The sequence below is a fragment of the Entelurus aequoreus genome, linkage group LG10 (assembly GCF_033978785.1).
Source record: "Entelurus aequoreus isolate RoL-2023_Sb linkage group LG10, RoL_Eaeq_v1.1, whole genome shotgun sequence".
In the NCBI taxonomy this organism is placed as follows: Eukaryota; Metazoa; Chordata; class Actinopteri; order Syngnathiformes; family Syngnathidae; genus Entelurus; species Entelurus aequoreus.
Genome location: NC_084740.1, coordinates 61,511,506 through 61,583,594, shown reverse-complemented (window position 1 = coordinate 61,583,594; position 72,089 = coordinate 61,511,506). Strand labels below are relative to the sequence as shown.

The 72,089-nt window shown below is 34.5% G+C and overlaps 2 protein-coding genes across 2 annotated transcripts; both read left to right on the top strand.

The window, feature by feature from the left end:
* The first annotated feature begins 19,295 nt into the window (after positions 1-19,295).
* Positions 19,296-37,463, top strand: LOC133658043 (shaker-related potassium channel tsha2-like). The gene is made up of 2 exons (XM_062059653.1): positions 19,296-20,738; positions 37,338-37,463. The coding sequence occupies exon 1, from the start codon at positions 19,296-19,298 to the stop codon at positions 20,721-20,723; it is 1,428 nt and encodes a 475-aa protein (XP_061915637.1). The 3' UTR covers positions 20,724-20,738; positions 37,338-37,463.
* A 4,884-nt stretch (positions 37,464-42,347) lies between these two features.
* Positions 42,348-47,062, top strand: LOC133658872 (potassium voltage-gated channel subfamily A member 1-like). The gene is given in 3 exon segments (XM_062061355.1): positions 42,348-42,677; positions 42,948-43,334; positions 43,337-47,062. Coding segments are annotated over 2 exon segments (1,476 nt in total). The 5' UTR covers positions 42,348-42,677; positions 42,948-43,144; the 3' UTR covers positions 44,623-47,062.
* Positions 47,063-72,089: the final 25,027 nt, after the last annotated feature.

Sequence of the window (72,089 nt, the reverse complement as noted above, 5' to 3'; positions counted from 1 at the left end):
CGTTCCACAGACTGGGAGCGGCGGAGCAGAAAGCCCGGTCTCCCATTGTTCGCAGCTTTGTCCTCTGAGGTTAGCCTGTCCGGAGCGGAGGTGTGGTGTGGAGGATTTGGGGGTGAGTAGTTCTTTGAGGTAGAGGGGGGCATTTCCATGGAGGCACTGGTGGGTTAGTAGGGAGACTTTGTATTCAATCCTGAGTGGAACAGGAAGCCAGTGAAGGGATTTGAGAGTTGGTGTGATATGGTCATATTTCCACACTCTGATCAGGATCCTAGCAGCACTATTCTGGATGTATTGCAGCTTCTGGATGTTCTCCCCAGTAGTCTAGATATGGCTATCAAGTACAAAACTACTTTATTCTGAAAGGTACATATTGGTAGTTGAACCCTATATAAATGAAATAATAAAGGTTTAGGTCTGGGTACTGTTGCGCACGACCTGTCTTCCTCACAGGGAATACAACACTTGGGTCAATCCAAAGTTCTTTTGGATGACAAATGTTGAGTAAAAAGGTTCCCGAGACAGAATGCTGCAATACCAAGTTTTACTAAAGCTTTAGGAGACCAGCCCTTACAGCAAGAAGAGGTCTCAATCCAAACAAAAAGAGTCAGCTTTTATAGAGCGAAAACAGCCCCTCTCGCCCAGAAAGGAGCACAGCTGCTTCTCCAAAACAGATAAGGAACTGGCCAAAACAGCTCTGTGAGCCCACAAACAGGAGCCCTTTAGACAAAACACAGAGTTCATTAGCGGACAGGGGTGTCACTAGCTTTTAAGGACAGGGGGGGGGGGGGGGGGGCTTAGCCCCCAGGAGATGCACAGGATGCGAGCGAACGTAGCGCACAAGCACAAAACTTCACAAACGGCTAACAGAGACTTAGAAATTAATCATTGTTATTATTATTATTTCAGTGGGTTTATTTTCAATGTGTGTTGAGTACAACAACAAACATAGGTTAGCACAGTGACATTTTGTTTACACATCAACAAGAAACAATGACTTGCATGATCCTTCACGATACACTGAAACACAATGAAAGTCATGGCATTAGCCTCTATGTTATTACTTCACAACATAGAGGCTAATGCCACCACTTTAGCTCACAATACAATCATTGTTTGTTCACAAATATTTTGAAGTTGCACAGATTACATTTTGGGCACATATTTGACTAAAATGGTTGTAAATTCAAGCCCTGGAAATATTACTTAATTACTTGAATTAAAGTAATATCTGGATCGGGATAATTTGGCTTGTATATAATATATTTAAATAAATATATTATGGCAAGCCGTTAAGGAAATTAAATATATTTGGAAGTCTGAATAGAAATGAGAAACTTTTATATATACTGTAAATACGAAAGACTTAGAGTCCGTCTGCTGATCTGAAAAAGAGCCAAAGAGCTGAGGGACCGTCTTCAAAGTGCAATGCTGAAACAAATAATGCAAACAATAAAATGTAACTTCCAGAGCTTGAGATTAACGTAGTCCCGTCGTCCCGGGGACGGTAAAAAAAATGCACGGGACGAAATTAAATGCTCCCCGGGATGATGGTTTTTAACCATTTTTTTTCTTTTTCTTTATTTATTCATTTTACATTTTGTATTAAATGTCTTGGTTTTTCCTCCCTCTGAAAATCCTATGAAATGTTTAACAAGCCATCCTATAATAATACAACAGCTATTAATGTAACAATACAATAAAACAAATATATTTAATGATGTTGTTTTCATTATTTTAACAATTGAATAATGTATATTACTTTATATAGATTCTACAAGAAACACAAAACTTAAAAACTAAATTATTTACAATTGCAGACACAAGGTTCTTGTTGTGCAGTGCTGTGTGCTAATGTACTTCGTACACCTGCAGGACCGCAAGCAAGGTCGCAGAGAAAATGCAGACTGGATTTTGAGCGATGTGGGCATTTTCTATATGAACAAGTGGAATGGATTAGATAGCGACGCACTAAAGGGGCTCTCTACCTTACACTATGAAGTGAGGGGAAACTGAGTGAATAATGACAGGTTATATGATTATTTATTTAAACTCATATTCGGGCCACTTTATAATGAATATGTCGGCATGTATTTGTAAAAAAATAAATAAATAAATAAATAAAGTTTTTTTTTAACACCAAATTTTTTAGGGGGGCTTAAGAACATTTTAGGGGGGCTTGAGCCCCCCTAAAATAGGCCTAACAACGCCAATGCTAGCGGACATAAGATAAAAGCAAGGAGGTCACGAGACGACACACTACATGGGAAATACTAGCTGCTTTGAACATGACGACGGTGTGTATGGATTAAAAGAGAACACTTCAAACTCTGTCATTCTCACAGCACTCTCAGCAGTTACAGAGGAGGTTTTCCTTGAAACAAAACACCTTACCTTCTGAAACTATCAGAAGTCAATTCTATTTAGCTTTGCTATGACACAATCAAATCAAATAACGGTTCTGCCCCATTTCATACAACAACATGTCACTGGTACCTTTATATGAATATCAATGTACATTTCATACAAGAACATGTCATTGGTGGCTTTATATGAATATCAATGTACACTGAACTGTGCATGCTTGAAGACATTCTGACATTATTTGTCCAAAATCTCCTGAATGAGTGGCAACAAAAGTGGTAGCCATTTACAGATGTAATGTCATGTAAATAAAATGATGTATTATTGTTATAATTACACTAAATGTGTAAGTTACATGAAAATACCTGAAGGTTGTTTGATGTTTTGTCAATATGTGGAACCATTGTCTGCTTGTGTTCCTCCTACTGCAATAATTGTTGTGACACCTTCCTCTTTATATGTGTTGGACACGCCTTTCTACTTCCCTTTATATGTGTTGGACACGCCTTTCTACTTCCTCTTTATATGTGTTGGACACGCCTTTCTACTTCCTCTTTATATGTGTTGGACACGCCTTTCTACTTCCCTTTATATGTGTTGGACACGCCTTTCTACTTCCTCTTTATATGTGTTGGACACGCCTTCCTACTTCCTCTTTATATGTGTTGGACACGCCTTTCTACTTCCCTTTATATGTGTTGGACACGCCTTTCTACTTCCTCTTTATATGTGTTGGACACGCCTTTCTACTTCCCTTTATATGTGTTGGACACACCTTTCTACATCCCTTTATATGTGTTGGACACGCCTTTCTACTTCCTCTTTATATGTGTTGGACACGCCTTTCTACTTCCCTTTATATGTGTTGGACACGCCTTTCTACTTCCCTTTATATGTGTTGGACACGCCTTTCTACTTCCCTTTATATGTGTTGGACACGCCTTTCTACTTCCTCTTTATATGTGTTGGACACGCCTTTCTACTTCCCTTTATATGTGTTGGACATGCCTTTCTACTTCCCTTTATATGTGTTGGACATGCCTTTCTACTTCCCTTTATATGTGTTGGACACGCCTTTCTACTTCCCTTTGTATGTGTTGGACACGCCTTTCTACTTCCCTTTATATGTGTTGGACACGCCTTTCTACTTCCCTTTATATGTGTTGGACATGCCTTTCTACTTCCCTTTATATGTGTTGGACACGCCTTTCTACTTCCCTTTATATGTGTTGGACACGCCTTTCTACTTCCCTTTATATGTGTTGGACGCGCCTTTCTAATTCCTCTTTATATGTGTTGGACACGCCTTTCTACTTCCCTTTTGTCCACACTCTCAACGTGAGAGGAAGGACAGAAAAGTGTATTTATTGTCTCATTAGGAACTTAAGTTGACTATTTCTTGCTCTGTATTATTATTATATTTGTGTAGGGGTTCTGTATTATTATATTTGTGTAGGGGTTCTGTATTATTATATTTGTGTAGCGGTTCTGTATTCTTATATTTGTGTAGAGGTTCTGTATTATTATATTTGTGTAGGGGTTCTGTATTACTATATTTGTGTAGAGGTTCTGTACTATTATATTTGTGTAAGGGTTCTGCATTATTATATTTGTGTAGGGTTCTGCATTATTATATTTGTGTAGGGGTTCTGTATTATATTTGTGTAGGGGTTCTGTATTATTATATTTGTGTAGAGGTTCTGTATTATTATATTTGTGTAGGGGCTCTGTATTATTATATTTGTGTAGTGGTTCTGTATTATTATATTTGTGTAGGGGCTCTGTATTATTATATTTGTGTAGGGGTTCTGTATTATTATATTTGTGTAGCGGTTCTGTATTATTATATTTGTGTAGCGGTTCTGTATTATTATATTTGTGTAGAGGTTCTGTATTATTATATTTGTGTAGGGGTTCTGTATTACTATATTTGTGTAGGGGTTCTATATTACTATATTTGTGTAAGGGTTCTGTATTATTATATTTGTGTAGAGGTTCTGTATTATTATATTTGTGTAGGGGTTCTGCATTATTATATTTGTGTAGGGGTTCTGTATTCATATATTTGTGTAGGGGTTCTGTATTATTATATTTGTGTAGAGGTTCTGTATTATTATATTTGTGTAGGGGTTCTATATTATTATATTTGTGTAGGGGTTCTGTATTATTATATTTGTGTATTATTATATTTGTGTAGGGGTTCTGTATTATTATATTTGTGTAGGGGTTCTGTATTATTATATTTGTGTATTATTATATTTGTGTAGGGGTTCTGTATTATTATATTTGTGTAGGGGCTCTGTATTATTATATTTGTGTAGCGGTTCTGTATTATTATATTTGTGTAGGGCCTCTGTATTATTATATTTGTGTAGGGGTTCCGTATTATTATATTTGTGTAGGGGTTCTGTATTCTTATATTTGTGTAGGGGTTCTGTATTCTTATATTTGTGTAGAGGTTCTGTATTATTATATTTAAGTAGAGGTTCTGTATTATTATATTTGTGTAGGGGTTCTGTATTATTATATTTGTGTAAGGGTTCTGTATTATTATATTTGTGTAGAGGTTCTGTATTATTATATTTGTGTAGGGGTTCTGTATTATTATATTTGTGTAGAGGTTCTGTATTATTATATTTGTGTAGGGGTTCTGTATTATTATATTTGTGTATTATTATATTTGTGTAGGGGTTCTGTATTATTATATTTGTGTAGAGGTTCTGTATTATTATATTTGTGTAGGGGTTCTGTATTATATTTGTGTAGGGGTTCTGTATTATTATATTTGTGTATTATTATATTTGTGTAGGGGTTCTGTATTATTATATTTGTGTAGGGGTTCTGTATTATTATATTTGTGTATTATTATATTTGTGTAGGGGTTCTGTATTATTATATTTGTGTAGGGGTTCTGTATTATTATATTTGTGTATTATTATATTTGTGTAGAGGTTCTGTATTATTATATTTGTGTAGGGGTTCTGTATTATTATATTTGTGTATTATTATATTTGTGTAGGGGTTCTGTATTATTATATTTGTGTATTATTATATTTGTGTAGGAGCTCTGTATTATTATATTTGTGTATTATTATATTTGTGTAAGGTTCGACAGTTTGCAGAAAAAGCTTGAGTACATTTGTATTTCCTGTATGATCAGATGCATTAACACGAGTCAAGTGCAGCCGAGCAGCGCCCCCTGGTGTCGGGCGTGTTTATTACATCCTACACACCACGCAGATAAAGATGATGTTCATGTACAACACGGTGAATATTTATCCTTTGTAGCTAACAAAAATCCAACCTATGTCACTAAATATTACAATAACTGCAAGATTGTTGAATGGATCACCAATATTTGTTGTTTCCTAAAAGTAACCAAATGATTCCTAAAATATGAAACTATTAGCACCACAGAATATTTGCTATAAGACTCATTTATTATGAATATTTACTATAAGACTCATTTATTAGGAATATTTACTATAAGACTCATTTATTAGGAATATTTACTATAAGACTCATTTATTAGGAATATTTGCTATAAGACTCATTTATTATGAATATTTACTATAAGACTCATTTATTAGGAATATTTGCTATAAGACTCATTTATTAGGAATATTTGCTATGAGACTTATTTATTAGGAATATCTGCTATAAGACTCATTTATTAGGAATATTTACTATAAGACTCATTTATTAGGAATATTTGCTATAAGACTCATTTATTAGGAATATTTGCTATAAGACTCATATATTAGGAATATTTACTATAAGAATCATTTATTAGGAATATCTGCTATAAGACTCATTTATTGGGAATATTTACTATAAGACTCATACATTAGGAATATTTACTATAAGACTCATTTATTAGGAATATTTACTATAAGACTCATAAATTAGGAATATTTACTATAAGACTAATTTATTAGGAATGTTTACTATAAGACTAATTTATTAGGAATATCTGCTATAAGACTCATTTATTAGGAATATTTGCTATAAGACTCATTTATTAGGAATATTTACTATAAGACTCATTTATTAGGAATATTTGCTATAAGACTCATTTATTAGGAATATTTACTATAAGACTCATTTATTAGGAATATTTGCTATAAGACTCATATATTAGGAATATTTGCTATAAGACTCATTTATTAGGAATATTTACTATAAGACTCATTTATTAGGAATATTTGCTATAAGACTCATTTATTATGAATATTTACTATAAAACTCATTTATTAGGAATATTTGCTATAAGACTCATTTATTAGGAATATTTGCTATAAGACTTATTTATTAGGAATATCTGCTATAAGACTCATTTATTAGGAATATTTACTATAAGACTCATTTATTAGGAATATTTGCTATAAGACTCATTTATTAGGAATATTTGCTATAAGACTCATATATTAGGAATATTTACTATAAGAATCATTTATTAGGAATATCTGCTATAAGACTCATTTATTAGAAATATCTGCTATAAGACTCATTTATTGGGAATATTTACTATAAGACTCATATATTAGGAATATTTACTATAAGACTCATTTATTAGGAATATTTACTATAAGACTCATAAATTAGGAATATTTACTATAAGACTAATTTATTAGGAATGTTTACTATAAGACTAATTTATTAGGAATATCTGCTATAAGACTCATTTATTAGGAATATTTGCTATAAGACTCATTTATTAGGAATATTTACTATAAGACTCATTTATTAGGAATATTTGCTATAAGACTCATTTATTAGGAATATTTACTATAAGACTCATTTATTAGGAATATTTGCTATAAGACTCATATATTAGGAATATTTGCTATAAGACTCATTTATTAGGAATATCTGCTATAAGACTCATTTATTAGGAATATCTGCTATAAGACTCATTTATTAGGAATATTTACTATAAGACTCATATATTAGGAATATTTACTATAAGACTCATTTATTAGGAATATTTACTATAAGACTCATAAATTAGGAATATTTACTATAAGACTAATTTATTAGGAATGTTTACTATAAGACTAATTTATTAGGAATATCTGCTATAAGACTCATTTATTAGGAATATTTACTATAAGACTCATACATTAGGAATATTTACTATAAGACTCATTTATTAGGAATATTTACTATAAGACTCATTTATTAGGACTATTTACCAAAAGACTCATTTATTATGAATATTTGTTAAAGACTCATTTATTAGGAATATTTACTATAAGACTCATTTATTAGGAATATTTGCTATAAGACTCATTTATTAGGAATATCTGCTATAAGACTCATTTATTAGGAATATTTGCTATAAGACTCATTTATCAGGAATATTTACTATAAGACTCATATATTAGGAATATTTACTATAAGACTCATATATTAGGAATATTTACTATAAGACTCATTTATTAGGAATATTTACTATAAGACTCATAAATTAGGAATATTTACTATAAGACTAATTTATTAGGAATGTTTACTATAAGACTAATTTATTAGGAATATCTGCTATAAGACTCATTTATTAGGAATATTTACTATAAGACTCTTACATTAGGAATATTTACTATAAGACTCATTTATTAGGAATATTTGTTAAAGACTCATTTATTAGGAATATTTACTATAAGACTCATTTATTAGGACTATTTACTATAAGACTCATTTATTAGGAATATTTGTTAAAGACTCATTTATCAGGAATATTTACTATAAGACTCATTTATTAGGAATATTTGCTATAAGACTCATTTATTAGGAATATCTGCTATAAGACTCATTTATTAGGAATATTTGCTATAAGACTCATTTATTAGGAATATTTACTATAAGACTCATATATTAGGAATATTTACTATAAGACTCATTTATTATGAATATTTGTTAAAGACTCATTTATTAGGAATATTTACTATAAGACTAATTTATTAGGAATATTTGCTATAAGACTCATTTATTAGGAATATTTACTATAAGACTCATAAATTAGGAATATTTACGATAAGACTAATTTATTAGGAATGTTTACTATAAGACTAATTTATTAGGAATAACTGCTATAAGACTCATTTATTAGGAATATTTACTATAAGACTCATTCATTATGAATATTTGTTAAAGACTCATTTATTAGGAATATTTACTATAAGACTCATTTATTAGGAATATTTACTATAAGACTCATTTATTAGGACTATTTACTATGAGACTCATTTATTATGAATATTTGTTAAAGACTCATTTATTAGGAATATTTACTATAAGACTCATTTATTAGGAATATTTGCTATAAGACTCATTTATTAGGAATATTTACTATAAGACTTATTTATTAGGAATATTTGCTATAAGACTCATTTATTAGGAATATTTACTATGACTCATATATTAGGAATATTTACTATAAGACTAATTTATTAGGAATGTTTACTATAAGACTCATTTTTTAGGAATATTTACTATAAGACTCATGTATTAGGAATATTTACTATAAGACTCATTTATTATGAATATTTGTTAAAGACTAATTTATTAAGAATATATACTATAAGACTCATTTATTAGGAATATTTACTATAAGACTTATATATTGGGAATATTTACTATTAGACTAATTTATTAGGAATGTTTACTATAAGACTCATTTATTAGGAATATTTACTATAAGACTTATATATTGGGATTATTTACTATAAAACTCATTTATTAGGAATATTTACTATAAGACTTATATATTAGGAATGTTTACTATAAGACTCATTTATTAGGAATATCTGCTATAAGACTCATTTATTAGGAATATTTACTGTAATACTCATTTATTAGGAATATTTACTATAAGACTCATTTATTAGGAATATTTGCCATAAGACTAATTTATTAGGAATATTTGCTATAAGACTCATTTATTAGGAATATTTGTTATAAGACTTATTTATTAGGAATATTTACTATAAGACTCATTTATTAGGAATATTTACTATAAGACTCATTTATTAGGAATATTTACTATAAGACTCATAAATTAGGAATATTTACTATAAGACTAATTTATTAGGAATGTTTACTATAAGACTAATTTATTAGGAATATCTGCTATAAGACTCATTTATTAGGAATATTTACTATAAGACTCATACATTAGGAATATTTACTATAAGACTCATTTATTATGAATATTTGTTAAAGACTCATTTATTAGGAATATTTACTATAAGACTCATTTATTAGGACTATTTGCTATAAGACTAATTTATCATGAATATTTGTTAAAGACTCATTTATTAGGAATATTTACTATAAGACTCATTTATTAGGAATATTTGCTATAAGACTCATTTATTAGGAATATCTGCTATAAGACTCATTTATTAGGAATATTTGCTATAAGACTCATTTATTAGGAATATTTACTATAAGACTCATATATTAGGAATATTTACTATAAGACTCATTTATTATGAATATTTGTTAAAGACTCAATTAGGACTATTTACTATAAGACTCATTTATTAGGAATATTTGCTATAAGACTCATTTATTAGGAATATTTGCTATAAGACTCATTTATTACGAATATTTGCCATAAGACTCATTTATTAGGAATATTTACTATAAGACTCATTTATTAGGAATATTTGCCATAAGACTCATTTATTAGGAATATTTGCTATAAGACTCATTTATTAGGAATATTTACTATAAGACTCATTTATAGGAATATTTGCTATAAGACTCATTTATTAGGAATATTTGCTATAAGACTCATTTATTAGGAATATTAACTACAAGACTCATTTATTAGGAATATTTACTATAAGACTCATTTATTAGGAATATTTGCTATAAGACTCATTTATTAGGAATATTTGCTATAAGACTTATTTATTAGGAATATGTATATTTAAAAATGGAACTTAGATATTGGGTTTCACTATGTAAAGCTCTTTAAGTCACGAGAGAAAAGATCTATATAAGTTTAATTCACTTCACTTCACAATTTTACAAGAAAAGCTCAACATTTTGGCAATTTGATGAAAAGAGTCGTAATTTTACTCGACAAAAGTCACAATTTTATAAGAAAACTTTTAACATTCGGGCAAAATTATAACAATAATCGGAATTTTGGCAAAATTATGACAAAAGTCACAATTTTACTCAAGAAATGTCATCATTGTCACCACAAAAATATTGGCAATATTGTGATAAAAGTCAGAATTTTATATGACAAATGTCACCATTTTGCATTAAAAAGTAATAGTTTTACATAAAAAAATAATTTTACGAGAAAATATTGCAATATTGCAGAAGCAGAAAGAATATGAGAAATTGTTCCCAGTTTTATAAGGAAAAAGTTGACACTTTGTGAGAAAAATACTTTTAGTTCATTTTTTTTTTTTAATTTGGTGATTGGTTTTTAATCTTCATTATTTACGTCAAGTTATTACAGTATGTCTCTATATACATATTTATTTTATTTTTTTTAATTAATTTTGGCCAAAGGGGGCGCATTTCAATTTCTTACACACACTTTGTTATTTCATATGTTGACCAGCGGGGGAGCACTTTTAAAAGCGACACACAGTCAATGTGAAAAATCCCTCCTTTTTGGGACCACCCTCATTTTGATAGATGTCAACTGGAAGGGTGCAAAAGAGACATTGTCTATTAGATGCAATGTTATTGATTTATGTCATCACTTGACATAAATCACTTGATCACTAAATGTAAGTTACATGAAAATACCTGAAGGTTGTTTGATGTTTTGTCAATATGTGGAACCATTGTCTGCTTGTGTTCCTCCTACTGCAATAATTGTTGTGACACCTTCCTCTTTATATGTGTTGGACACGCCTTTCTACTTCCCTTTATATGTGTTGGACACGCCTTTCTACTTCCTCTTTATATGTGTTGGACACGCCTTTCTACTTCCTCTTTATATGTGTTGGACACGCCTTTCTACTTCCCTTTATATGTGTTGGACACGCCTTTCTACTTCCTCTTTATATGTGTTGGACACGCCTTTCTACTTCCTCTTTATATGTGTTGGACACGCCTTTCTACTTCCTCTTTATATGTGTTGGACACGCCTTTCTACTTCCCTTTATATGTGTTGGACACACCTTTCTACATCCCTTTATATGTGTTGGACACGCCTTTCTACTTCCTCTTTATATGTGTTGGACACGCCTTTCTACTTCCCTTTATATGTGTTGGACACGCCTTTCTACTTCCTCTTTATATGTGTTGGACACACCTTTCTACTTCCCTTTATATGTGTTGGACACACCTTTCTACTTCCCTTTATATGAAGTCAGCACACGCCCCAAGAAGTCAGCACACGCCACATGAAGTCAGCACACGCCACATGTGCGCCTCCACATTTCCAAACCTATGGAAGTTTCCGGAATGTGCACAAAGTAAAGCACACATTGATGTATATTATTTTTAACACCATGGCAGTTTTAAAGTTAAACATTGACTTGAATGATATACTGTGTAGTATACACACATTATACACAAATATAAGACAGTATATTTAACATTGACTTGAATGATATACTGTGTAGTATACACACATTATACACAAATATAAGACAGTATATTTAACATTGACTTGAATGATATACTGTGTAGTATACACACATTATACACAAATATAAGACAGTATATTTAACATTGACTTGAATGATATACTGTGTAGTATACACACATTATACACAAATATAAGACAGTATATTTAACATTGACTTGAATGATATACTGTGTAGTATACACACATTATACACAAATATAAGACAGTATATTTAACATTGACTTGAATGATATACTGTGTAGTATACACACATTATACACAAATATAAGACAGTATATTTAACATTGACTTGAATGATATACTGTGTAGTATACACACATTATACACAAATATAAGACAGTATATTTAACATTGACTTGAATGATATACTGTGTAGTATACACACATTATACACAAATATAAGACAGTATATTTAACATTGACTTGAATGATATACTGTGTAGTATACACACATTATACACAAATATAAGACAGTATATTTAACATTGACTTGAATGATATACTGTGTAGTATACACACATTATACACAAATATAAGACAGTATATTTAACATTGACTTGAATGATATACTGTGTAGTATACACACATTATACACAAATATAAGACAGTATATTTAACATTGACTTGAATGATATACTGTGTAGTATACACACATTATACACAAATATAAGACAGTATATTTAACATTGACTTGAATGATATACTGTGTAGTATACACACATTATACACAAATATAAGACAGTATATTTAACATTGACTTGAATGATATACTGTGTAGTATACACACATTATACACAAATATAAGACAGTATATTTAACATTGACTTGAATGATATACTGTGTAGTATACACACATTATACACAAATATAAGACAGTATATTTAACATTGACTTGAATGATATACTGTGTAGTATACACACATTATACACAAATATAAGACAGTATATTTAACATTGACTTGAATGATATACTGTGTAGTAGACACACATTATACACAAATATAAGACAGTATATTTAACATTGACTTGAATGATATACTGTGTAGTATACACACATTATACACAAATATAAGACAGTATATTTAACATTGACTTGAATGATATACTGTGTAGTATACACACATTATACACAAATATAAGACAGTATATTTAACATTGACTTGAATGATATACTGTGTAGTATACACACATTATACACAAATATAAGACAGTATATTTAACATGGACTTGAATGATATACTGTGTAGTATACACACATTATACACAAATATAAGACAGTATATTTAACATGGACTTGAATGATATACTGTGTAGTATACACACATTATACACAAATATAAGACAGTATATTTAACATGGACTTGAATGATATACTGTGTAGTATACACACATTATACACTAATATAAGACAGTATATTTAACATTGACTTGAATGATATACTGTGTAGTACACACACATTATACACAAATATAAGACAGTATATTTAACATTGACTTGAATGATATACTGTGTAGTACACACACATTATACAAAAATATAAGACAGTATATTTAACATTGACTTGAATGATATACTGTGTAGTACACACACATTATACACAAATATAAGACAGTATATTTAACATTGACTTGAATGATATACTGTGTAGTATACACACATTATACACTAATATAAGACAGTACATTTAACATTGACTTGAATGATATACTGTGTAGTACACACACATTATACACTAATATAAGACAGTACATTTAACATTGACTTGAATGATATACTGTGTAGTACACACACATTATACACAAATATAAGACAGTATATTTAACATTGACTTGAATGATATACTGTGTAGTACACACACATTATACACAAATATAAGACAGTATATTTAACATTGACTTGAATGATATACTGTGTAGTATACACACATTATACACAAATATAAGACAGTATATTTAACATTGACTTGAATGATATACTGTGTAGTATACACACATTATACACTAATATAAGACAGTATATTTAACATTGACTTGAATGATATACTGTGTAGTACACACACATTATACACAAATATAAGACAGTATATTTAACATTGACTTGAATGATATACTGTGTAGTACACACACATTATACACAAATATAAGACAGTATATTTAACATTGACTTGAATGATGTACTGTGTAGTATACACACATTATACACAAATATAAGACAGTATATTTAACATTGACTTGAATGATATACTGTGTAGTATACACACATTATACACAAATATAAGACAGTATATTTAACATTGACTTGAATGATATACTGTGTAGTATACACACATTATACACAAATATAAGACAGTATATTTAACATTGACTTGAATGATATACTGTGTAGTATACACACATTATACACAAATATAAGACAGTATATTTAACATTGACTTGAATGATATACTGTGTAGTATACACACATTATACACAAATATAAGACAGTATATTTAATATTGACTTGAATGATATACTGTGTAGTATACACACATTATACACTAATATAAGACAGTATATTTAACATTGACTTGAATGATATACTGTGTAGTACACACACATTATACACAAATATAAGACAGTATATTTAACATTGACTTGAATGATATACTGTGTAGTATACACACATTATACATAAATATAAGACAGTATATTTAACATTGACTTGAATGATATACTGTGTAGCAAACACACATTATACACAAATATAAGACAGTATATTAAACATTGACTTGAATGATATACTGTGTAGTACACACACATTATACACTAATATAAGACAGTATATTTAACATTGACTTGAATGATATACTGTGTAGTACACACATTATACACAAATATAAGACAGTATATTAAACATTGACTTGAATGATATACTGTGTAGTATACACACATTATACACAAATATAAGACAGTATATTTAACATTGACTTGAATGATATACTGTGTAGTACACACACATTACACAAATATAAGACAGTATATTTAACATTGACTTGAATGATATACTGTGTAGTATACACACATTATACACAAATATAAGACAGTATATTTAACATTGACTTGAATGATATACTGTGTAGTACACACATTTTACACAAATATAAGACAGTATATTTAACATTGACTTGAATGATATACTGTGTAGTATACACACATTATACACTAATATAAGACAGTATGTTTAACATTGACTTGAATGATATACTGTGTAGTATACACACATTATACACTAATATAAGACAGTATATTTAACATTGACTTGAATGATATACTGTGTAGTACACACACATTATACACAAATATAAGACAGTATATTTAACATTGACTTGAATGATATACTGTGTAGTATACACACATTATACACAAATATAAGACAGTATATTTAACATTGACTTGAATGATGTACTGTGTAGCACACACACATTATACACAAATATAAGACAGTATATTTAACATTGACTTGAATGATATACTGTGTAGTACACACACATTATACACAAATATAAGACAGTATATTTAACATTGACTTGAATGATATACAGTGTAGTAAACACACATTGTACACAAATATAAGACAGTATATTTAACATTGACTTGAATGATATACTGTGTAGTATACACACATTATACACAAATATAAGACAGTATATTTAACATTGACTTGAATGATATACTGTGTAGCAAACAAAAATTATACACAAATATAAGACAGTATTTTTAACATTGACTTGAATGATATACTGTGTGGCAAACACACATTATACACAAATATAAGACAGTATATTTAACATTGACTTGAATGATATACTGTGTAGTAAACACACATGGTACACAAATATAAGACAGTATATTTAACATTGACTTGAATGATATACTGTGTAGTATACACACATTATACACAAATATAAGACAGTATATTTAACATTGACTTGAATGATATACTGTGTAGTACACACACATTATACACAAATATAAGACAGTATATTTAACATTGACTTGAATGATATACTGTGTAGTACACACACATTATACACAAATATAAGACAGTATATTTAACATTGACTTGAATGATATACTGTGTAGTACACACACATTATACACTAATATAAGACAGTATATTTAACATTGACTTGAATGATATACTGTGTAGTACACACACATTATACACAAATATAAGACAGTATATTTAACATTGACTTGAATGATGTACTGTGTAGTACACACACATTATACACTAATATAAGACAGTATATTTAACATTGACTTGAATGATATACTGTGTAGTACACACATTATACACAAATATAAGACAGTATATTTAACTTTGACTTGAATGATATACAGTGTAGTAAACACACATTGTACACAAATATAAGACAGTATATTTAACATTGACTTGAATGATATACTGTGTAGTATACACACATTATACACAAATATAAGACAGTATATTTAACATTGACTTGAATGATATACTGTGTAGTATACACACATTATACACAAATATAAGACAGTATATTTAACATTGACTTGAATGATATACTGTGTAGTATACACACATTATACACAAATATAAGACAGTATATTTAACATTGACTTGAATGATATACTGTGTAGCAAACACAAATTATACACAAATATAAGACAGTATTTTTAACATTGACTTGAATGATATACTGTGTAGCAAACACACATTATACACAAATATAAGACAGCATATTTAACATTGACTTGAATGATATACTGTGTAGTACACACATTATACACAAATATAAGACAGTATATTTAACATTGACTTGAATGATATACTGTGTAGCAAACACACATTATACACAAATATAAGACAGTATATTTAACATTGACTTGAATGATATACTGTGTAGTAAACACACATTGTACACAAATATAAGACAGTATATTTAACATTGACTTGAATGATATACTGTGTAGTATACACACATTATACACAAATATAAGACAGTATATTTAACATTGACTTGAATGATATACTGTGTAGTATACACACATTATACACAAATATAAGACAGTATATTTAACATTGACTTGAATGATATACTGTGTAGCAAACACACATTATACACAAATATAAGACAGTATTTTTAACATTGACTTGAATGATGTACTGTGTAGCAAACACACATTATACACAAATATAACACAGTATATTTAACATTGACTTGAATGATATACTGTGTAGTACACACATTATACACAAATATAAGACAGTATATTTAACATTGACTTGAATGATATACTGTGTAGTATACACACATTATACACAAATAAGACAGTATATTTAACATTGACTTGAATGATATACTGTGTAGTATACACACATTATACACAAATATAAGACAGTATTTTTAACATTGACTTGAATGATACACTGTGTAGTATACACACATTATACACAAATATAAGACAGTATATTTAACATTGACTTGAATGATATACTGTGTAGTAAACACACACTATACACAAATATAAGACAGAATATTTAACATTGACTTGAATGATATACTGTGTAGTACACACACATAAGACATTTCCCTGTATTTTGTTTAGCAAGCTAACGAACAAAGGAGGCATTATTATAATCATTTTATTATAATGGGGATCAATAAAAAAATACTACATGTTATTTAATTGAAACAAACATTGTTACATTGATAACGAAAACATGCTTGAAAAAATAAAAGATTAGATTTCTCTTGTGTCCTATGTTTAGTTTTTTTCACATATTTGAAAAACATGGGTTGTTTTACATTGGCGCTCATTAGCATAGCATAGCACAAGAAATAACTTTACATACAGAACACTTAGCCCGGACATGATTGAAACTTCTGCTCCTATTTTGAGTCAAACCAATCATTTGCTCACACGACATGTGCGTATGATGCACTGCAAATTAGTCACACAAATATTAAAATATCCTTCCATTGATACGTCATTCGAACAGTATCCATAGAAAGCAGACATGTTGTATCGATATGTTAGCGTGCAGTGCAAAGAGGGAGCTGACAACAAAGAGTGTGATGAAGTCCCCAATATAACACCAGCCTGCACCACCCGTAGCGGATTATAAATCACGTGTCCATTCCTCAGCTTGTTTGTTATGATTTGTTTCCTTGGCGACACTCGACGCCTGACCCCCCCCCCCCCCCCCCCCGCCCCCCCCGCCTGACCCAGACACTGGTTTGCTGAACTTTACAAAGTGGCACATTAGCGGTCAGGCGGCGCCGTGTCCTGACACCGACATTTGGACGGTTGAAATTGAAAACCCCTTTTGTTCTATCAGGGACAGAAAACAACCTGAAAATAGCTTGATGACTCGAGGCGAGTGTAGACACTTTTAGACACCCAGGTGCTATTATTGTGACGATCTGTAAGATCTAGCAGCATATGACGGTGATGAGCGGGGACAAACTGGGCTTTAAATAGAACTCTCTCTTCCTAGTATATTTTCAGACAAAGACATGACTGACTGGATTTGTTGGTTTGTTAAAGGTGACCCTAATGCCAGGTCATGTCATCATGGGGGTCCCCCGTCCATGTTCCACGTGGTACGACTGAGCCCTCTGAGTGCTACCAACACTATATGTTATTTTGGCAGCCGCTTCCTGAAGACCACGGTCTCCCACTCCTTGCTTCTCGAGTATCAGTCGAGCCAGCACTTTCCATTGGCGGGAGGTGCCCGCCGAGGGTCATGTCTCACACCATATTTTGGCCCGCATTAAATAGAACGTAATGCTCATCTTGTTTCTTGGTAGCGGTGAGGGGACACCGGCAGGGTCCTGGAGGTTCCCCTTGCGACGAGAATAGCGCCATGACTTCATGAATGAGGGACTCGCACCAGGAGGCAGCACATTTCTCAAGAGGGTCCTCAAAGCCCACAGGGAACTGAACAAGAACCACCGTAACATTTTGTACGTTCACATTTGGAGTCCCCGTGTTTATTTGGAAAGTCTCGGAGAAGTCAAGTTCGAGAGGGACAGCCGCTGCAAGTGTCATCTGGTCTTCCAATTTGGGGAGGGCGGTGGAGTTTAAAATGGTGTGAATATGATAGCCATCCCTGCCCACTGGTGTAGCTTATGCAAGGTCTGACACTGGCAGGCTGTAATCGGACAAAAAAGGACCGTGTAAATCAACAACAGCACCACTTTGTTGGGGGGGACCTTTGCCGACTTTTGCATGAATCTCAGGCGGCTCCCAGGAGGTGAGTGCCGACCCTCAGGAGGGGTGAAAGATGACTGTGGTGTCCCAGGAGAACCGCAACGAGACCGTGGTCATTCCCTCTTTGTTGCAAGATGCCGCCGACTTGGAGGAGCAGGAGTGCAGCGAGAGGGTGGTCATCAACATCTCCGGCCTGCGTTTCGAGACACAGTTGAAGACCCTCTCCCGTTTCCCGAACACACTCTTGGGGGATCCACGCAAAAGGATACGCTTCTTTGACCCTCTAAGGAACGAGTACTTCTTTGACAGGAACAGGCCAAGCTTTGATGCTGTCTTATACTACTACCAGTCCGGGGGGAGGCTTCGGAGACCGGTGAGTGTCCCTGTGGATATTTTCCTGGAGGAAATCAAGTTCTATGAGTTCGATGAGGAGACTATCGAACTTTTTCGAGAGGATGAGGGTCTCACGAAGGAGGATGACCGACCTCTTCCCAAGAGCGAGTTCCAGAGACAACTGTGGTTGCTGTTTGAGTATCCGGAAAGTTCAGGACCCGCAAGGATCATTGCCATTGTGTCCGTGATGGTCATCCTGATATCCATCATCATTTTTTGCTTGGAGACATTACCAGAGTTTAGAGACATCCCCGTGCAGATGCACGAAACTCACACCAACGGCAGCCAACACGGAAAAGTGCAAAGTCCCTTCACAGATCCCTTCTTTATTGTTGAGACACTCTGCATCGTGTGGTTCTCCTTTGAGTTCACCATGAGGTTCTTGTCATGTCCCAGCAAGGCAGCGTTCTTCAAGAACATCATGAACATCATTGACGTGGTGGCCATTGCTCCGTACTTCATCACCCTAGGCTTGGACCTTGCTGAGCACCAAGGCAGCAGCCAACAAGCTGCCTCCTTGGCCATCCTCAGGGTCATACGCTTGGTCCGGGTTTTTAGGATCTTTAAGCTCTCCCGACACTCCAAGGGCCTTCAGATCCTTGGGCAAACCCTTCAAGCCAGCCTCAGGGAGCTGGGCCTCCTAATATTCTTTCTCATTATCGGGGTGGTTCTCTTCTCCAGTTCGGTGTATTTCGCAGAAGCAGAAGACCCGGAGTCAGGGTTCAAAAGCATCCCTGACGCTTTCTGGTGGGCGGTGGTCACCATGACGACGGTGGGATACGGAGACATGTGCCCTTCTACCATCGGGGGTAAATTTGTCGGCTCCTTGTGCGCCATCGCCGGGGTCCTCACCATAGCTTTGCCAGTGCCCGTCATCGTGTCTAACTTTAACTACTTCTACCACCGAGAGAACGACCAGGACAACAACATGCAATACGTTCACGTGACTTGTGGACAGCCGCAGACGTCTTCTGGGGAATTTGCTTTAAGTCGAAGCGAGCATTCTCTGTGCAAAACAGATTCCTATCATGAGGAGGACCTGGAGAGTCTGACATGCCCGAGCAATACCCAGATGGAGATATACAGTGGCAAGCTGACGGACGTATGAAAGGACGCCCAGACGGTAAGTTGAGGGTTATGTACTAACAACTTGCATTTATGATCTATCGTCTTGAGAACCATTAGTGTTTTGCATAACAGCAATTTCTTATCAAAATGTGAAAAAAGAAATATCAAAATCAACTGCAGAGGATGCTAGTTCTCCAGAGGATGTACTAACCACACAAGAGTTGTATTGAAAATGTAGGAAACTCGGATGAGAGGACAATTTTCTTGGAAAACAACCAAGAGTCCAGTTGCAATCTACAAACCCCGTTTCCATATCAATCAATCAATCAATGTTTATTTATATAGCCCTGAATCACAAGTGTCTCAAAGGGCTGCACAAGCCACAACGACATCCTCGGTTCAGATCCCACAGAAGGGCAAGGAAAAACTCACAACCCAGTGTGATGTCAATGTGAATGACTATGAGAAACCTTGGAGAGGACCGCAGATGTGGGTGACCCCCACCCTCTAGGGGAGAACGGATGCAATGGATGTCGAGTGAGTCTAGCATAATATTGTGAAAATCCAGTCCATAGTGGATCTAACATGATAGTGAGAGTCCAGTCCATAGTGAGGCCAGCAAGAGACCATCATGAGCGGAGACGGGTCGGCAGCGCAGAGATGTCCCCAACGGATGCACAGGCGAGCGGTCAACCCCGGGTCCCGACTCTGGACAGCCGGTTCCGGTTTCCTGTTGCAAGAGGCACGCACATTTGGTCAAGCAGTCAAAGTCCTTCCGTGAAATCCACAGTTAAAGCCCACTTTTTAGTCCTGCTGGTGCTGTTTAGCCAGGGCTCGAGTTTAACCACGTCATTCGCCGTAAGCCCTGAAAAATGTGAAGAACGTTTGCGGCAAGAACATGCCGTGACCGCCCTTGACTTTTTACTTAATAATGGACGAGGGATGTAACAGTAAACAGTATAGTGATAATCTGTGATAAAATTCCAGACGGTTAGTAATACCGTTTAATTTTTTAATTAACGAAAAACCGTCTTATACAACACGAAGTCAGGCGCATGCGCACTAGCGTTGTTTGGCTTAATAATCGTGGCGGACTAAGGACACAGACTTTGCTCCGGAGATTTCCCCTCGGATTAAACAGAGCCAAGCGCTTGGTTTAAGGTAATTTTCCCTCGCTTCCCGCCGTGCGTTTAAGAGAACGCTGCTGTGTTTAGATGGAGACAGGTGTGGACAATATTGGAGACACTTGTCCCCACACTAGAAGTATACAGCGAAGGAGAAAACTATTTGATGTTTTTGTCATGTCTGTGTTGATCATGTTTTTGTTTGGCCATGTGCTGTTTGTTTTTTGGACACTTTCTTAGTTCCTGGTTGTTCACTCCCTTGTTTTGTTTCCATAGCAACCCATTAGTTTTCACCTGTCATGTCACACACCTGTTTCACGTTTTGAGTCACGCACCTGTTGTTATATGAGTTGGGAAATTGTGTTAGATGTAAATATAAACAGAATACAATGATTTGCAAATCATTTTAAAGCCATATTCAGTTGAATATGCTACAAAGACAACATATTTGATGTTCAAACTGATAAACATTTTTTTTTGTTGCAAATAATCATTAACTTTAGAATTTGATGGCAGCAACACGTGACAAAGAAGTTGGGAAAGGTGGCAATAAATACTGATAAAGTTGAGGAATGCTCATCAAACACTTATTTGGAACATCCCACAGGTGAACAGGCTAATTGGGAACAGGCGGGTGCCATGATTGGGTATAAAAGTAGATTCCATGAAATGCTCAGTCATTCACAAACAAGGATGGGGCGAGGGTAGGGATGATGTTTGATAAGGAATTATCGAGTTTGAGTCTATTATCGAATCCTCTTATCGAACCGATTCCTTATCGATTCTCTTATGGAGTCCAGATAGGTTGTTGTATATGGAAAAAAACACACAATATTTGGTTTAACAAAAGCTCACTTTTAATATATAATAAAAAAATTAAATCTAATAACTAAATAAATATTGACTGTTACCCACCTAAAAAAATAAAATAAAATAAAATAAATAAATATTGACTGTTGTTACCCAAAGTATATTAAGTGGGATTTTTCAGAGAAACAAATATATACAGTAACACAAAAACAACCTGTCTCTGTGATCACTATAGGTGTATAAATAATAATATAGTGTTAAATAAAATCAGTCCCTTGGGCACAAAACTGAAAATAATACAGCTTTCCAAAAAGTGCACTTCTGCTGCTATTGGAACATAACTGTTATGATGCTTTGACATTTTTGCACTTTATTTCTTTATTGAAAGAAAATTCTATGAAGAGAAAAGTTGTTTGCAAATGTGGTTGCAATGCTAAAAAATGAAAAGTTAAAGCTAAAAAAAGAAATACACTGTATTGAGTTAACATTATTTCTTTATAGGGGGAAAGATGTGATGTTATGAGCTAGGGAATATAACAACTACACTACCCAGCATGCAACGGGAGTTACGAGCATGCGCGGTAGCCCCGAAAAGTGTTGCATGTAGCCACGCTGTGAAAGTAAACGTCAAGAACTCAGCCAACACGCCTCGTCTGCATTATTTATAATTAGACAGACAACACATCTACAGTGTGATTTTGTTTTGTTTACAACGAAAGAAAAACAAAAGTTAAAAAAGGGAGATATGTTGTATATATATGTATGTGCTGCGGTTGTTTTAAGAACGTTGCGACAGCTGCCGTAAAGGAGGTGCGTTGCTATGTTTCCGGTTGGTCGTAAAAGTGTTGGTCATGTGTTTGTACCCTGCTCAAATCTCAGTAAAGTTATTCGATGGATTATACCTTTTGTTTTGAACTTTATTACACCTTGGAGCGCTTTTTCCCGTCCATTGTTTTCTTGCTTTCGCTATCTGCGCCTAATGACTGAGCTACGTGACGTCATTTCTTGTGATGTCCCACGGAGCATTTCTGGTCGGGACGGGATTCGAATAAAGAATCAACTCTTTTCCTTTACTATAGTGGTCTCGATAACGGGTACCGGTTCTCAAAAAGGGATTCGAGTCCGAGGACTCGGTTCTTTTCTTATCAAACAATCGGGAAAACCGGTTTCGAGTATCATCCCTAGGCGAGGGTCACCACTTTGTCAACAAATGCCTGAGCAAATTGTTGAACAGTTTAAGAAAAACCTTTCTCAAGCAGCTAATGCAAGGAATGTAGGGATTTCACCATCTACGCTCCGTAATATCATCAAAGGGTTCAGAGAATGTGGAGAAATCACTGCACGTAAGCAGCTAAGCCCGTCTCAGGGCGGACACTCTGAGTAGGTTACAGGCAACTGTAAACTAACTTAGACAAACTTTATTGATCCACAAGGGAAATTGTCCTAACTCCTCTCCTTTGAGCCCCTGCACACTAAAGGAGGACAGTTTGTACAAAACTTCCGTCCCCATTGTGTTGCCTGTGCCCTTGTTTTTCAGACTAATACACCACACCATTAACGTGGACCCCGACTTAAACAAGTTGAAAAACTTATTGGGGTGTTACCATTTAGTGGTAAATTGTACGGAATATGTACTGTACTGTGCAACCTACTAATAAAAGGTTCAATCAATCAATCAAAACACAGTGGCACTGATTCAAACTGGTACCTGCTCCCGAAAGTGTGAATTTAAAGCATTGCAGAGATATTCATGAAACAATCTTGTCATACTTCTGCTTCTCCATTCATTTGGAATGTGCCCCACACCAGTGACCTTTCCCCAATGGCGACATCAGCGGGTTACCCATAAGCCTTAAGCAATAACCCGTGGTTTCCACAGGATGCGGAACGCCAGCGAAACATAACCGCCAGGAAACGGCACCACCGTCTGTTGTCTGGCAATGCCTACTGCTCCGCCGTGCAGCGAAAAAGTGCAGACTTATATGGTTGTAACGGTACACAAAAATGTCGGTTCGGTACGTACCTCGGTTTAGAGGTCACGGTTTGGTTCATTTTCGGTATACAGTAAGAAAACAACAAAATATAAATTTTTTGGTTATTTATTTACCAAATTTGTAAACAATGGCTTTATCCTTTTAACATTGGGAACACTATAATAATTCTGCCCGCGTTAATCAACATTAAACTGCCTCAAGTTGTTGCTCACATTAAATAAAATGACAAAACTTTTCTTCTACATATAAAAAGTGCAACATTACATAGTTTCAAGTCAACTCATCATGCTTAATTTATTACAGCATTTGGGAAGCCTGTAGTTGATTTTTATGATGTAAATGTTATATTATTATCAACATGTGATAGCAGGGACCCTGCCATTCAAAACTAGGCTGCTGCATTACTAATGATTCATGTAACTATAGCTGAAAAAATAGTACAATAGCAATAGGAGAGACTATTCATCCCTGAACACCACAGAGTTCATGTAGGCTTAATGATGCACTTACATTATTATATCAACTATCAGAGACAGAAACTCTTCATTTAACATAATGTCCTTCTTTGCTGCTTCAACACAGCTCAATCAACACAGAAAAAGGTCAAGTGAAATATCAGACAGACAGGGCTTTGCTGTCCGTAACACACACACACACCGCAAAATGAGCTAACGTTACGCTAAAAGCGAATTAGCCTTCACCTCAAGCCAGGACTGCGAGCGAGCTGAGCTGCCTTTTATATTTCTAGAAGGTCAACGGGCTCATAGTGATGTTACTAGTAGTTGACTGGGAGGTGTTTATTATCATTTGGGGAGAGTCCGCCGCCTGATGATTACCTGCTAAACGCTAAGCACTGACTACATGCGCTCTGAATACGCACTGCTGATTGGCTGTTACCGCTCTGTTTGTAACCAATCAGATGGTTGTGTGGGTGTGACAATGCTGGGTGCAGGACTGACAGAGACAGGCAGAAGGAAGCGGAGGCGGCTACTTAATATGTTCGTGTGGAAACTCGTTCGGTACACCTCCGAACTGAACCGAAACCCCCGTACCGAAACGGTTCAATACAAATACACGTACCGTTACACCCCTATCGGCGCATAATCATGTGATAAAGTAAACACTGCAGAACGTCTCGAGCTTTGCCGTCCATCAAGACCGAAGGCGAGCGTTGTCCACACGCGTCTCCTACCAACCACACCCCCGTATCAGCTGGCATTTGACACAGGACCCCCTTTCCGCACTTAGCTTTTGGGTCAATAAGGTGAAAACCTTTGACAAGTTGACTTCATGTCCGTGCCCGCCTATTAAGACCTTTCAAAATGTGAAATACAATTCACTGTGAAGATGGACTATTTTGTTTTGAAAGTAAACCGGATCATTTATTTTGTCTTTGTGCGTGACTTCCTGTCCAACACCAGCAGATTTTAGCTCAATTGAACCGCCGTTTTAGGGCCACCGGCAAAAATAGAAGCCGTGCATGTGTTTAGCGCAGGGATGCAGAACAGACAGACACATTAACTTAAATAAAAACGGACAAAGTCCGCCGCCGTGTTGATGATGTTCCGCAGACGTTTTGCATCCTGTGGAAATCCGGGGTAAGTCTATGGACTTGAAATGTCTCACACGGCTCAATACAAAACACCTACTGTAACAATACGATGTTTAGACGTTTGGCTTCTGAAGTGGCTACCTGTCCAGGGTCTACCCCGCCTTCTGCCCAAAAGCAGTTGGGATAGGCTCCAGCTACTCCTTCATCCCGAGAGGGATAGAAAAGTGGTAGAAAAATGGATGGATGCTAGCTAGGGCCGCCCTGTTGCATGAACACTCTATGCAGTCCTTTAGGGCCACAAGATCAAGGCCCGGAACTGCACATTTTTTTGGATCGTTGCCTATTGTTATTATAAATATTAACAAGTATTAATTATTGTTATTATTGTTATTATAAATATTAACTAGTATTAGTGATATTGTTATTATAAATATTAACTAGTATTAATGATATTATTATAAATATTAACAAATATTATGGATATTGTTATTATAAATATTAACAAGTAGTAATGATATTGTTATTATAAATATTAACTAGTATTAGTGACATTGTTACTATAAATATTAACAAGTATCAGCGATATTGTTATTATAAATATTAACTACTATTAGTGATAGTTATTATAAATATTAACAAGTATTAGTGATATTGTTATTATAAATATTAACAAGTATTAGTCATGTTGTTATTATAAATATTAACAAGTATTAGTCGTATAGTTATTATAAATATTAACAAGTATTAGTGATATTGCTATTATTATTATTAACAAGTATTAGTGATATTGTTATTATAAATATTAACAAGTATCAGTGATATTGTTATTATACATATTAACAAGTATCAGTGGTAATGTTATTATAAATATTAACAAGTATTAGTGATAATATTATTATAAATATTAACAAGTATTAATGATATTACTATAAATATTAACAAGTATTAATGATGTTATTATAAATATTAACAAGTATTAGTGTATTATAATTATTATTATAAGTGCTAACACAGACAAACTATTTATAGCGGTGCTGTGATCACTTCCTGTGTGTCTATGTCTACATCATGGAGGGGTCTGCTGCTTCCTCGCTTCCCTGCTCCCTGTAAATTTATTCTAGATCATAAATCATACATCTCACCTGGACAGAAGGTGGCTGTCATATAATCCAACAAGTTGGGACACGTTCACAGCCATTTAGGACCTGGGAGTGGCGAGAACGACATGAAAATAACTCGTGTCACCCGCCCCCCTCCCCCCCCCCCCTCCCCTCCAACACCCGTCTATTTGTGAGGATTATGAGAAATTCTTCATCTAAATGAGAATATGTGAAAATCCTAGCAGTCTGCATGCTAATGACAGCAAACATTGTACAGTAAGTGATGTTTTATTATGTTTGTTGGCTCTCATGAAGTCTGCAGTGATTAATAATCAGTCATGTTGACAAAAAAAGCAAACGTTGCGATGCGTTTTTTAAATTAATGTGCCGCGTATTCTTAAAATGATCAAAATATGTAAATATTAAATTATTACATTACTACATAACATATATACTTACATCATGTATATATTACATGTTATTATGAATGTTACTACATGACATATATACTTACATCATGTATATATGACATGTTATTATGAATGTTATTACATGACATGTATACTTACATCATGTATATATTACATGTTATTATGAATGTTACTACATGACATATATACTTACATCATGTATATATGACATGTTATTATGAATGTTACTACATGACATATATACTTACATCATGTATATATTACATGTTATTATGAATGTTACTACATGACATATATACTTACATCATGTATATATTACATGTTATTATGAATGTTACTACATGACATATATACTTACATCATGTATATATGACATGTTATTATGAATGTTACTACATGACATATATACTTACATCATGTATATATGACATGTTATTATGAATGTTACTACATGACATATATACTTACATCATGTATATATTACATGTTATTATGAATGTTACTACATGACATATATACTTACATCATGTATATATTACATGTTATTATGAATGTTACTACATGACATATATACTTACATCATGTATATATTACATGTTATTATGAATGTTACTACATGACATATATACTTACATCATGTATATATTACATGTTATTATGAATGTTACTACATGACATATATACTTACATCATGTATATATGACATGTTATTATGAATGTTACTACATGACATATATACTTACATCATGTATATATGACATGTTATTATGAATGTTACTACATGACATATATACTTACATCATGTATATATGACATGTTATTATAAATGTTACTACATGACATATATACTTACATCATGTATATATTACATGTTATTATAAATGTTACTACATGACATATATACTTACATCATGTATAAATTACATGTTATTATGAATGTTACTACATGGCATATATACTTACATCATGTATATATTACATGTTATTATGAATGTTACTACATGACATATATACTTACATCATGTATATATGACATGTTATTATGAATGTTACTACATGACATATATACTTACATCATGTATATATGACATGTTATTATGAATGTTACTACATGACATATATACTTACATCATGTATATATGACATGTTATTATAAATGTTACTACATGACATATATACTTACATCATGTATATATTACATGTTATTATAAATGTTACTACATGACATATATACTTACATCATGTATATATTACATGTTATTATGAATGTTACTACATGGCATATATACTTACATCATGTATATATTACATGTTATTATGAATGTTACTACATGACATATATACTTACATCATGTATATATGACATGTTATTATGAATGTTACTACATGACATATGTACTTACATCATGTATATATGACATGTTATTATGAATGTTACTACATGACATATATACTTACATCATGTATATATTACATGTTATTATGAATGTTACTACATGACATATATACTTACATCATGTATATATGACATGTTATTATGAATGTTACTACACAACATATATACTTACATCATGTATATATTACATGTTATTATGAATGTTACTACATGACATATATACTTACATCATGTATATATGACATGTTATTATGAATGTTACTACATGACATATACACTTACATATACACTTACATCATGTATATATGTCATGGGGGGGGGGGGGTTAGGTTTGGTTGATATCAACACTTCAGTCATCAACAATTGCATCATCAGAGAAATGGACATTGAAACAGTGTAGGTGTGACTTGGTAGGATATGTACAGCCAGCCGAGAACATAGTGAGCTCAGAAAGCATAAGAACAAGTTTATACATTTGATTATTTACATTTGATTATTTACAATCCGGGAAGGTGGGACCCATCCTGTTTGGGTCCCACATCAACCTTAAGAAAGTCAATAACTTAAGTGGGTGACATTGTTACCACCTGGAAAGATGAGGTCACCTACCTAGGTTCCATTCTAGAGGCTAACCTTTCCTGTGATAAAATGGCAACCAAGGTAATCAAAAAGGTCAACCAACGAACGAGATTTCTCTACAGAATTTCCTCTCTGGTCAACAAAAGCACCTTGAGGATTCTGGCGGGAACTCTCGTTCAACCCTTTTTCGATTACGCATGCACCTCCTGGTACCCTAGCACCTCCAAAACCCTCAAATCTAAACATCCCAGAACAAGCTAGTCAGATTACTTCTAGACCTCCACCCCAGATCACACATCACTCCTACCCACTTCTCCAAAGTGGGCTGGCTCAAGGTGGAGGACAGAGTTGAACAACTTGCACTGAGCCTAGTCTATAAAATCCGCTACACCTCCCTGATACCGAAGTACATGTCAAACTACTTCCTTAACGTAAATGACCGCCATAACCACAACACCAGGGGGAGCTCCACTAACCACGTTAAACCCAGATTCCGATCTAACAAAGGTCTTAACTCATTCTCTTTCTATGCCACATCAATGTGGAATGCACTCCCAACAGGTGTAAAAGAAAGGGCATCTCTATCCTCCTTCAAAACCGCAATAAAAGTTCACCTCCAGGGAGCTACAACCCTAAACTAACACCCTCCCCGGATTGCTAATAATCAAATGTAAACAATCAAATGCAGATACTTTTTCTTATGCCTTCTGATCTCTCTCTCTCTCTCTCCCTCTCTCTCTCTCTCTGTCTCTCTCTCTCTCTCTCTCTCTCTCTCTCTATGTCCACTACTTGATGTCCATACCCCCCCCCCACCCCCCTCCACACCCCTGATTGTAAATAATGTAAATAATTCAATGTGATTATCTTATGTGATGACTGTATTATGATGATAGTATATATGATAGTATATATCTGTATCATGAATCAATTTAAGTGGACCCCGACTTAAACAAGTTGAAAAACTTATTGGGGTGTTACCATTTAGTGGTCAATTGTACGGAATATGTACTTCACTGTGCAACCTACTAATAACAGTCTCAATCAATCAATCAATGGTTTGGGTGAGGGTGTTAGTTTAGGGTTGAAGTTGCCTGGAGGTTTTGTTTAATTGTGGTTTTGAAGGAGGATAGAGATGCCCTTTCTTTTACACCTGTTGGGAGTGCATTCCACATTGATGTGGCATAGAAAGAGAATGAGTTAAGACCTTTGTTAGTTCGGAATCTGGGTTTAACGTGGTTAGTGGAGCTCCCCCTGGTGTTGTGGTTATGGCGGTCATTTACGTTAAGGAAGTAGTTTGACATGTATTTCGGTATCAGGAAGGTGTAGTGGATTTTATAGACTAGGCTCAGTGCAAGTTGTTTTACTCTGGTCACTGGTTCAAACATCCATTCATCCACTTTCTACCGCTTGTCCCTCTTTTGGGGTCGCTGGAGCCTATCTCAGCTGCATTCGGGCAGTAGGCAGGGTACACCCTGGGACAAGTCGCCACCTCATCACAGACTGCTTCAAACAGTATTGATGAAACAAGGCTATGACATGTAAACATATTGTGGGAGTGCGCCACCTACTGGGCTTATGGGTGATGACATTAGAGCAGATCTGGGCAAATGAAGGCCCGGGGGCCACATGCGGCCCGTTAAGATTTTCAATCTGGCCCGCCGGACATTCCCAAGTCATTTATTTAGATGTTTAAGATGTAAAGTGTAGCTGCCATTATGATGTGCACTCATCTTTTATAATGACCATAAGTCTTCAACTATACTAAGTCTTTCAATGCTTGGAATCTGCATCATATACTAGTTACTATGCTCATCTAATTAGTGACCATGGTCATCTAATTAGTGACCATGGTCATCTAATTAGTTACTATGGTCATCTAATTAGTTACCATGCTCATCTAATTAGTGACCATGGTCATCTAATAAGTTACTACGGTCATCTAATTGGTTAATATGGTCATCTAATTAGTTACTATGGTCATGTAATAAGTTACTACGGTCATCTAATTAGTTACTATGGTCATCTAATTAGTTACTATGGTCATCTAATAAGTTACTACGGTCATCTAATTAGTTACTATGGTCATCTAATAAGTTACTACGGTCATCTAATTAGTTACTACGGTCATCTAATTAGTTAATACGGTCATCTAATTAGTTACTACGGTCATCTAATTAGTTACTACGGTCATCTAATTAGTGACCATGGTCATCTAATTAGTTACTATGCTCATCTAATTAGTTACCATGGTCATCTAATTAGTTACTATGGTCATCTAATAAGTTACTACGGTCATCTAATTAGTTAATATGGTCATCTAATTAGTTACTATGGTCATCTAATAAGTTACTACGGTCATCTAATTAGTTACTACGGTCATCTAATTAGTTACTACGGTCATCTAATTAGTTACTACGGTCATCTAATTAGTTAATACGGTCATCTAATTAGTGACCATGGTCATCTAATTAGTTACTATGGTCATCTAATAAGTTACTACGGTCATCTAATTAGTTACTACGGTCATCTAATTAGTTACTATGGTCATCTAATAAGTTACTACGGTCATCTAATTAGTTACTATGGTCATCTAATAAGTTACTACGGTCATCTAATTAGTTACTACGGTCATCTAATTAGTTACTACGGTCATCTAATTAGTTAATACGGTCATCTAATTAGTTACTATGGTCATCTAATAAGTTACTATGCTCATCTAATTAGTGACCATGGTCATCTAATTAGTTACTATGGTCATCTAATAAGTTACTACGGTCATCTAATTAGTTAATATGGTCATCTAATTAGTTACTATGGTCATCTAATAAGTTACTATGGTCATCTAATTAGTTACTACGGTCATCTAATAAGTTACTACGGTCATCTAATTAGTTACTACGGTCATCTAATAAGTTACTACGGTCATCTAATAAGTTACTACGGTCATCTAATTAGTTACTACGGTCATCTAATTAGTTACTACGGTCATCTAATTAGTTACTATGCTCATCTAATTAGTGACCATGGTCATCTAATTAGTTACTATGGTCATCTAGTAAGTTACTACGGTCATCTAATTAGTTAATATGGTCATCTAATTAGTTACTATGGTCATCTAATAAGTTACTACGGTCATCTAATTAGTTACTACGGTCATCTAATTAGTTACTATGGTCATCTAATAAGTTACTACGGTCATCTAATTAGTTACTACGGTCATCTAATTAGTTACTATGGTCATCTAATAAGTTACTACGGTCATCTAATTAGTTACTACGGTCAACTAATTAGTTACTACGGTCATCTAATTAGTTAATACGGTCATCTAATTAGTGACCATGGTCATCTAATTAGTTACTATGGTCATCTAATAAGTTACTACGGTCAGCTAATTAGTTAATATGGTCATCTAATTAGTTACTATGGTCATCTAATAAGTTACTACGGTCATCTAATTAGTTACTACGGTCATCTAATTAGTTACTATGGTCATCTAATAAGTTACTACGGTCATCTAATTAGTTACTACGGTCATCTAATTAGTTAATACGGTCATCTAATTAGTGACCATGGTCATCTAATTAGTTACTATGGTCATCTAATAAGTTACTACGGTCATCTAATTAGTTAATATGGTCATCTAATTAGTTACTATGGTCATCTAATAAGTTACTACGGTCATCTAATTAGTTACTACGGTCATCTAATTAGTTAATACGGTCATCTAATTAGTGACCATGGTCATCTAATTAGTTACTATGGTCATCTAATAAGTTACTACAGTCATCTAATGAGTTACTATGGTCATCTAATTAGTTACTATGGTCATCTAATAAGTTACTACGGTCATCTAATTAGTTACTATGGTCATCTAATTAGTTACTATGGTCATCTAATTAGTGACCATGGTCATCTAATGAGTTACTATGGTCATCTAATAAGTTACTACAGTCATCTAATTAGTTACTATGGTCATCTAATAAGTTACTACAGTCATCTAATTAGTTACTATGGTCATCTAATAAGTTACTACAGTCATCTAATTAGTTACTATGGTCATCTAATAAGTTACTACAGTCATCTAATTAGTTACTATGGTCATCTAATAAGTTACTACAGTCATCTAATTAGTTACTATGGTCATCTAATAAGTTATTACAGTCATCTAATTAGTTACTATGGTCATCTAATTAGTGACCATGGTCATCTAATTAGTTACTATGGTCATCTAATAAGTTACTACAGTCATCTAATTAGTTACTATGGTCATCTAATAAGTTACTACAGTCATTTAGATAGTTAATATGGTCATGTAATTAGTTACTATGGTAATGTAAGTCACAGCAGCTCAGACGAGGTACCAAGCAGTGTGGGTGGGGAGCGTTTCCACAGAGTGTGAAATGCGGGTGTCAGGGACAGACGTGGAAGGAGATCTGATATATCATATATATCAGATTTTAGGTGTTTTTTTTTTTTTTACCCTTTGCATTAATATTTCACTGTTGCATTTTTGTTGCAAAATATGTCGATCAAAAGGGGGTGTGATGTTCATATGTTGTCAATATTTAATGTTTTATCCTTCATAGTTAATAATGTACACTACCGTTCAAAAGTTTGGGGTCACCCAAACAATTTAGTGGAATAGCCTTCATTTCTAAGAACAAGAATAGACTGTCGAGTTTCAGATGAAAGTTCTGTTTTTCTGGCCATTTTGAGCGTTTAATTGAGCCCACAAATGTGATGCTCCAGAAAGTCGATCTGCTCAAAGGAAGGTCAGTTTTGTAGCTTCTGTAACGAGCTAAAGTGTTTTCAGATGTGTGAACATGATTGCACAAGGCTTTTCTAATCATCAATTAGCCTTCTGAGCCAATGAGCAAACACATTGTACCATTAGAACACTGGAGTGATAGTTGCTGGAAATGGGCCTCTATACACCTATGTAGATATTGCACCAAAAAGCAGCTAGAATAGTCATTTACCACATTAGCAATGTATAGAGTGTATTTCTTTCAAGTTAAGACTAGTTTCAAGTTATCTTCATTGAAAAGTACAGTGCTTTTCCTTCAAAAATAAGGACATTTACATGTGACCCCAAACTTTTGAACGCTAGTGTAAATCCCACATTCTTTATTTTCATGTACATTCTGGGTGTCTCATTCAGTAAAAAAATACAAAATTCAATTCTGTTTTTTAAGGCGGTCTGTCATAGCGTTTGTAGCATTCAATCAGACATTATTGTGAGGTTTTGTATTAGTGTTCCTAAACATAGATATACCGGCCCCTGGACACATTTTTTTTCTCTAAATTTGGCCCCTGAATCAAAACAATTGCCCAGGCCTGCATTGGAGAGACTGGCACGTGCAGAGAGAAGTGGTCTACAATCACATCGTCTTCATACTGGAGGTGTAAAAATCAAACATCTTATTCGAGTTATTGCCAGATCCAAAAAGAACTTGAGGCATGTGTTTTAAAAAGCTTGTTTCAACCAAAATGAAGCCAAGAGTTCAGGTTAACATACTGAGAGTGTGTCAGAGTCCAATAATACGTCAATAACACCAAAAGGGGGCCAGAAATAATGCTGCTAGGATCCTGATCAGAGTGTGGAAATATGACCATATCACACCAACTCTCAAATCCCTTCACTGGCTTCCTGTTCCACTCAGGATTGAATTCAAAGTCTCCCTACTAACCCACCAGTGCCTCCATGGAAATGCCCCCCTCTACCTCAAAGAACTACTCACCCCCAAATCCTCCACACGACACTACAGGCTAACCTCCTCCAACCTCCGAGGACAAAGCTACGAACAATGGGAGACTGGGCTTTCTGCTCCGCCGCTCCCAGTCTGTGGAACGCTCTCCCTGACCACCTGAGGGCACCACAGACTGTGGATGCTTTTTAAAAAAGGCTTAAAAACCCTTCTTTTTAAAAAAGCCTTTTTTTTTTTTTAGATATATGCATACTAGTTTTAGATATTTTGCTGTTCTAGTTTTTATTTTTATTTTTATTTTTTTTAATACACTGTAGCACTTTGAGGTTGTTTACTCAATGTAAAGTGCTTTTTACAAATAAAATCTATTATTATTATTATTATTATAAAAAGCAAATCTTGTTTAGGGCCACACGACGCCAGCATGTCTCACAAGGTTTTTTGAACACAACCCAGAGGTCATGTGTTGATTATTGTGCTTGTAGTTTGTTTACCGTACTGAGAGTTGTTTACTATACAACACAATTAATTGGACACTTTTGGAAATGTCAGCATCATTTTTTGTGATACAGCTCTTGTATTGGATCTAATGAGTGTGGTGTAGAGACATTAACTTACAGTTAACATTATTATAATGAACTATAAAATAGTTGTGTGAGTGGATACACTGCAGAAAGTCAGTGTTCAAAAAGAATTTTAAAAATACAAAAAATGAGGGGTATTTTATTTGAACTAAGCAAAATTATCTGCCAATAGAACAAGAACATGTGGCTTGTCAAGACTTTCCAAAACAAGTCAAATGAGCTAACCTCAATGAACCCCAAAATAGCTTAAAATAAGTATATTCTCACTAATAACAAGTGCACTTTTCTTGGTAGAAAAAAAAGGGACCTTTTTGCTCAATATGTTGAAAAATATTCTTAAATGAAGTAAATGCTAGTGCCATTATCTTGACATAATGATATGTGCTCGGCATTACATTTCTTGAAACCAGCAAACTTATACTAAAAACTAATTTATTGTTCTTAATGGAAAGGCAACAAGGCAAGTTACTCTCGGGGTCTCCTAGCCGCTCAGGCTAATCATATTGTCTAAAAATGCATTTTTCCATGGATAACATGACATCATCGCGTCAAGTGCGTGCTCTTTCAGTCAATTAGTGCGCATATTTACAACCTGGCCCCCGGACAAACGTTTTTCTATTGTAATTTTGAAGAATTTATCTGAATGTGCATGAACTATTTCTGTTCAAAATTGTTAGAAATGTCAAATGTTAAATATTAACTGTCAGTTTACTGTACTGTGCCAACTGTACTACTATATGAGTACATATTTTCTATTGTTTCATTGAAAATAAAACAGCAAAGTCCATTTGTCATGAGTTGTTTTTTCATGCTTGAAATAAGAAATGATGACTTTAAAAAAAGTAGTTTTCTACTTGTGAGTGTTGATGACACAGCTTTGCAACACTTGATATTCTAGTTTCAAGCATGTTTTACTCAATATAGCTCATCAAATCTCAGCAACAAGCTGTAATATCTTACTGACATCATTTAGGAGCAAAACACTTAAAACAAGTAAAACACTCTAACATCAAATCTGCTTAGTGAGAAGAATGATCTTATTAGACAGAAAATAAGCAAATATCAGCCTTATTTGACATATTTCATCTTACTTAGATGTCACTTTTTGCAGTGTACAATTGGTCAAATAAATAAGTAAACAAAAGTGTTTGAATGACATCTGCTTGTTGGACACTTGAAGCGTTTTGGTCTTTAAGGGTTGAACTTGTTTTCATGTATTTTGGAAGTAAGTTGAGTTTGATTGTTTACCTGCTGAGACTCTATTCATTGCAGTGAGGGAAGAGCGCCCCCCTGTGGATGTATGCACGCAGCACTGCCACATTTCCCCCTTTTGTTTGCTTTTTTCTCAACTTACTTTGATTTGTGTTTGCTTGCAGGAAAAAGGAGGTGAGGCTGGACATATTATCTTCAAAATAGAAGATGTTTACGCAGAAGAATGTGGAAAAGGTTTCCTAACTGGACTATATGATATTATATTTATTATGTCAAACATGTCATCCAGCCCTTGTGATATTCTATTTATTTGAACATGTGATTGTACATATTTTCTACTTGCTGATGTTTAGTTTTGCATTGCAGTCGTCTAGGAACACCTGGAGAATGAACTTGAATGCAAATGCTATATCTTTATTTTTCTAAAGGGTCAACCTAAGCTTAATTTAATATTTTTTTAAACAAATAAATCATCAATTGGCGACAACAGATGTGTCTTTTGTCAATTAGAACATGCACTAAGCCTGTAATATGTTGCTTTTGTAACAAGTTTATTTGTCTTACCTGAGTCAAGGAGGTTAGGATATTCTTGTAGTTGGTTCCTTCCATGGTGGAATTAAGCAGAGAAGGACTCCAAGTGGTTCCATGACACTCTGCGGAGGAGAGAGACAAAGGAGAGCATTTTAGTGCAGAATGTTTGCAGTAAAATAAATAAAGATAGAAACTATACACTTCTTCAATAAAGAACAAGAGCAGTGTGCTTTACTAACACTCAAATACGTTAATTATATACAATAATATGATATAACTACTGTCATTATGTTTACAGCCATTTGGATTGTATTGATATTTATCATATTGTTGGACAACAACAAGTAAGTATAATACACCTGCAATATGAATTTACAGACAAGATTACTAGTGATGATTACAATAATAATAATAACGATAATAAGATCGAAAAAAAAAGAATAGAAAAAATGTTAAATGAGAGAAAATATATACTACTACTATAGAAATCCTCTTTAATAAAACAAAGAAAATGGTTATAATGTAAATATTGCAAATATATGTAATATATATTTTTTTCAAATCATGTTTATAGGCAATATTTTTTGTATGACAAAATTTCCAAGGTGCTGGATAAATTAGGAATGTGGTGACTGAGAAGGACGCTCATGTTAAACTGATGATGTATACAACATTAATATCAATATTACTAATATATGAATATAACTCCTATTAGTATCATATATTACATTAATAACAAATTTACTAATATAATATTAGTGTCGTATATAGATAGATAGATAGATAGATAGATAGATAGATAGATAGATAGATAGATAGATAGATAGATAGATAGATAGATAGATAGATAGATAGTACTTTATTGATTCCTTCAGGAGAGGTCCCTCAGGAAAATTAAATTTCCAGCAGCAGTGTACAAAATTGTAAAAAGTAAAAAGTAAATAACGGGGGAATAAATGTAAACAAAATAGAAAAATATTACAATAGAATAAAAAAAAAAGCAACATTGAGAATAAAAATATAACAGTAAAATAAGAATATAACAAGAGAAACTAGGCAGTAGTGACCACGTTATGAAAAAGTATTGTACTGTTATTGTTTTGCATCCCCTGTCATCCTAGTACCCCCCCCCCCCTTCTCCCCCAGAGAGGAGTTGTACTGTCTAATGTCATCCTAGTACCCCCCCCCCCTTCTCCCCCAGAGAGGAGTTGTACTGTCTAATGTCATGCTAGTACCCCCCCCCCCCTTCTCCCCCAGAGAGGAGTTGTACTGTCTAATGTCATCCTAGTACCCCCCCCCCCCCTCCCCCAGTGAGGAGTTGTACAGTCTAATGTCATCCTAGTACCCCCCCCCCTCCCCTCCAGAGAGGAATTGTACTGTCTAATGTCATCCTAGTACCCCCCCCCCCTCCCCTCCAGAGAAGAGTTGTACAGTCTAATGTCATCCTAGTACCCCCCCCTCCTCCCCCAGAGAGGAGTTGTACAGTCTAATGTCATCCTAGTACCCCCCCCCCCTTCTCCCCAGAGAGGAGTTGTACTGTCTAATGTCATCCTAGTACCCCCCCCCCCCTTCTCCCCCAGAGAGGAGTTGTACTGTCTAATGTCATCCTAGTACCCCCCCCCCTCCCCCAGTGAGGAGTTGTACAGTCTAATGTCATCCTAGTACCCCCCCCCCCCCCTTCTCCCCCAGAGAGGAGTTGTGCAGTCTAATGTCATCCTAGTACCCCCCCCCCCTTCTCCCCCAGAGAGGAGTTGTACAGTCTAATGTCATCCTAGTACCCCCCCACCCTCTCCCCAGAGAGGAGTTGTACTGTCTAATGTCATCCTAGTACCCCCCCTCCCCTCCAGAGAGGAGTTGTACAGTCTAATGTCATCCTAGTCCCCCCCCCCCCACCCTCTCCCCCAGAGAGGAGTTGTACAGTCTAATGTCATCCTAGTACCCCCCACCCTCCCCCCCAGAGAGGAGTTGTACAGTCTAATGTCATCCTAGTACCCCCCACCCCCCCTCCAGAGGGGAGTTGTACAGTCTACCCCCCCCCCCTTGGGACGAAGGAGTTTTTGAGTCTATTAGTCCTGCACTTGGGATGAAGCAGTCTAGCCCTGAACAGGCTCCTCTGGCTACTGACAACGGTATGCAGAGGGTGACTGGCATCATCCAGGATGCTCACTAGTTTTTCCACAGTCCTCTTCTCTGCCACCGTCACCAGTGAGTCCAGTTTTATTCCGATCGTAGAACCGGCCCGTCTGATCAGTTTCTCCAGTCTGGAGCTGTCCTTCTTAGATGTACTGCCCCCCCCAGCACACTACCATGTAGTACAGAACACTGGCAACCACAGACTGGTAGTACATCCACAATAGATTTTTACAGACGTTGAAGGAGTGCAACCTCCTCAGGAAGTACAGCCTGCTCTGTCCTTTCCTGTACAAGTGGTCCGTGTTCACAGTCCAGTCCAGCTTATTGTCCACCCACACCCTGAGGTACTTGAATGAGTCCACGGTCTGTACCTCGACTCCCTCGATCACAATAGGTTGTGACCTTGTACTCGACCTCCCAAAGTCAATGACCAGCTCCTTGGTCTTTGACGGATTGAGCTGCAAGAGGTTCCTGTGGCACCAGACAACAAAGTCCCTCACCAGCCTCCGAAAATCCTCCTCTCTGCCGTCCCTGATGCACCCGACGATGGCTGTGTCATCCGCGTACTTCTGGATGTGACACAGCTCTGAGTTGTAGCACAAGTCAGCGGTGTACAGGGTGAAGAGAAGAGGGGCCAGCACCGTTCTGGATGTGACACAGCTCTGAGTTGTAGCACAAGTCAGGTGTACAGGGTGAAGAGAAGAGGGGCCAGCACCGTTCTGGATGTGACACAGCTCTGAGTTGTAGCAGAAGTCAGGTGTACAGGGTGAAGAGAAGAGGGGCCAGCACCGTTCTGGATGTGACACAGCTCTGAGTTGTAGCAGAAGTCAGGTGTACAGGGTGAAGAGAAGAGGGGCCAGCATCGTTCTGGATGTGACACAGCTCTGAGTTATAGCAGAAGTCAGGTGTACAGGGTGAAGAGAAGAGGGGCCAGCACCGTTCTGGATGTGACACAGCTCTGAGTTGTAGCAGAAGCCAGGTGTACAGGGTGAAGAAAAGGGGGGCCAGCACCGTTCTGGATGTGACACAGCTCTGAGTTGTAGCAGAAGTCAGGTGTACAGGGTGAAGAGAAGAGGGGCCAGCACCGTTCTGGATGTGACACAGCTCTGAGTTGTAGCAGAAGTCAGGTGTACAGGGTGAAGAGAAGAGGGGCCAGCATCGTTCTGGATGTGACACAGCTCTGAGTTGTAGCAGAAGTCAGGTGTACAGGGTGAAGAGAAGAGGGGCCAGCACCGTTCCCTGCGGTGCTCCGGTGCTGCTGATCAGTGTCAGATGTGATGTCCTTCAGTCTGACGTACTGTGGCCTATCGGTGAGGTAGTCTGAAATCCAGGCAACCTTTGACATTAATATCAATATTACTAATATACAACTAATAGTGTCATATATGACATTAATATCAATATTACTAATATATGAATATAACTCATATTAGTGTCATATATGACATTAATATCAATATTACTAATATATGAATATAACTCATATTAGTGTCATATATGACATTAATATCAATATTACTAATATATGAATATAACTCATATTAGTGTCATATATGACATTAATATCAATATTTCTAATATAATATATAACAAATATTAGTGTCATATGACATTACTATCAATATTACTAATATAATATATAAATAATATTAGTGTCATATATGACAATAAAATCAATATTACTACTGTAATATATGAATATAACTAATATTAGTGTCATATATGACATTAAAATCGATATTACTACTGAATATAACTCATAATAGTGTCATATAGGACATTAATATCCATATTACTCATTTAATATATAACAAATATTAGTGTCATATAGGACATTGATATCAATATTACTAATATAATATATAAATAATATTAGTGTCATATATGACATTAAAATCAATATTACTACTGTAATATATGAATATAACTAATATTAGTGTCATATATGACATTAAAATCAATATTACTACTGTAATATATGAATATAACTAATATTAGTGTCATATATGACATTAAAATCAATATTACTACTGTAATATATGAATATAACTAATATTAGTGTCATATATGACATTAATATCAATATTACTACTGAATATAACTCATATTAGTGTCACATATGACATTAATATCCATATTACTAATTTGACATATGAATATCACGTTGCCTTCATGTACATCAGGACAGAGGTGTGCTGCATGCATCTACAACTTGGTGGTGCTTTCAAGAGCCGCTCTGCATTGCGTCGAAAGCCCCGACTCCTCCTCCTCCTCCTCTTCCTCTTCCTCTCGCTGCTACTGTCTCCCTCCTTCTCTTTCTCACCCTCCTCATCCATCCATCCATCCATCCATCCTCTCCTGTGCACATCTCAACATTGCAGAGGAAACATTCCACACTCTCATCATCAGCTGTTTCTTCTTCCTCTCCTCCTCCTCCTCCTCATCCTCCTCCTCCTCCTCCTCCTCTTCCTCCTGTTGGCGCGCTCATTTCTGCTGATGTCTGGATAACGTCAAGAGCTCGCTTATGCTTCCTTTAATGTAGCAGCTCCCCCCTCCCTCCCCTTTTTCAATTGCAGCGTTAAAAACACACACACACTCATACACACACACACACGCACACACGCACACACACGCACACACACCCACACACACGCCATCCTTCCCGCAGTGTGGGAGCTCCAAGCTGCTGTCTCAACACAACCATGTGATTGTTGGCCGCTTTTTCGCTTTTTTTTTTTGCTTTGTTTTTGGGGCTGGGACGGCGTGAGGTGCTCCTCATGGATGCTCGGAGCAGACCTCCGGAGAGCCGAGCAGCAGCAGCAGCACCACGTCACCCCGAGGTAAGCGCCGCTCTCCACTTCCACCACGCCTGCACATGAGCGCCTTGTTATGATGATGTGTTATGCGTCAAAAAAAGCCAACTTCCGACTGCGCCGTGATGCGTTAGCAAGGCGGACGAGAGGCAAAAGCAGAATAACCTTGCAACAACTGGCTAATGAAGTAGACCGAGAAGTAAACTGCAGAAAATGCTGAGTCGGCAAATATCTTTCTGTGTTTGATCCCATTATCCCCCCCCCTCCTCTTTCCTCCTCTCTCTCTCCGGGTGGCAGAGGCAGCGGTGTTGGAGAGCAGCAATGGTCAAGTCAGCGAGAACCGCAGTGGAGCCGCACTGAGGCAAATCCAGCCAAGCAGCCCCTGGTGTCCCGGGGGTGAGGGGGGGTTCCCAGCACTTTAAGGGGCGCAGGAAGCTGAGGACGTCCAAATCTTTCCCCCCAAAACTCAGATTATTCCGCATCCCCGCCGCAAGATGACGGTGGTATCAGGAGACAACGTGGACGAGACCTCGGCCGTGCCCGGCCACCCCCAGGACGCCTACCCGCCCCCGGACCACAACGACCACGAGTGCTGCGAGAGGGTGGTCATCAACATCGCCGGCCTCAGGTTTGAAACCCAGCTGAAAACTCTATCGCAGTTTCCCGAGACGCTGCTGGGCAACCCAAAAAGCGCATGCGCTACTTCGACCCCCTGCGGAACGAGTACTTCTTCGACCGGAACAGGCCCAGCTTCGACGCCATCCTCTACTACTACCAGTCCGGGGGTCGGCTGCGGAGACCCGTTAACGTCCCCTTGGATATGTTCTCGGAGGAGATCAAGTTCTACGAGCTGGGGGTGGACGCCATGGAGAGGTTCAGAGAAGACGAGGGGTTCATTCGGGAGGAGGAGCGCCCCCTGCCGGAGAAGGAGTTCCAGCGTCAGATCTGGCTACTCTTTGAGCACCCGGAGAGCTCGGGTACCGCCAGGGGGATCGCCATTGTGTCGGTGATGGTCATCTTGATTTCCATTGTCATATTTTGTTTGGAGACTCTACCGCAACTGAAGGAGGACCCTAGGGGTCACTTGGAGACTGTGGGCAACATCACCATTTACTATAAACCCAACATTCTCACTGACCCATTCTTCATCATCGAGACTCTCTGCATCATCTGGTTCTCCTTTGAGTTGATTGTGCGCTTCCTGGCATGTCCCAGCAAGCCGGCCTTCTTCAAGAACATGATGAACACCATTGACATTGTGGCCATCATTCCCTACTTCATCACGCTGGGCACCGAGCTGGCCGAAGACCCCGACGCCGAAGGGGTCGGGGAGCAGGCAACGTCTCTGGCTATTCTCAGGGTGATCCGTCTGGTCAGGGTGTTTCGGATCTTCAAGCTGTCCCGACACTCCAAAGGACTGCAGATCTTGGGGCAGACCCTCAAGGCCAGTATGCGGGAGCTGGGACTGCTCATCTTCTTCCTATTTATCGGGGTCATCTTGTTCTCCAGCGCCGTCTTCTTCGCAGAGGCCGAGGAGCAGGATTCACAATTCGGGAGCATCCCGGACGCCTTCTGGTGGGCGGTGGTGTCCATGACCACCGTGGGCTACGGGGACATGGTGCCGGTCACCATCGGGGGAAAGATTGTGGGGTCTCTGTGCGCCATCGCCGGTGTGTTAACCATTGCCCTCCCCGTGCCCGTCATTGTGTCCAACTTCAACTACTTCTACCACCGGGAGACGGAGGGCGAGGAGCAGGCGCAGCTGCTCAACGTCAGCAACCCCAACATCCCGTCTGACACCAACTCCAGCCGCCGAAGTTCGTCCGTGGTCAGCAAATCAGAGTACATGGAGATCGACGGCGACCTTAACAACAGCATCGACAACTTTAGGGAGGCCAACCTGAGAACTGGCAACTGCACTATAGCCAACCAGAACTGTGTGAACAAGAGCAAGCTTCTTACAGACGTTTAGCTAGCGAGACTTTGGAGGGGTTAGCTTCCCTCAGGGCGCGTTCACACTTGTCACCTTTGCTTCCGTCAAAACCAAGTCTGGTGCGTTTGCTTTGGTCGGTTGGGGTCAAATGTGAACCTGATCACTGGAACCCACACAAGTTGACCCAAGCCCGCTTGAGCTCAAATGTGAATGCTACACGGACCAAATGACAAATATGTCTAAGCTCTGCTCCCCCTCTGTATGTGTCTCTAAGAGTACATCTCAAAAATAACCCTGCAGTTTGAAAGCTCGGAGTCCATTGAAGTCCTTGCTTCAAACTACTGCTGTCAAAGGACTACAAACATCTGATTAATTACACTTTTGAATCTGGATTAATCATGAGCGTCTATAGTCAAAACGATGATTCATGCCTCTGTGATTGGTCACTTGAGTTCACTACTTCACTGTCCTGGGTCACGTGACAAAAACACCAGCGTGACCGCTAAGCCAACTGCACCAAAGTCCACACTGACGGTTATGGATGTTTTTGTACTGAAGCGCAAGTGTGAACGCAGCCGGAGGCTTTCGTTAGGCCTCATCTCAGTAGACGCTGTTAGAGTAGTTAGATAGGCTAATGAATTCTCCCCCTCCCGCAAGTATGTACCTCCCCTCTCCAAAACGCTACTGATAACCTCACGCAGGTGTTAGGACGCAGAGCACACAGCAGGCAATATACTGCATGGACACGCACGCTTCTGCAGCCATGCGGCTTTCCCAAAAAAGAAGAAGCCAGCCATCCATCGTCCTCCACTCCCCCGCACCCACTCTTTGAAGGATCTAAAAGCACCTTATAGGAGGAAGACCGATCTGGATGTAAACACCCCCCCCCCCCCCTCCCAACCTGCTCCCCCCCTCCCCTTCCTGGATATCCGCAGTGGAATCGTGCAGATGACAGAGAACCACAGGCTTTAACGCATGATGACTTGACTTTCCATTGGGACGCATGCAGTGACACGTACCGCACTCGCCCGTGTCGGGTGACCCCCCCCCCCCCCACCGCCCCCTCCAGGTTTTCACACTCTAACACCAGACGAGGGTTTGATTTGCCACATTTAGAGACGTGAATGGGAACACGCCAGATCATAGCATGATGAGGAACCTGCATTATGGTCTTTGGACAAGGGTTGTACCCTGGCATATTTATTAATGCATGACATGAGTAAGCAAGCTTGTTGCAACTCAGGCACTCTGCAGTGTCCTTTTTGTCTTCGGTCAGGGAAAAGGGAAGGAAATCCAATCCTTGCATCGCATTCAGATATAGCCAGAATCTAACGAGTACTTAACGAGACTAAATAACCATTTAATGATAAGTGAGCTCCAATAGCGCCGTGCATGAGACAATTAACCGTGCTTCCACTAAATTGACTTATTGGGATGATTCTGACTGCTATGAGTTGCTAGTGCCTTTATTCCACTCACCACCAGGACCAGTGGAAGTGCCTCTCAAGTCGTAAAAAGGATGTGTGAGGTCGAGCAGAGCTGGTTGAGACGTGGGGTGTATTAATAATAATGTGAGCCATGAGTGGGTGAAAAAAAAAAAAACGCACAAGCTGGTTTTCATGCCCTCGCCGCTTAACGAAGCAGCAGCGACGTAATGTACTTTCCATGTTTACCAATCCAAATCAAAAGGGAATATTTACAGCTTTTGGCCATCACTTATTCATGCCTGGCTTTGTTTTTTTTGGTGAGTGTGCATCTTTTTCAGGGTCTCTACCTCAGTGAGGTCATTGCAAACTTGCTGCATGCAAGCTTCAATGCAGGGCTTCCTTATAACGCAAAACGGAGCCATAACGCTCAAAAACTGCAGTGGTGCAATATTGAATGTGAGCGTCCCAAAGCATCGCCGCCCTTACACGAGCACTTAAAGGAGAGAGAGAGAGAGAGAGAAGTGTATCACCATTACGCTCCATCTCCTTAGTCAGTCTTGTTTTCTTCCACTTATTACGCTACGCACAATCAGAATGTTGAATTGTAGAGATTGTTTGAACTCTCCTTCCTGAGGGACTGTTTTATAGACGCATCTTTCTTTAACACCACGCTCCCCAAAGCTGTGTGACAAACCCCCAACACACACACGCACGCACACACACACACACACACACACACACACACACGCTTGGTATCCTTGACTGCAGCTCTCGGGCATTATGATGAACACAACAGTGCACAATTTGCACAGCTACTTTTCTTTTTAGGATTACTGCGCTTGCTGTTAGTAGTGAATGTTATTTGTTTTATTTGATGTATATATATTTTTTTTAATATTATATTTTCAATTATGCCATTTATTCATTACCATTTTTTTTTTTTTTTTTTTTTTTTACTATTACGTATATATAATGTATTATTCTGGATTATTTTACTTTCTCAATTGCTCCAGACAGAGTCACTGTAGCCAGGCTGGAACTTTAATGAGTGAACATCCATTTTCAATAAATTATTTGGAAATATTTATTTTTTTAATTATTTATTCATCATTCATATATCATCAAAAATATATATCAGTGGATGTTTTGTTTTTTTAAATAAATATAAATGCTATTTTTTAAGGTGAAACATGGTGTTGGATGCGAGGTTTTAATAATAAATGTAATATATTATTTATTTATTCTTTTTAATGATTCAATATTGGCTCAGGTCAGAAACATGTGATAAGAAGTATAGACTCATTTTTAACACAGGTCTTTATTTATTTTATTACATTAATTTTTTCATATATTTTAGGTTGTTTTATTTATTTATTTAATTGTTCCAGAGAGGCTAATTGCAGATTGGTCAAAAAATGGTGAAAATAAATAAAGACTATCATATATTATAACTTTATATAAATGATTTTATTTTGTTTCATATAGGCTCATAACAGCCAGATGGAAAAACAAGTGGCATTAAACCTACTTAAATATATATTATATTAGCTTAAATTGAATTTAAGTGTTTCGTATCATTACATTTTTCAATTAAAATTGTTACATATTGACGCACTGCAGGCGAGCTACAAAATCTCCCACTCATCATAAATAATTTGCACCGCTAATGATCTATTTCTATTCATTTGGGATGTTTATGTGATCATTTTGAAAGTGTTTCATTCCAGGATTGAAGTGTTCCCGACAGCTTGGCTGGAACACCGTGTCATCAATTGGAGACTAATTATCAGGAAGAAGAAGATAATAATAGAACATTTAGTAGTCCTGCACTGTCCCGACAAGGTCTTGGGACATAAAAAAAAAAAAAAAAAAAAAAAAAAGGAAGATGCTTGACTGCAGTGTTGTTTGAATGTCACATCTTGCTGCAGTGGCTGCCCTTCACCGTGCTCTCGGGCAGCATCGCTTTTATTATTATTAGTACAGATGTCCGATAATATCGGCCGATAAATGCTTTAAAATGTAATATCGGAAATTATCGGTATCGTTTTTTTTTTATCAATATTTTTTATTTTTTATTAAATCACCATAAAAAACACAAGATACACTTACGATTAGTGCACCAACCAAAAAAACCTCCCTCCCCATTCACACTCATTCACACAAAAGGGTTGTTTCTTTCTGTTATTAATATTCTGCTTCCTACATTATATATCAATATATATCAATACAGTCTGCAAGGGATACAGTCCGTAAGCACACATGATTGTGCGTGCTGCTGCTCCACTAATAGTACTAACCTTTAACACTTCATTTGACTCATTTTCATTCATTACTAGTTTCTATGTAACTGTTTTTATATTGTTTTACTTTCTTTTTTATTCAAGAAAATGTTTTTCATTTATTTATCTTATTTTTTTTTTTTATAAAAAGGACTATAAATTAGGCATAATAATGTGTTGATTCCACGACTGTATATATCGGTATCGGTAATTAAGAGTTGGACAATATCGGAATATCGGCAAAAAAGCCATTATCGGACATCCCTAATAATTAGTAGGGATGTCCGATAATATCGGCCGATAAATGCGTTAAAATGTAATATCGTAAATTATCGGTATCGTTTTTTTTTATTATCTGTATCGTTTTTTTTTTGTTTGTTTGTTTTTTATTAAATCAACATAAAAAACACAAGATACACTTACAATTAGTGCAGCAACCCAAAAAACCTCCCTCCCCCCATTTCTTTCTGTTATTAATATTCTGCTTCCTACATGATATATCAATATATATCAATACAGTCTGCAAGGGATACAGTCCGTAAGCACACATGATTGTGCGTGCTGCTGCTCCACTAATAGTACTAACCTTTAACACTTCATTTGACTCATTTTCATTCATTACTAGTTTCTATGTAACTGTTTTTATATTGTTTTACTTTCTTTTTTATTCAAGAAAATGTTTTTCATTTATTTATCTTGGGTTTTTTTTTTATAAAAAGGACTATAAATTAGGCATAATAATGTGTTGATTCCACGACTGTATATATCGGTATCGGTAATTAAGAGTTGGACAATATCGGAATATCGGCAAAAAAGCCATTATCGGACATCCCTAATAATTAGTAGGGCGATATTATCGGCCGATAAATGCGTTAAAATGTAATATCGGAAATTATCGGTATCGGTTTTTTTATTATCTGTATCGGGTTTTTTTTGGGTTTTTTAATTTTTTTATTAAATCAACATAAAAAACACAAGATACACTTACAATTAGTGCACCAAGCCAAAAAACCTCCCTCCCCCCATTTCTTTCTGTTATTAATATTCTGCTTCCTACATTATATATCAATATATATCAATACAGTCTGCAAGGGATACAGTCCGTAAGCACAATCGCTGCTGGTCCACTAATAGTACTAACCTTTAACAGTTCATTTAACTCATTTTAATTAATTACTAGTTTCTATGTAACTGTTTTTAAATTGTTTTACTTTCTTTTTTATTCAAGAAAATGTTTTTCATTTATTCATCTTTTTTTTTTATAAAAAGGACTATAAATTAGGCATAATAATGTGTTGATTCCACGACTGTATATATCGGTATCAGTAATTAAGCGTTGGACAATATCGGAATATCGGCAAAAAAGCCATTATTAGGGATGTCCGATAATGGCTTTTTGCCGATATCCGATATTGTCCAACTCTTAATTACCGATATCAACCGATACCGATATCAACCGATATATACAGTCGTGGAATTAACACATTATTATGCCTAATTTGGACAACCAGGTATGGTGAAGATAAGGTCCTTTTTTTAAAAATTAATCAAATAAAATAAGATAAATAAATTAAAAACATTTTCTTGAATACAAAAGAAAGTAAAACAATATAAAAACAGTTACATAGAAACTAGTAATGAATGAAAATGAGTAAAATGAAGTGTTAAAGGTTAGTACTATTAGTGGAGCAGCAGCACGCACAATCATGTGTGCTTACGGACTGTATCCCTTGCAGACTGTATTGATATATATTGATTAGAGATGTCCGATAATATCGGTCTGCCGATATTATCGGCCGATAAATGCGTTAAAATTTAATATCGGGAATTATCGGTATTGTTTTTTTTATTATCAGTATCGTTTTTTGGGGTTTTTTTGTATTAAATCCACATAAAAAACACAAGATACACTTACAATTAGTGCACCAACCCAAAAAACCTCCCTCCCCCCATTTACACTCATTCACACAAAAGGGTTGTTTCTTTCTGTTATTAATATTCTGCTTCCTACATTATATATCAATATATATCAATACAGTCTGCAAGGGATACAGTCCGTAAGCACACATGATTGTGCGTGCTGCTGCTCCACTAATAGTACTAACCTTTAACACTTCATTTTACTAATTTTCATTCATTACTAGTTTCTATGTAACTGTTTTTATATTGTTTTACTTTCTTTTTCATTCAAGAAAATGTTTTTAATTGATTTATCTTATTTTATTTTATAAATTTTTTTAAAAAGTACCTTATCTTCACCATACCTGGTTGTCCAAATTAGGCATAATAATGTGTTAATTCCACAACTGTATATATCGGTTGGTATCGGTATCGGTTGATATCGGTATCGGTAATTAAAGAGTTGGACAATATCGGAATATCGGATATCGGCAAAAAGCCATTATCGGACATCCCTAATATTGATATATAATGTAGGAAGCAGAATATTAATAACAGAAAGAAACAACCCTTTTGTGTGAATGAGTGTAAATGGGGGAGGGAGGTTTTTTGGCTTGGTGCACTAATTGTAAGTGTATCTTGTGTTTTTTATGTGGATTTAATAAAAAAAACAAAATAAAAAAAAAAAAAAAAAAAAAACGATACTGATAATAAAAAAATCGATACCGATAATTTCCGATATTACATTTTAACGCATTTATTGGCTGATAATATCGGCAGACCGATATTATCGGACATCTCTAATAATTAGCATTTGTTTTCATCCTTTGTAAGGTTAGTTTGGGGTCCTGTTTGTTGTTTGTACCTTCCTGTACTGTATTGACCGAGGTCCATGTTGCACAATTGCAATCTGCAGCCATACTTGGATCAAACATGCAATGCTTGGCCGGCCCGCCATTGTTGCTGCTCTGCTGTTTGAATGGTGCTATGCATTCAATGGAAACAAACACGCACTCTGGACGGCAATACAATAAAAGCTCTCGTCTTTTTCAAAACTTACACGCTTCGTCGGCAGCGGCGCGGGATCGAAGGCCGTCCCCTCATGCTTCGCCACGTCCCGGAACTCCGAAGGGCCGCTTGCAGTCAGGATTTAGGGCGAGTCAACATGAACAGCGCTGGAAGAGAGTCAGGGACACAGTAACGTAGATATCTACTATTGCAATCAAATGTAACAAGTATAGTAGGGAAATAGTCACTTTTTTTTTTTTTAGTGGACCAAGATGCTCCGCAGCTGGAATCCACAAGAAGTAGGGATATTTGACGTCCACCCCGCTAAAGCTTGGGAAGAACAAAACTGCATGGTTGACAGAAGACTGCATGAGCTTTGCCTTTTCCAGACTGTGCATCAATGTTAGGACATGTTTTTGTTTTGGAGGAGCCCCTTTGCTGGAGCTCCGACCCCCCCAATGCAAGGGAAGCGTTAACAGGGTTTTACCGGCCGAAAAAGGGCCGAGGAACGCCAGCGAGGACGTTTAAGGGCCTCTGCGAGCAACTTTGTTCTTGTTGTTGTGCAAGCAAGACCAAGTCACTTCCTGTCCAGGGAGAAGCCGGCCCACCGTGGAGCAAAAAAAAACAAAAAACCGACAACAAACAAACAAAAAAGAAGAAAGACTTTGGAAGTCTTGTTTGCGTCATCCCAAGCAGAGCAAAGTGATTGTATCCAAGCACCATTGTCATCTTGTGTTCACCGAGGATGATGCTACAGTGTGACGACAACAAGGCATGGTCTGTGATCTATGCAGAGGATGATGCTACAGTGTGTGACGACAACAAGGCATGGTCTGTGAACTATGCAGAGGATGATGCTACAGTGTGACGACAACAAGGCATGGTCTGTGATCTATGCAGAGGATGATGCTACAGTGTGACGACAACAAGGCATGGTCTGTGATCTATGCAGAGGATGATGCTACAGTGTGACGACAACAAGGCATGGTCTGTGATCTATGCAGAGGATGATGCTACAGTGTGACGACAACAAGGCATGGTCTGTGATCCATGCAGAGGATGATGCTACAGTGTGACGACAACAAGGCATGGTCTGTGATCCATGCAGAGGATGATGCTACAGTGTGTGACGACAACAAGGCATGGTCTGTGATCTATGCAGAGGATGATGCTACAGTGTGACGACAACAAGGCATGGTCTGTGATCTATGCAGAGGATGATGCTACAGTGTGACGACAACAAGGCATGGTCTGTGATCTATGCAGAGGATGATGCTACAGTGTGTGACAACAAGGCATGGTCTGTGATCTATGCAAGGGTAATCTGTTTCTTGTTTTTATGATAGCACTTATGAGTTCTTATTCTATTTACTCTAATAAATTTGTAAGGATCCGATGGTGTTTAGTTGTTTTTCAGGATACAGGAGGATATTAAAGCAGTGGTTCTTAACCTTGTTGGAGGTACCGAACCCCACCAGTTTCATATGCACATCCACCCAACCCTTCTTTAGTGAAAAATAACATGTTTTTTTTCAAATTCAAGACAAAGTTATATGTTTTTGGTAACACTTTAGTATGGGGAACATATTCTAAGTGACTAAGACTTCATTTAGAGTTATTTGGACACTAGGGGAACATATTCTAAGTGACAAGGACTTAATTTAGTTATTTGGACACTAGGGGAACATATTCTAAGTGACAAAGACTTCATTTAGAGTTATTTGGACACTAGGGGAACATGTTCTAAGTAACAAACACTTAATTTAGAGTTATTTGGACCCTAGGGGAACATATTCTAAGTGACAAAGACTTCATTTAGAGTTATTTGGACACGAGGGGAACATATTCTAAGTGACAAAGACTTCATTTAGAGTTATTTGGACACTAGGGGAACATATTCTAAGTAACAAAGACTTAATTTAGAGTTATTTGGACACTAGGGGAACATATTCTAAGTAACAAAGACTTAATTTAGAGTTATTTGGACACTAGGGGAACATATTCTAAGTAACAAACTTAATTTAGAGTTATTTGGACACGAGGGGAACATATTCTAAGTAACAAAGACTTAATTTAGAGTTATTAGGACACTAGGGGAACATGTTCAAGTAACAAAGACTTAATTTAGAGTTATTTGGACACTAGGGGAACATATTCTAAGTAACAAAGACTTCATTTAGAGTTATTTGGACGCTAGGGGGACATATTCTAAGTAACAAAGACTTCATTTAGAGTTATTTGGACACGAGGGGAACATATTCTAAGTAACAAAGACTTAATTTAGAGTTATTTGGACACTAGGGGAACATATTCTAAGTGACAAAGACTTAATTTAGAGTTATTTGGACACGAGGGGAACATATTCTAAGTAACAAAAACTTAATTTAGAGTTATTTGGACACTAGGGGAACATATTCTAAGTGACAAAGACTTAATTTAGAGTTATTTGGACACTAGAAACATATTCTAAGTGACAAAGACTTAATTTAGAGTTATTTGGACACGAGGGGAACATATTCTAAGTAACAAAGACTTAATTTAGAGTTATTTGGACACTAGGGGAACATATTCTAAGTAACAAAGACTTAATTTAGAGTTATTTGGACACGAGGGGAACATATTCTAAGTAACAAAGACTTAATTTAGAGTTATTTGGACACTAGGGGAACATATTCTAAGTGACAAAGACTTAATTTAGAGTTATTTGGACACTAGGGGAACATATTCTAAGTAACAAAGACTTAATTTAGAGCTATTTGGACACTAGGGGAACATATTCTAAGTAACAAAGACTTAATTTAGAGTTATTTGGACACGAGGGGAACATATTCTAAGTGACAAAGACTTCATTTAGAGTTATTTGGACACGAGGGGAACATATTCTAAGTGACAAAGACTTCTTTTAGAGTTATTTGGACACTAGGGGAACATATTCTAAGTGACAAGGACTTAATTTAGAGTTATTTGGACACTAGGGGAACATATTCTAAGTGACAAAGACTTAATTTAGAGTTATTTGGACACTAGGGGAACATGTTCTAAGTAACAAAGACTTAATTTAGAGTTATTTGGACACTAGGGGAACATATTCTAAGTAACAAAGACTTAATTTAGAGTTATTTGGACACTAGGGGAACATATTCTATGTAACAAAGACTTCATTTATAGTTTGTTGGACACTAGGGGAACATATTCTAAGTAACAAAGACTTAATTTAGAGTTATTTGGACACTAGGGGAACATATTCTAAGTAACAAAGACTTAATTTAGAGTTATTTGGACACTAGGGGAACATATTCTAAGTAACAAAGACTTAATTTAGAGTTATTTGGACACGAGGGGAACATATTCTAAGTGACAAAGACTTCATTTAGAGTTATTTGGACACTAGGGGAACATATTCTAAGTAACAAAGACTTAATTTAGAGTTATTTGGACACTAGGGGAACATATTCTAAGTAACAAAGACTTCATTTAGAGTTATTAGGACACTAGGGGAACATATTCTAAGTAACAAAGACTTCATTTAGAGTTATTTGGACACGAGGGGAACATATTCTAAGTGACAAAGACTTCATTTAGAGTTATTTGGACACTAGGGGAACATATTCTAAGTAACAAAGACTTAATTTAGAGTTATTTGGACACTAGGGGAACATATTCTAAGTAACAAACTTAATTTAGAGTTATTTGGACACGAGGGGAACATATTCTAAGTAACAGATACTTAATTTAGAGTTATTTGGACACTAGGGGAACATATTCTAAGTAACAAAGACTTAATTTAGAGTTATTTGGACACTAGGGGAACATATTCTAAGTAACAAAGACTTAATTTAGAGTTATTTGGACACTAGGGGAACATATTCTAAGTGACAAAGACTTAATTTAGAGTTATTTGGACACGGGGGGAACATATTCTAAGTGACAAAGACTTCATTTAGAGTTATTTGGACACTAGGGGAACATATTCTAAGTAACAAAGACTTAATTTAGAGTTATTTGGACACTAGGGGAACATATTCTAAGTAACAAAGACTTGATTTAGAGTTATTTGGACACTAGGGGAACATATTCTAAGTAACAAAGACTTAATTTAGAGTTATTTGGACACTAGGGGAACATATTCTAAGTAACAAAGACTTAATTTAGAGTTATTTGGACACTAGGGGAACATATTCTAAGTAACAAAGACTTAATTTAGAGTTATTTGGACACGAGGGGAACATATTCTAAGTGACAAAGACTTCATTTAGAGTTATTTGGACACTAGGGGAACATATTCTAAGTAACAAAGACTTAATTTAGAGTTATTTGGACACTAGGGGAACATATTCTAAGTAACAAACTTAATTTAGAGTTATTTGGACACGAGGGGAACATATTCTAAGTAACAATGACTTAATTTAGAGTTATTTGGACACTAGGGGAACATATTCTAAGTAACAAAGACTTCATTTAGAGTTATTTGGACACTAGGGGAACATATTCTAAGTAACAAAGACTTCATTTAGAGTTATTTGGACACGAGGGGAACATATTCTAAGTAACAAAGACTTAATTTAGAGTTATTTGGACACTAGGGGAACATATTCTAAGTGACAAAGACTTAATTTAGAGTTATTTGGACACTAGGGGAACATATTCTAAGTGACAAAGACTTAATTTAGAGTTATTTGGACACGAGGGGAACATATTCTAAGTAACAAAGACTTAATTTAGAGTTATTTGGACACTAGGGGAACATATTCTAAGTGACAAAGACTTAATTTAGAGTTATTTGGACACTAGGGGAACATATTCTAAGTAACAAAGACTTAATTTAGAGTTATTTGGACACTAGGGGAACATATTCTAAGTAACAAAGACTTAATTTAGAGTTATTTGGACACTAGGGGAACATATTCTATGTAACAAAGACTTCATTTATAGTTTTTTGGACACTAGGGGAACATATTCTAAGTAACAAAGACTTAATTTAGAGTTATTTGGACACTAGGGGAACATATTCTAAGTAACAAAGACTTAATTTAGAGTTATTTGGACACTAGGGGAACATATTCTAAGTAACAAAGACTTAATTTAGAGTTATTTGGACACTAGGGGAACATATTCTAAGTAACAAACTTAATTTAGAGTTATTTGGACACGAGGGGAACATATTCTAAGTAACAAAGACTTAATTTAGAGTTATTTGGACACTAGGAGAACATATTCTAAGTAACAAAGACTTAATTTAGAGTTATTTGGACACTAGGGGAACATATTCTAAGTAAAAAAGACTTAATTTAGAGTTATTAGGACACTAGGGGAACATGTTCAAATAACAAAGACTTAATTTAGAGTTATTTGGACACTAGGGGAACATATTCTAAGTAACAAAGACTTCATTTAGAGTTATTTGGACGCTAGGGGAACATATTCTAAGTAACAAAGACTTCATTTAGAGTTATTTGGTTAGGGTTAGGAATAGAAGGTTAGGGTTATAATAAGGCCATGCCAAATAAGGCATTAATAAGTACTTAATAATGACTAGTTAAGAGCCAATATGTTAATAAACAACTAATTAATGGTGAATATGTTCCCCATACTAAAGTGTTAGCATGTTTTTTTACTGGTGCACAAAATGAAGCGTGCATGAACATCACCTTGTTCAAACAACAAAACCAACACAGTGCATAAACTCACAACAAATGACACACCTGCAAATCAGTCTGACTTCTGCTGTTGTCGTATCCGTAAAACGCCGATAGGGAGAAGTTTGTATTTACACGATGAGTCGGGTGTGTTTTGACCTCCGCCGAACCCCTGAGCCCGACTCACTGAACCCCTAGGGTTGGATCGAACCCAGGTTAAGAACCAGTGCATTAAAGTGTGAGGACTAGTATTAAGGCCACAGCGAGAACACATTGGTTATGTTACGTGAAAAATGTATCGGAATGTTGCGGGAAAGACGTTAAAAGTACAATAAGGACATTTGTCAGGGGCAAAAAGTTGTAACGGTATGAGAAGAGTCAACGATACAGTAGAATTGTATTTGGAAAAAAGTTTCAAGTGATAATATTACAAAGAAAAAAGGTTACAGGAACACCGGGAAGACCAGAGAATACACTGCAAAAAGTGACATCTAAGTAAGATGAAATATGTCAAATAAGGGTGATATTTGCTTATTTTCTGTCTGATAAGATCATTCTTCTCACTAAGCAGATTTGATGTTAGAGTGTTTTACTTGTTTTAAGTGTTTTGCTCCTAAATGATCTCAGTAAGATATTACAGCTTGTTGCTGAGATTTGATGACCTACACTAGCGTTCAAAAGTTTGGGGTCACATGTAAATGTCCTTATTTTTGAAGGAAAAGCACTGTACTTTTCAATGAAGATAACTTGAAACTAGTCTTAACTTGAAAGAAATACACTCTATACATTGCTAATGTGGTAAATGACTATTCTAGCTGCAAATGTCTGCTTTTTGGTGCAATATCTACATAGGTGTATAGAGGCCCATTTCCAGCAACTATCACTCCAGTGTTCTAATGGTACAATGTGTTTGCTCATTGGCTCAGAAGGCTAATTGATGATTAAAAAACCCTTGTGCAATCATGTTCACACATCTGAAAACACTTTAGCTCGTTACAGAAGCTAATAAACTGACCTTCCTTTGAGCAGATTGACTTTCTGGAGCATCACATTTGTGGGCTCAATTAAACGCTCAAAATGGCCAGAAAAAGAGAACTTTCATCTGAAACTCCACAGTCTATTCTTGTTCTTAGAAATGAAGGCTCGAACACTAAATTGTTTGGGTGACCCCAAACTTTTGAACGGTAGTGTATATTGAGTAAAACATGCTTGAAATTAGAATATCAAGTGTTGCAAAGCTGTGTCATCAACACTCACAAGTATAAAACTACTTTTTTAAAGTCATCATTTCTTATTTCAAGCATGAAATAAAAAATCATGACTTTGACACAATTGTGTCTCATAATTAAAACAGATGACAGCCAAATGGACTTTGCTGTTTTATTTCCAATGAAACAATAGAAAATATGTACTCATATAGTAGTACAGTTGGCACAGTACAGTAAACTGACAGTTAATATTTAACATTTTGACATTTCTAACAATTTTGAACAGAAATAGTTCATGCACATTCAAATTAATTCTTCAAAATTACAATAAAACATTTATTGTCCGGGGGCCGGGCTGTATATATGCACACTAATTGACTGAAAGAGCACGCACTTGGCGCGATGATGTCATGTTATCCATGGAAAAATGCATTTTTAGACAATATGATTTGCCTGAGCGGCTAGGAGACCCCGAGAGTAACAAGCGCTTGCCTTGTTGCCTTTCCATTAAGAACAATAAATTAGTTTTTAGTATAAGTTTGCTGGTTTCAAGAAATGTAATGCCGAGCACATATCATTATGTCAAGATAATGGCACTAGCATTTACTTCATTTAAGAATATTTTTCAACATATTGAGCAAAATGTTTCATATTTGTTTTTTCTACCAAGAAAAGTACACTTATTAGTGAGAATATACTTATTTTAAGCTATTTTGGGGTTCATTGAGGTTAGCTAATTTGACTTGTTTTGGAAAGTCTTGACAAGCCAAATGTTCTTGTTCTATTGGCAGATCATTTTGCCTAGTTCAAATAAAATACCCCTCATTTTTGTATTTTTTTTTCTTGTTTTTGAACACTGACTTTTTGCAATGTACAGTTCTGAAATGACACTCAAAAGTTGTTACAAGCAAACATTTCTGGCCATTTAAGTTCACCTTGTAATAGTAGGTGAACGAAGTTGTCATGTCATTAGACAAAAGTAAAAAAAGTAACAAAATAACTTTTTTTTTTTGAAAAGGTGGATTGTCACAAAATGAAATTTGCAATGCTAATGTGACCAAAGCAATAATGTTACCAGAATAAAAGTATTAAATATTAAAGTCCATTATACTTTCACTCTTTTTTGACCTGTGACAATACTCGTGTTAAACCATGCCAAAGTGTCAAATAATATTGGTCATGCATTTGGAAGTGAGACCTGCAAGCAGCTTTGGATCGAAATTATTAATTTTTTTTAATTTAATTTTATTTATTTTTTTAAAATGTGGGGTCGTATTTGACTAGGAAAATGGATGGATGGATACACTGCAGACCAAAGTGGCCCAAATCAGATTTTTTTTTTTTTTTAATCAGATTTTTCCCAGCTGACTCTTTACACTGCAAGTAAAATGTGATTTTTATTAGACTGCAGTGTAAACGCGCACAGGCTCCAAAGTGGCCCCAATGTGGCCTCGACGTCACTTCCATTAACTGAAAACAAAGGAAGTTGACCTGGAAGAAGTTGCTACTACCACAAAATAAAATAGAAGTGGCAACAACTTAAAAATGAGTGTTTTTTTATGTGAAAGTAAAGTAAAGTAATATAAAGTATGAATGGACATATATAGTGTCATATATTTGTCTGTTAAGTCGAGGAGACACGGACATCAGCGTGGATCTACCTTAGATTTATTTTGACACTCACATGTAAACAAATGTGTCACAGCCTCAATTTTGCTCTTTCAACAAACTATTTCTTCCCAATCTAAATATATATTCATATATTACATATAGACTATTATTTGTGCACTAAAATATATATTCATATATTACATATAGACTATTTGTGCACTAAAATATATATTCAGATATTACATATAGACTATTATTTGTGCACTAAAATATATATTCATATATTACATATACACTATTTGTGCACTAAAATATATATTCATATATTACGTATAGACTATTATTTGTGCACTAAAATATATATTCATATATTACGTATAGACTATTATTTGTGCACTGAAATATATATTCATATATTACATATAGACTATTTGTGCACTAAAATATATATTCAGATATTACATATAGACTATTTGTGCACTAAAATATATATTCATATATTACATATACACTATTTGTGCACTAAAATATATATTCATATATTACGTATAGACTATTATTTGTGCACTAAAATATATATTCATATATTACGTATAGACTATTATTTGTGCACTAAAATATATATTCATATATTACATATAGACTATTTGTGCACTAAAATATATATTCAGATATTACATATAGACTATTATTTGTGCACTAAAATATATATTCATATATTACGTATAGACTATTATTTGTGCACTAAAATATATATTCATATATTACGTATAGACTATTATTTGTGCACTAAAATATATATTCATATATTACATATAGACTATTTGTGCACTAAAATATATATTCAGATATTACATATAGACTATTATTTGTGCACTAAAATATATATTCATATATTACATATAGACTATTATTTGTGCACTAAAATATATATTCATATATTACATATAGACTATTATTTGTGCACTAAAATATATATTCATATATTACATATAGACTATTTGTGCACTAAAATATATATTCATATAGACTATTATTTGTGCACTAAAATATATATTAATATATTACATATAGACTATTATTTGTGCACTAAAATATATATTCATATATTACATATAGACTATTATTTGTGCACTAAAATTTATATTCATATATTACATATAGACTATTATTTGTGCACTAAAATATATATTCATATATTACATATAGACTATTATTTGTGCACTAAAATATATATTCATAAATTACATATAGACTATTTGTGCACTAAAATATATATTCATATATTACATATAGACTATTATTTGTGCAATAAAATATATATTCATATATGACATATAGACTATTATTTGTGCACTAAAATATATATTCATATATTACATATAGACTATTATTTGTGCAATAAAATATATTTTCATATATTACATATAGACTATTATTTGTGCACTAAAATATATATTCATAAATTACATATAGACTTATTTGTGCACTAAAATATATATTCATATAGACTATTTGTGCACTAAAATATATATTCATATAGACTATTATTTGTGCACTAAAATATATATTCATATATTACATAGACTATAATTTGTGCACTAAAATATATATTCATATATTACATATACACTATTATTTGTGCACTAAAATATATATTCATATAATACATTTAGACTATTATTTGTGCACTAAAATATATATTCATATATTACATATAGACTATTATTTGTGCACTAAAATATATATTCATATATTACATATAGACTATTTGTGCACTAAAATATATATTCATATATTACATATAGACTATTATTTGTGCACTAAAATATATATTCATATATTACATATAGACTATTTGTGCACTAAAATATATATTCATATATTACATATAGACTATTATTTGTGCACTAAAATATATATTCATATATTACGTATAGACAATTATTTGTGCACTAAAATATATATTCATATATTACATATAGACTATTATTTGTGCACTAAAAAATATATTCATATATTACATATAGACTATAATTTGTGCACTAAAATATATATTAATATATTACATATAGACTTATTTGTGCACTAAAATATATATTCATATATTACATATAGACTATTTGTGCACTAAAATATATATTCATATATGACATATAGACTATTATTTGTGCACTAAAATATGTATTCATATATTACGTATAGACTTATTTGTGCACTAAAATATATATTCATATATTACATATAGACTATTTGTGCACTAAAATATATATTCATATATTACATATAGACTATTATTTGTGCACTAAAATATATATTAATATAGACTATTATTTGTGCACTAAAATATATATTCATATATTACATATAGACTATTATTTGTGCACTAAAATATATATTCATATATTTCGTAATAGACTATTATTTGTGCACTAAAATATAAATTCATATATTACATATAGACTATTATTTGTGCACTAAAATATATATTCATATATTACATATAGACTATTATTTGTGCACTAAAATATACATTCATATATTACATATAGACTATTATTTGTGCACTAAAATATATATTCATATATTACATATAGACTATTTGTGCACTAAAATATATATTCATATATTACATATAGACTATTATTTGTGCACTAAAATATATATTCATATATTACATATAGACTATTATTTGTGCACTAAAATATATATTCATATATGACATATAGACCATTATTCGTGCACTAAAATATATATTCATATATTACATATAGACTATTTGTGCACTAAAATATATATTCATATATGACATATAGACTATTATTTGTGCACTAAAATATATATTCATATATTACGTATAGACTAATATTTGTGCACTAAAATATGTATTCATATATTACATATAGACTATTATTTGTGCACTAAAATATATATTAATATAGACTATTATTTGTGCACTAAAATATATATTCATATATTACATATAGACTTATTTTTGCACTAAAATATATATTTATATATTACATATAGACTATTATTTGTGCACTAAAATATATGTTCATATATTACATATAGACTATTTCTGCACTAAAATATATATTCATATATTACATATAGACTATTATTTGTGCACTAAAATATATATTCATATATGACATATAGACTATTATTTGTGCACTAAAATATATATTCATATATTACATAAAGACTATTATTTGTGCACTAAAATATATATTCATATATTACATATAGACTATTATTTGTGCACTAAAATATATATTAATATATTACATGTAGACTATTATTTGTGCACTAAAATATATATTCATATATTACGTATAGACTATTATTTGTGCACTAAAATATATATTCATATATTACGTATAGACTATTATTTGTGCACTAAAATATAAATTCATATATTACATATAGACTATTATTTGTGCACTAAAATATATATTCATATATTACATATAGACTATTATTTGTGCACTAAAATATACATTCATATATTACATATAGACTATTATTTGTGCACTAAAATATATATTCAGATATTACATATAGACTATTATTTGTGCACTAATATATATATTCATATATTACATATAGACTATTATTTGTGCACTAAAATATATATTCATATATTACATATAGACTATTATTTGTGCACTAAAATATATATTCAGATATTACATATACACTATTATTTGTGCACTAAAATATATATTCATATATTACATATAGACTATTTGTGCACTAAAATATATATTCATATATGACATATAGACTATTATTTGTGCACTAAAATATATATTCATATATTACGTATAGACTATCATTTGTGCACTAAAATATATATTCATATATTACATATAGACTATTATTTGTGCACTAAAATATATATTTATATATTACATATAGACTATTATTTGTGCACTAAAATATATGTTCATATATTACATATAGACTATTTCTGCACTAAAATATATATTCATATATTACATATAGACTATTATTTGTGCACTAAAATATATATTCATATATGACATATAGACTATTATTTGTGCACTAAAATATATATTCATATATTACATATAGACTATTATTTGTGCACTAAAATATATATTCATATATTACATATAGACTATTATTTGTGCACTAAAATATATATTAATATATTACATATAGACTATTATTTGTGCACTAAAATATATATTCATATATTACATATAGACTATTTGTGCACTAAAATATATATTCATATATGACATATAGACTATTATTTGTGCACTAAAATATATATTCATATATTACGTATAGACTATTTGTGCACTAAAATATATATTCATATATTACATATAGACTATTATTTGTGCACTAAAATATATATTTATATATTACATATAGACTATTATTTGTGCACTAAAATATATGTTCATATATTACATATAGACTATTTCTGCACTAAAATATATATTCATATATTACATATAGACTATTATTTGTGCACTAAAATATATATTCATATATGACATATAGACTATTATTTGTGCACTAAAATATATATTTATATATTGCATATAGACTATTATTTGTGCACTAAAATATATATTCATATATTACATATAGACTATTATTTGTGCACTAAAATATATATTCATATATTACATATAGACTATTATTTGTGCACTAAAATATATATTCATATATTACACAAAGACTATTATTTGTGCACTAAAATATATATTCATATATTACATATAGACTATTATTTGTGCACTAAAATATATATTCATATATTACATATAGATTATTATTTGTGCACTAAAATATATATTCATATATTACATATAGACTATCATTTGTGCACTAAAATATATATTCATATATTACATATAGACTATTATTTGTGCACTAAAATATATATTCATATATTACATATAGACTATTATTTGTGCACTAAAATTTATATTCATATATTACATATAGACTATTATTTGTGCACTAAAATATATATTCATATATTACATATAGACTATTATTCGTGCACTAAAATATATATTCATATATTACATATTGACTATTATTTGTGAACTAAAATATATATTCATATATTACATATAGACTATTATTTGTGCACTAAAATATATATTCATATATTACATATAGACTATTATTTGTGCACTAAAATATATATTCATATATGACATATAGACCATTATTCGTGCACTAAAATATATATTCATATATTACATATAGACTATTTGTGCACTAAAATATATATTCATATATTACATATAGACTTATTTGTGCACTAAAATATATATTCATATATTACATATAGACTATTATTTGTGCACTAAAATATATATTCATATATTACATATAGACTATTATTTGTGCACTAAAATATATATTCATATAGACCAGGGGTCGGCAACCCGCGGCTCTAGAGCCGCATGCGGCTCTTTAGCGCCGCCCTAGTGGCTCTCTGGAGCTTTTTCAAAAATGTATGAAAAATGGAAAAAGATGAGGGGAAAAAATATATTTTTGGTTTTAATATGGTTTCTGTAGGAGGACAAACATGACACTAATTGTTATAACACAGTGTTTATATTAAACATGCTTCACTGATTCGAGTATTTGGCGAGCGCCGTTTTGTCCTACTAATTTTGGCGGTCCTTGAACTCACCTTAGTTTGTTTCCATGTATAACTTTCTCCGACTTTCTAGGACGTGTTTTATGCCACTTCTTTTTCTGTCTCATTTTGTCCACCCAACTGTTAACGTGGTGCGTGAAGGCACAAAGGTGAGTTTTGTTGATGTTATTGACTTGTGTGGAGTGCTAATCAGACATATTTGGTTACTGCATTAATGCTAGCTAATCGATGCTAACATGCTATTTAGGCTAGCTATATGTACATATTGCATCATTATGCCTCATTTGTAGGTATATTTGAGGTCATTTAGTTTCCTTTAAGTCCTTTAAATGTATATCTCTTGACACACTATCTGTATGTAATATGGCTTTTAATTTTTTGCGGCTCCAGACAGATTTGTTTTTGTATTTTTGGTCCAATATGGCTCTTTCAACATTTTGGGTTGCCGACCCCTGATATAGACTATTATTTGTGCACTAAAATATATATTCATATATGACATATAGACTATTATTTGTGCACTAAAATATATATTCATATATTACATATAGACTATTATTTGTGCACTAAAATATATATTCATATATTACATATAGACTATTATTTGTGCACTAAAATTTATATTCATATATTACATATAGACTATTATTTGTGCACTAAAATATATATTAATATATTACATATAGACTATTATTTGTGCACTAAAATATATATTCATATAGACTATTATTTGTGCACTAAAATATATATTCATATATTACATATAGACTATTATTTGTGCACTAAAATATATATTCATATATTACATATAGACTATTATTTGTGCACTAAAATATATATTCATATATGACATATAGACCATTATTTGTGCACTAAAATATATATTCATATATTACATATAGACTATTTGTGCACTAAAATATATATTCATATATTACATATAGACTATTATTTGTGCACTAAAATATATATTCATATATTACATATAGACTATTATTTGTGCACTAAAATATATATTCATATATTACATATAGACTATTTGTGCACTAAAATATATATTCATATATTACATATAGACTATCATTTGTGCACTAAAATATATATTCATATATTACATATAGACTATTATTTGTGCACTAAAATATATATTCATATATTACATATAGACTATTATTTGTGCACTAAAATGTATATTCATATATTACATATAGACTATTATTTGTGCACTAAAATATATATTCATATATTACATATAGACTATTATTTGTGCACTAAAATATATATTCATATATTACATATAGACTATTATTTGTGCACTAAAATATATATTCATATATTACATATAGACTATTTGTGCACTAAAATATATATTCATATATTACATATAGACTATTATTTGTGCACTAAAATATATATTCATATATTACGTATAGACTATTATTTTTGCACTATTGACAAGTGATGCAGTGAAAATTTGGTGGTGTTAAATAAAAAGCCAAAGAGGATGTTGTGATGAAATATACATTTCCTCTGGCGACTGCGTCTTTCGGGCGCACACGAGTGACGTAGCTCGCCCAAAGATGACGAAAAAGTCACATTCAGGTCACATTGCGTTTAGACTGGAGTCACATTTGAAAGGATCAGATTCCAATGTGATTCAGGACTACCTCCTGATGTGGTGTGAATCTGATGGCAAAAGATCAGATTTGAAGCACTTTGGAGCGTTTAGACTGGCAAACTAAATCAGATCTGTGTCACTTGAGGGCAAAACAATCAGATTTGGTGTGCACCCCAAAAAGGGACAAGCGGTAGAAAATGGATGGATGTAAACGGGGCCTCAAGACTTATTTTTATGGGCATAAAGGCTGGAGACCTGCTCCCTCCCCCGCTCTGTTTGGGAAGTATATTGCTTGTAATGAGCGTTGGCCAGCCCTTCAGATGTCCTCGGGAGTGTGACCAATCATAGAGCAGTGGGCTCAGGGGGGGTTAATTACACACACCATTTTGGCCAGATGCAGGAAATTCAAGGAATAAGCTACACAGCTTTGTGTGGCGATGTACTATAGGAGTCCAAAAGTGTAGGTCCCCAATAATGTTATGCAGGGCCGGCCCGTGGCATAGGCCGTATAGGCAAATGCTAAGGGCGCCGTCCATAAGGGGGCGCCACGCCAGTGCCACAAATGTTGGAGGAAAAAAAAAAAAAAAAAAGTTGGTACTATTATTTCTAAATACATAAAATAATCCCACGTTAATTAAAATGCAAAGTAAAGCCTATTTAATATAAATATTATTTGTTACAACATTACGCCCCCCCTCGCCCCGCACGGTGCGCCCCCTCCCTTCCCGTATCATGACTCTTTTTGGACGTCACCACATCAAAAAATCAACACAAGATGTCAAAACGGCCAAAACTGTCAGGTGCCCACGGAAGAAAAAATAGAAAAGAAGAGGAGGAGAAACGAGAAAAAGACAAAGGTAGCAGGTAGGTAACGTTAGCCTACATGAAATTATTTCTCATTAAGCTAATGTTACATGATTCGGCAATTGCTAATCAATAAATAGCTAGTTCTGTTTTAACGTCGGGTTAATATTGTGGAGGGGGCTAAATTGTTATGGAAAATAATAATGTAACGTTAGGTAATTACAGTACTCCCTGGTGTACAGTAATTTGTTAGTCATTCTAGTTAATGCAATATTAAAAAGCACAAATAGAGAACTCTGTAGGATCCCCTTTTTTTGTAATATAGTTGTTAAAGTCATACTGTTTTGATATCTTGTTTTGTGCAGTGCCTTATTTATATTGTATTTTTAATTTATTTTATGCAACGTGTTGACACGTTTTATTTTGTGTTTATGTATGTAAAAAATATTGTATTTCATATATTCATTTTTTATTTTTTGTATTCATTTATTTATCCATATTTTTTTCTATCTTGTTAACTATTCTGATTGTTGATTTGCTTTCTTTAAGTAAAAAAAAAGGTCAAAGACAAAGCTATTCGGTTTCTTGTGAGTATATACACTTCACTGCCGATGTGGGGGGGGGGGGGGGGGGGAGCCACCTAAAATCTTGCCTAGGGCGCCAGATTGGTTAGGGCCGGGCCTGATGTTATGAGAATACAATTGGTAAAATACATACAAATAAATTGTTACCAACAAAGTGGCATTCTTGTACAGTAAAGTTTCAATTGTATGAGAAAAAAGTCGCAATGTTACGTTGATAGAGTTGTAAATGTGAAAAAGGTAGGTAAAAATTGTAATATTACAAGGTGGCGACTTGTCCAGGGTGTACCTCGCCTTCTGCCCAAATGCAGCTGAGATAGGCTCCAGCACCCCCCCGCCACCCTGAAAGGGAGAAGAGGTAGAAAATGGATGGATGGATGGAAGTTTGCAATGTTATTAAAAAAAAAAGTTATTGTTACAAGAATAAAATTGTAACATTTCACGAAAAAAATAGTTACCAGCAAAAAGTTGCATCTTTTAAAGAAAAGTGGTAATGCTAGAATTCAACATTGGTAGGAAAAAAGTGGGTGTTTTGGGATTAAAGTGAAAAAAATGTGCAATGTGAGTGTTTTGTAACATTGCAAGAAAAATGTTGGAATGGTAGGACAAAAACACCTGCAATGTGACATGACTAAAGTAATACTAGTGCGAGGACAAAAGTCGTAATGTTACCAGAATAAGATTTGTAAAACTGCATTCAAAGAATTGTTGCAAGTAAAATGTTTTCTTTTTTAGGTGGAGTTGTAATGAAATGAGAAAAAAGTCGTGACCACGCCTGGATAAATTCTAATCTTGCCATTACAAGATTGTAGATGTGAAGAAATCAGAACAATACCAACAAAGAAAGGCTTGTAATGTTACAAAGAAAACTCATGTTTTCCCAATAAAATTTAAAGTTCAAATAGTATGATGAAAAAAGAACGTCAAAAATATAAATTTATATTTTTCGAAAACCCAAATACCGTATTTCCTTGAATAGCCGCAGGGGCGCTAATTAATTTAAAACCTCCTGTCACTCCAGCGTTTACCGGAAGCCTGCGGGATGGCCATGCATGCGCTAATTATTTTAAAACCTCTTCTCACTCCGGCGTTTACCAAAAGGAATGCGGTAAATTTAGGCGTGCGCTTTGAGTGTGATGTAAGCATACCATCATGAAAAGCACATTTAATTAAAAAAAACCTTATTATGGTCTTACCTGTACTTATGAATGGAGTCCATTTGCAGCTCCTTCTGACCAAAAGCATCGATAACTTGTTTATAGAAGTCTTCCTTATTTTCTTTCTTCAGTTTTAAAAGTCTCTCTGTCTCGATGGAGATATTCCTTTAATTATTACCTCCTGCTTCCATTGAAAGTCCAGTTTAGAAAACTGTTGTATTTTAGATACCGGTATGTAATCCTCCATGTTAAAAGTTCAGGCAGAGGAAAAAAAAAAAAAATCTCTTGCTGCGTGTAGTCACTTCTTCTGCAGTACCGGAAGTCGCAAGAAGGATCACTAGCGCGGTAGCGCCCTCTACCACCAGGAGGGGGGAGTCATTTAATGACTTATACAGTATTTGACACACGCAGCTACGGTATATTGATAAAAAATAGCTGCTTACTGTTCTTTTTAGCATACTGTACCGGTATTCAATAGCTTGGACCTTCAATCATACTGAATAGCTCTTTATCTTTTTTCCTTTGTGCGATTGCAAACTACTGAAAGCAGCTTCCTCCATTTTGAAAATGAGGACAGGTAAAGCGTCACTCGTGACGTAACGAATTTGACCCGGCGGAAGTTCTAGACATATGCTAAATATTTTGCGAAACGAGTTTGACCCGGCGAAAATTATAGACATGCGATAATAAAATTAATATTTTGCGAAACGAATTTGATCCGGCGTTAATAATGAACCGGCGATAAGGCCAAGCATGCGTTAATTATTTTGAGAAACGAGTTTGACCCGGCAGTAATTCTAGACGTGCGAATACTATATTCCCTGCGCCAATTCAAGGAAATACGGTAAGTAGTTTTAAGTTGCTAAAAAAAAAAAAAAAAAAGTCATACCACTACAAAGAAACTAATTCAACAAATGTAGTAAGGAAAAAAGCATATCATTTGGAGAAAATCTCTGAATCTTACAGGAAAAAAAATCACATTACAAGAAATGTTGGTTTTAAGTTGAAATGCACAAAAATAATTTAAGCTGCAATATTGTAAGGTTTTTTTCCATTGTAAAAAAATGATTTTTAAGTCATTGTTTGAAGAAGAAAAAAAGAAAATACAAGTTTTTTAAATTATAACATTAAATAAACCTTTCATGAAAATCAACTGTTTAATGAAAAAGTTATTTTTCTTACTGGAAAGAAACTGGCTATTTTTTCTTGAACAGGGGTAAAAGTACAAGTCAGAATCTTCAAGACCAAAAAGAGGTTTGTTTAGAAACAAAACACTCGCCATGTTTTGTTTACATCTGACAGTAAAGTCAGCTTCTGCAGGGTTCCATTATTGTGGAGACTTGGTGGAGGTCTGCTCTCCACTTCTTTTAGGCTGAGTGCTGACTTTTGTCCCATCAGCAGCATGGAAGACCAAAAAGCTGTAGTCCTATTGATCATCTCTATCCCAGCTCATTAAAAGCTGTCCACATGAAATATTCACAGGAAGTTATCTCACTTTTCTTTGCCAAAGTAGCACAGCATATATCCTACTGAGTGTCCTCTAGAGCAGGGGTCCCCAACCTTTTTTGCACCACGGACCGGTTTAATGTAGGCATTATTTTCAGGGACCGGCTTTCCACTTGTACCAGATAAATACAGCAAGAATAAGTACATAAAAAATACAACTCACTATAACGCTGAATTAGTGTTTCTTTGCGATGAGATGCAGATGGAAATCAGCCTTTGGCTACAATCTTGTCACTTTTCTGTCTGATATGTTCATTAATGTGCATTGTATCATGTCACAAAGTTATAACAAATGGCAACTTCCCATGAGGAGTTTTAATGTACATCTATAAACAAGCTTATTGGTGTGTCTAGTGCACAGGTGTCAAACTCAAGGCCCGCGGGCCAGATCTGGCCTTCCACGTCATTTTATATGGCCCGCAAAAGCCTGGAAATAATATGTGTCAATAAAATACCTTACATTTTCTTTCTCTACTTTCTTATTTTCTTACTAAAGATATTAGGGGTTTTTTTCTAGTTTGAAAGGGAAAACAAATAAGTGTCCAATATTGCAAAAAATATTATATTATCTAACTTTGTTGGTCAAAATCCAAATAAATACCGTATTTTTCGGAGTATAAGTCGCACTGGCCGAAAATGCATAATAAAGAAGGAAAAAAACATATAAGTCGCACTGGAGTATAAGTCGCATTTTTTGCTGAAATTTATTTGATAAAACCTAACACCAAGAATAGACATTTGAAAGGCAATTTAAAATAAATTAAAGCTGCAAGCAGCGATTGACGGGACCAACTTTGAGGGCTCATAAAATCCAAACCGTAGCAGTAATTAAAACTCTTTCATCAACTTTTAATCAGAAGGGTTCAATCTCTCTCCTGTGCTAATTCGAAGCAGACACGACAAACACGCTCAGAGGAGATAATGTTAGAAAAAAAGGTGACTGTTTTTACACATTTGTTTTGAAGGGGGAATTACAAACTTCCTGTTGATTTTAGCTGGGGGTTGTCAGTGTATGAAACAAAGGTCTAAGTGAGACCTACATAGAGGTTTTTGTTTCATGTCTCTACGACATTCCTACTGGGAGTTGGAGGCAGTTTTGTCGGGTTTGGT

Excerpts from the sequence above, each read along its gene's own strand:
- LOC133658043 (XM_062059653.1), top strand. The coding sequence starts at position 19,296 with ATGACTGTGGTGTCCCAGGAGAACCGCAACGAGACCGTGGTCATTCCC.